The sequence below is a fragment of the Salmo salar genome, chromosome ssa01, assembly GCF_905237065.1.
Source record: "Salmo salar chromosome ssa01, Ssal_v3.1, whole genome shotgun sequence".
In the NCBI taxonomy this organism is placed as follows: domain Eukaryota; kingdom Metazoa; phylum Chordata; class Actinopteri; order Salmoniformes; family Salmonidae; genus Salmo; species Salmo salar.
The window spans coordinates 159,808,390-159,880,478 of NC_059442.1; the positions used below are offsets into that span (position 1 = coordinate 159,808,390).

The following is a 72,089-nucleotide window of genomic DNA, read 5'->3' on the forward strand; positions in this document are numbered from 1 at the left end:
AAGGGAGAGAGAGAAAGGAATAAGGATATGGATAGGCAAACAAGAAGAAGAAGAAAGAGCTAAACCTGGGAATGAAAGAGCTTAACCTGGGAACCGCCATTGGAAAACGATAAATAGAGAGATGGTTGAAGAAGAGGAGAAAATGTGAGAGATAAATAATGAAGATAGTCGATGGAAAGAGAGTACTAAGGGAGTGGTAGAGAGAGCAATGAATGAGAGAAGAGTAAAAGACAGAAAGAGAGAAAGATAGAGACAGACAGAGAGAGAGACAGAGAGAGAGAGAGAGAGAGAGAGACAGACAGACAGACAGACAGAGAGAGAGGATGGGGTGCTAGGTCTCCCAGTGCTAATGATCCCCCAGACACCTTGCCAAACCCCTCTCTCAGGGGGAAATGGTTCCGGGAGGGTCCGGGGATCTCTCTCTACCAGGGGGAGGTGGTTCAGGGAGGGTCCGGGGATCTCTCTCTACCAGGGGGAAGTGGTTCAGGGAGGGTCCGGGAATCTCTCTCTACCAGGGGGAAGTGGTTCAGAGAGGGTCCGGGGATCTCTCTCTACCAGGGGGAGGTGGTTCAGGTAGGTTCCGGGGATCTCTCTCTACCAGGGGGAAGTGGTTCAGGGAGGGTCCGGGAATCTCTCTCTACTGGGGGGAAGTGGTTCAGAGAGGGTCCGGGGATCTCTCTCTACCAGGGGGAAGTGGTTCAGGGAGGGTCCGGGGATCTCTCTCTACCAAGGGGAAGTGGTTCAGAGAGGGTCCGGGGATCTCTCTCTACTGGGGGGAAATGGTTCTGGGGTGTCCGGGATCTCTGCATGTAAAATTGATATTTTACAGCATGTCCAGTCTGTGTGCTGCAGAGAAAGAAAGAGAAGTACAGTCGTGGCCAAAAGTTTTGAGAATGACACAAATATTAATTTCCACAAAGTTTGCTGCTTCAGTGTCTTTAGATATTTTTGTCAGATGTTACTATGGAATACTGAAGTATAATTACAAGCATTTCATAAGTGTCAAAGGCTTTTATTGACAATTACATGAAGTTGATGTTGAAGAGTCAATATTTGCAGTGTTGACCCTTCTTTTTCAAGACCTCTGCAATCCGCCCTGGCATTCTGTCAATTGACTTCTGGGCCACATCTTGACTGATGGCAGCCCATTCTTGCATAATCAATGCTTGGTTTGTAGGAATTTGTGGGTTTTTGTTTGTCCACCTGCCTCTTGAGGATTGACCACAAGTTCTTAATGGGATTAAGGTCTGGGGAGTTTCCTGGCCATGGACCCAAAATATCGATGTTTTGTTCCCCGAGCCACTTAGTTATCACTTTTGCCTTATGGCAAGGTGCTCCATCATGCTGGAAAAGGCATTGTTCGTCACCAAACTGTTCCTGGATGGTTGGGAGAAGTTGCTCTCGGAGGATATGTTGGTGCCATTCTTTATTCATGGCTGTGTTCTTAGGCAAAAATGTGAGTGAACCCACTCCCTTGGCTGAGAAGCAACCCCACACATGAATGGTCTCAGGATGTTTTACTGTTGGCATGACACAGGACTGACGGTAGCGCTCACCCTGTCTTCTCCAGACAAATTTTTTTCCGGATGCTCCAAACAATCGGAAAGGGGATTCATCAGAGAAAAGGACTTTACCCCAGTCCTCAGCAGTCCAATTCCTGTACCTTTTGCAGAATATCAGTCTGTCCCTGATGTTTTTCCTGGAGAGAAGTGGCTTCTTTGCTGCCCTTCTTGACACTAGGTGTAACGACCGTCGAAGGGAGTAGACCAAGGTGCAGAGTGTTGAGTGCTCATTATATAATTTTAATAGAATACTTTAAACAAAACAAGAAAACGAACGACAGCCAAACAGTTCTGTCAGGAACATCAACTAAACAGAAAGTAACCACCCACAAAACCCAAAGGAAGACAGGCTGCCTAAGTATAGCTCCCAATCAGAGACAACGATATACAGCTGTCCCTGATTGAGAACCATACCCAAAACAAAGAAATACAAAACATAGAAAAAAGGACATAGAATGCCACACCCTGGCCTAACCAAAATAGAGAACAAAAACCTCTCTATGGCCAGGGCGTGACAGTACCCCCCCAAAGGTGCGGATTCCGGCCGCAAAACCTGACTCTAAAGGGGAGGGTCCGGGTGGGCCTTCCTTACGGCGGCACTCTGGTGTGGGACGTGGACCCCGCTCCACCTTCGGCTTGGCCCACTTAGGTGACGCCTCTGGAGTGGGGACCCTCGCCGCCGACCCCGGACTGGGGACCCTCGCAGCGGGCCCCGGACAGGCGGGCGAATCTGGCAGCTCCGGACTGGAGGGCGACTCTGGCAGCTCCTGACTGGAGGGCGACTCAGGCGGCTCCTGACTGGAGGGCGACTCTGGCAGCTCCTGACTGGAGGGCGACAGTGGCAGCTCCTGACTGGAGGGCGACAGTGGCAGCTCCTGACTGGAGGGCGACTCGGGCAGCTCCTGACTGGAGGGCGACTCTGGCAGCTCCTGACTGGAGGGCGACTCTGGCAGCTCCTGACTGGAGGGCGACTCTGGCGGCTCCTGACTGGAGGGCGACTCAGGCGGCTCCGGACTGGAGGGCGACTCCGGCTGCTCCGGAATGGCGGGTGACTCCGGCAGCTCCGGAATGGCGGGTGACTCCGGTAGCTCCGGACTGGCGGGTGACTCCGGTGGCTCCGGACTGGCGGGCGACTCCGGCGGCTCCGGACTGGCGAGAACCATACCCGGCCAAAACAAAGAAATATAAAACATCGAAAAAAGGACATAGAATACCCAGCCTAGTCACACCCTTGCCTAACCAAAATAGAGAACGAAAACCTCTCTATGGCCAGGGCGTGACACTAGGCCATCCTCCAAAAGTTTTCACCCCACTGTGCGTGCAGATGCACTCACACCTGCCTGCTGCCATTCCTGAGCAAGCTCTGTACTGGTGGTGCCCCGATCCCGCAGCTGAATCAACTTTAGGAGACAGTCCTGGCGCTTGCTGGACTTTCTTGGGCGCCCTGAAGCCTTCTTCACAACAATTGAACCACTCTCCTTGAATTTCTTGATGATCCGATAAATGGTTGATTTAGGTGCAATCATACTGGCAGCAATATCCTTGCCTGTGAAGCCCTTTTTGTGCAAAGCAATGATGACGGTACGTGTTTCCTTGCAGGTAACCATGATTGACAGAGGAAGAGCAATGATTCCAAGCACCATCCTTCTTTTGAAGCTTCCAGTCTGTTATTCAAGCTCAATCAGCAGAGTGATCTCCAGCCTTGTCCTCGTCAACACACACCTGTGTTAACGAGAGAATCACTGACATGATGTCAGCTGGTCCTTTTGTGGTAGGGCTGAAATGCAGTGGAAATGTTTTTGGGGGATTCAGTTCATTTGCATGGCAAAGAGGGACTTTGCAATTAATTGCAATTCATCTGATCACTCTTCATAACATTCTGGAGTATATGCAAATTGCCATCATACAAACTGAGGCAGCAGACTTTGTGAAAATGTATATTTGTGTCATTCTCAAAACCTTTGGCCACGACTGTAGAGAGACACACAGAAAGAGAAAGTCAGAGTAATGGCCTTGGTGCAGAGAGAGAGAGGGTAAAATAAAGAGAGGGAGTAAAAGAGAGAGTAAAGGAAAGAATAAGCGAGACATTTACATTTGAGTCATTTAGCAGATGCTCTTATCCAAGGTAGAGTGTAAAGGAATAGAGCGAGAGAGAGTAAACAGAAGAATAAGGGAAAGAGAGAAAATGAAAGAATAAGCGAGAAAGAGAGAGAGAGAGAGAGAGAGAGAGAGTGAGAGAGAGAAGGCTGGGGCTCCAGTGGTGGCTGGTGCATTGTTAAAAATGCATGGCCCATTTTCTCATTAATATTGCAGAGGCAAACTCCCTCTTAGCAGCCCCCACGCTAGAATCTGTACTGTAGGACTGCAGGCAAAGAGAAAGCTAGTCAATGGGCCGTACCGCAACTCTAGAGGTGGAAAAAACCTTTGCTTAAAGAAAAACAGAAGGAAAAAGGAGAATACCTTATTTTTATACAATAGCCCTCTTTCCTCTCTGTTAGGGTTAGGGTTAGCCCTCTTTCCTCTCTGGTTAGGATTAGGGTTAGCCCTCTTTCCTCTCTGGTTAGGATTAGGGTTAGCCCTCTTTCCTCTCTGGTTAGGGTTAGGGTTAGCCCTCTTTCCTCTCTGGTTAGGATTAGGGTTAGCCCTCTTTCCTCTCTGGTTAGGATTAGGGTTAGCCCTCTTTCCTCTCTGGTTAGGATTAGGGTTAGCCCTCTTTCCTCTCTGTTAGGGTTAGGGTTAGCCCTCTTTCCTCTCTGGTTAGGATTAGGGTTAGCCCTCTTTCCTCTCTGTTAGGGTTAGGGTTAGCCCTCTTTCCTCTCTGGTTAGGGTTAGCCCTCTTTCCTCTCTGGTTAGGGTTAGGGTTAGCCCTCTTTCCTCTCTGGTTAGGATTAGGGTTAGCCCTCTTTCCTCTCTGGTTAGGGTTAGGGTTAGCCCTCTTTCCTCTCTGGTTAGGGTTAGGGTTAGCCCTCTTTCCTCTCTGGTTAGGGTTAGGGTTAGCCCTCTTTCCTCTCTGTTAGGATTAGGGTTAGCCCTCTTTCCTCTCTGGTTAGGGTTAGGGTTAGCCCTCTTTCCTCTCTGGTTAGGGTTAGGGTTAGCCCTCTTTCCTCTCTGGTTAGGATTAGGGTTAGCCCTCTTTCCTCTCTGGTTAGGATTAGGGTTAGCCCTCTTTCCTCTCTGGTTAGGGTTAGATTAGCCCTCTTTCCTCTCTGGTTAGGATTAGGGTTAGCCCTCTTTCCTCTCTGGTTAGGATTAGGGTTAGCCCTCTTTCCTCTCTGGTTAGGGTTAGCCCTCTTTCCTCTCTGGTTAGGATTAGGGTTAGCCCTCTTTCCTCTCTGGTTAGGATTAGGGTTGCCCTCTTTCCTCTCTGGTTAAGATTAGCCCTCTTTCCTCTCTGGTTAGGATTAGGGTTAGCCCTCTTTCCTCTCTGTTAGGATTAGGGTTAGCCCTCTTTCCTCTCTGGTTAGGGTTAGGGTTAGCCCTCTTTCCTCTCTGGTTAGGATTAGGGTTAGCCCTCTTTCCTCTCTGTTAGGATTAGGGTTAGCCCTCTTTCCTCTCTGGTTAGGATTAGGGTTAGCCCTCTTTCCTCTCTGGTTAGGATTAGGGTTAGCCCTCTTTCCTCTCTGGTTAGGGTTAGATTAGCCCTCTTTCCTCTCTGGTTAGGATTAGGGTTAGCCCTCTTTCCTCTCTGTTAGGATTAGGGTTAGCCCTCTTTCCTCTCTGGTTAGGGTTAGGGTTAGCCCTCTTTCCTCTCTGTTAGGATTAGGGTTAGCCCTCTTTCCTCTCTGGTTAGGATTAGGGTTAGCCCTCTTTCCTCTCTGGTTAGGATTAGGGTTAGCCCTCTTTCCTCTCTGTTAGGGTTAGGGTTAGCCCTCTTTCCTCTCTGGTTAGGATTAGGGTTAGCCCTCTTTCCTCTCTGGTTAGGATTAGCCCTCTTTCCTCTCTGGCTAGTTCTGGGATTAGGGTTAGAGTTAGGGTCAGGTTTAGCCCTCTTTGCTTTCTGGCTAGGTTACCCAGTTCTGGGATGAGGGTTAGGGTTAGAGTTAGGGTTAGGTTTATCCCTCTTTGCTTTCTGGCTAGGTTACCCAGTTCTGGGATGAGGGTTAGGGTTAGAGTTAGGGTTAGGTTTAGCCCTCTTTGCTTTCTGGCTAGGTTACCCAGTTCTGGGATGAGGGTTAGGGTTAGAGTTAGGGTTAGGGTTAGGGTTAGCCCTCTTTCCTCTCTGGCTAGGTTACCCAGTTCTGGGATGATTGAGGAAGAGCAGCTGTTGTCTGACTGTCTCACATGCTACTCAGGCTATCCTCTTATCTGCCCTGTCATCTGTCTCTCTGTGGCGTGAGCACAACATTAGCCCAACGTTAGCCCAACTCTCTGAGAAGGGCCCATTTCAATTCCTTGCAAGTCATGATTGTAATTTCTCTTCAGAAACCCGATGGATGGTTTGTGCCCGTGACCTGTTTCACAGCATGATATCCTGCAGAAGCAAATGGCTGTAATTGATGAGCAATGAGCATCCTCCATCCGCCTCTCTCTCTTTCTCCACAGGACCATTTTGTTGTTTGTTGTGGTAAATACAGAGAGCATGGTGGGCGAGCGCCAGCCTGGTACCAGACTAGACAAGGAGCCCCAAGGTTTTCTGGCATCGGCTGTTTCTGTCTGCACCCCTGCTCCCACTCCCCCCAACTGGCCTCCTCCCATTATTTTTTCTGGTGAGCCATGCAGCTAGAGATGTTACCAAGCCTACGCTCCGGACCGCTAGCACTGGGGATGGAGCCCTGTGTTTGCTGTGTGTATCAGCCCCTACTGGTTGACTGGTGGATGCAGTTAGCAGCCTCCAAAGAGAATCCACTCTCAATCAATTCCTGAGGGACCTGCAGTGGGTGAACATTCCTGTTCTAACCCATCACTAACACATTGCAGCTACTGTACCATTGAAAACTATACAACCGAAAAGGTATCCACAGAAATATACCACTTTATCTTAAAATGATGCCCTACGTAGTTAAACTAACCTGACCATTGTTTCAAAGCCAACTCCCTGAATGCCAGTTATAGCTAATGGTAGTTTCCACATCAGATTTTTGACGCCTCAAAAGTTGTTATCCTTTTGATACAACCACCCATCTCAAAGAGGACCATTGATGATACAACGTGTCGCAACATGTCTCAACATGTCTCAACATACACCACAAGCAAGTATTTGGGAGGCTCTAGGCAGTGGTTGAGTGGTGCAGTGGTCTAAGACACTGCATCTCAGTGCAAGAGGCGTCACTACAGTCTCTGGTTTGAATCCAGGCTGAATCACATCTGGCCGTGACTGGTCCCATAGGGCAGCACACAATTGGCCCAGTGTTGTCCGGGTTTGGCCAGTTTAGGCAGTCATTGTAAATAGGAATTTGTTCTTAACTTACTTGCCTAGTTAAATAAAGGTTAAATAAAAATGACTGTGTGTATGGAGGGTGTTCATGTTGGCAACTTGCCAGAGGACAAACAACCTTGTCAGGTCTCTTGAGCCTTGTGGTCCCAATGCCAGCCCCCCGAGCTGGCACCCCCCTCTCTCTGTCTCTGGGTACAGAGGCTTCACAGGATGTGTGTGTGTGTGTGTCAGGGTGAGGTTGGAGGGTCTGGCACCAGGCCCTGCCCTCTTGTCTCAGGAGGTCTGTTGGTGCGACTGGCTGGCTGTCCCAGGGTGGCAGACATGTGTGTGGTAAGAGGGGGGGGACACATGTAGATGGGAGGGGTGCTTTCGAGGATGCATTGTACTAATCCCATTAATTTACAGTTAGTTCCTCTCTCTCTACACACACACGCCAATAACCACGTATTGTCGCTGTCAGATGAAAACCCAGTAACTCCATTTTTGCCCAATTCTTTTTTTTACATTTATTGAAGGCAGGAACTCACCTCAATGTACTCTGAACATTTCATGGAACAAGAAAATGTATTCAACTTAGCTTCTGAAGTTTCATAATTCTATGTTCGTTAAAGGGAAAATATGGTATTTTTCTCAATTTCTCTTTTGGAGATAAGAGGTTTTCATCAGACAGCGTGATATAATAAGTCTCTTCCATTTATGTAAAGGCTGTATGGACAGTTGTGTTACCCAACGACCGCCCACCTCTTATGAGGCAGATAGAGTAGGTGAGGCCCCTGCCTCTCATTTCAGAGCCAGGCCTGTGGATGTATCGATCCAGCCAGAGGTAGCTAGCAAGCCCTGGTCCTGGGAGACAGAAGGGAGGGAGAAAAAGAGGGAAGGAAGGAGGAAAGGAGGACTACAGCTATTCAAGCTAACTCGTTATGTCCAGGGCTTATTGGAAAACAGTCCCACTGCAGCTCAGCACCGAAATGAGTTATTGATTTCTCCCACCAGCTCAGGGACCTCCAACTCCCTTCTGCTGATTCCTACTCTTTTTCATTTGTCCCTCCCTCCCTCCTCTCTCTCTCTCTCTCTCTCTCTCTCTCTCTCTCTCTCTCTGTCTCCCCCACACCCTTTCCCTGTTCTATCCCTCCTCTCTCTCTCTATCCCTCCTCTCTCTCTCTATCCCACCTCTCTCTCTATCCCTCCTCTCTCTTTGTCTCCCCACACCCTTTCCCTGTTCTATCCCTCCCCTCTCTCTCTATCCCTCCTCTCTGTCTCTATCGCTCCTCTCTTTCTATCCCTCCTCTCTCTGTCTCCACACACCCTTTCCCTGTTCTATCCCTCCTCTCTCTAGCCCTCTATCCCTCTCTCGCTCTCATTCCACCTGTCACTCTTCCTCTTAATTCCCTTTCTCCCTTCCTGCTCCCTCTACCTATCCTTCCCTCCCCTCCTCTTCCCTCATCCCTCCTCCCTTTCCCCTCCTTTCTTTTCTCGTATTCCGCCTGTCACTCTGCCGCTCTCATCCTCTCGCTCTTTTACTTCCTCCTTTCAGCTGCATCAATTCTATAGCCACCCACAAACAGCTGCTATAACTCAAAGAGGCTGGTGGGGCTGGTGGGGCTGATGGGGCTGTGGGGCCGGTGGAGCCGATGGGGCCGGTGGGCCGGTGGGGTTGGTGGGGCAGGTGGGGCCGGTGGAGCCGATGGGGCCGGTGGGCCGGTGGGGTTGGTGGGGCTGGTGGGGCCGGTGGAGCCGATGGGGCTGTGGGGGGCCGGTGGGGTTGGTGGGGCTGGTGGGGCTGTGGGGCCGGTGGAGCCGATTGGGCCGGTGGGGTTGGTGGGGCTGGTGGGCCGGTGGAGCCGATGGGGCCGGTGGGGCTGTGGGGCCGGTGGGGCTGTGGGGCCGGTGGAGCTGGTGAAGCTGTGGGGTTGGTGGGGCCATTAGGGCCGATGGGGCCGGTGGAGCTGTGGGGCTGGTGGGGCTGTGGGGTCGGTGGGGTTGGTGGGGCTGGTGGGGTTGGTGGGGCCGTTAGGGCCGATGGGGCCGGTGGAGCTGTGGGGCCGGTGGGGCTGTGGGGCCGGTGGAGCTGGTGAAGCTGTGGGGTTGGTGGGGCCATTAGGGCTGATGGGACTGGTGGGGCTGTGGGGCCGATGGGGCCGGTGGGGCTGGTAAGGGCTGTAGGGCTTGTGGGGCTGTGGGGCTGGTAGGACTGATGGGGCCGGTGAGGCTGTGGGGCTGGTACGGCTGATGGGACCGGTATGGCTGATGGGACCGGTATGGCTGGTGGGGTTGCTGGGGCTTCTACGCAGAGGGATGAATGTGCTGGTATTTGGCACTGGAAGGGGAAAAGAAGAGCTACGTGCTACGCTAATCAGTTTATTACCAGCACAGTGAAGCGCGTATAGCATGCATAGAGCAGGTTGGTAGGCTATGTTGTGGTTGTTATAGGAAGGGATTGTGCTTTTGTTTTTATAGTGTGAAGGCTTGCCTCTAAACGACATCTCTGTCAAGGGTGCTATCACTGCTCTTTAATGACATCTGCTTGTAGATAGATATTCACACACTATCAAGCAAACCAAAATTTACCGAAGGATGTTCATGTTCAGGTCTACTGTTGTGGTGTGTATTCTAACCCTGTCCTCTGATATAACGAGCCAATCAAATTCAGGCGAATTCCCAGACCAACCAATTGCTTGTGAGATGTGGAAATGTAAGTAACTATTTAAGTTAACTTAAATAGCTAACTCGGAAATGTAACTAAAATTATTGAAATAATTTTTTCCAGAACCACATTACCTGGCCATGTAATTGCCTGTCGTTTTGTTGGGATCCACCAGGTGGCACTGTGCAACAGGTAAAAATCGCATTGACCAAGGTCTAGAGAAACTCTATGGTAAATGGCAAACTTTTCCACCCTTACTCTCCCTTTGGCCAACTCAAAATAATTTCACTTGAGTATCACTAAAAGAGAAAACCTAAATCCTAACCTTAATCATAAGGAAGATTAAAAGGGATCTGACCTAGGACCAGCGGTTAGGGTCAACTTCTTCGAACTCCAAAAGGAAATGGCATCAACAAGGTTGGTTCAGTTGACAACAATACATCTATAATATTTTCACACATATTTGGCTTGATGACACAGTTCAACAAAGAGCACTACAGCGTACAAGGATTGAGAAACATCAGCCCTGGCTCTCTTGTGGGAGCCAAGTTTTCCTTAAAGGGACAGTTCCCTTTTTTAAGTCTCAGCTAGATTCTACAAAAATGCTAGCCAGGAGATTCTGGGCATTGCTAAATGACTAGCTAAAGAATGTGAAACTGTTTAGATGAAACGACAACACCCTAGGTAAGTTGAAAATTGTTTCACTCACTTCTCTTTGATCTGCACCGTTGGAATTTAAGAGTTTCACTGAACCCTGCAATTACATCTGCGACCCTGTGCATGTGAGTAATGAACTCTGATTTTAAATAAGCTACAGTGAAACGGCAAAACAAGTGAACTCTCCCTTTAAAGTCTGATTTATTTTCAATGAAGTCCTGCATAACTACTGGATCATCCAAAGATACTGTTCCCCTAATTACCGTCTGGGCTTATGGCCTCCAACAAAATACACTATATAACCGTAGTAGAGTCATTAAGAAAATGTTCATCCTATGGTGAAGCTACAGTTCATTTTCTCTATCCCCTAGATATATACGTGTTCCACCACACAATATTAGGATCTAAAATGAGAATGACCAGAACTTAGAATATTCTGTGAGCAGACAGTACAGTGGTCATCATTGGTAGTTAGTGGCCATGATAATACATCTGTGAATGTGTGTGTGTCTCTGTCTCTCTCTCTCTCTCTCTCTCGCTCTCTCTGTGTGTGTGTGTGTGTATATGTCATCCTGGGGAGAAACTAATCTCAGCTCTTAATTGTGAGTTGCCCGTGACTCACTGGGCTGCGGCTATGGAACAGCGGCTCTCAATATCTCCCTCACTCCTCGCCTCACTCCTTGCCTCACTCGCTCCCTTTTTCTCTCTCTCTCTCTTTCTCTCTCTTTCTCTCTCTCTCTCTCGCTCTCTCTCTCACAACCCCCCCCTCACATCCTCCCTGTTTATTTCTCTGTAGATAACCAACAGAGAGCCAAAACACATACACACACATGAACACAGGCACACAATCTATTTCTCTCCCTCCTCTTTTTCCCAGTGTGTGTGTGTATGTCTGTGTGTGTCTGTGTATGTGTGTGAGTGTATAAAGCCTTCCACGGTTCTGAGGCATTCCTAACCCCAGTCGCATGAGCAACAGCACGTGGTTATGGGACCCCTTTAGAGAAGCCTCAGCCTCAACCCAGCTGGTAATCAATGTGTGAAAAGCACGTGGTTATGAGACCCCTTTAAAGAAGCCTCAGCCTCAACCCAGCTGGTAATCAATGTGTGAACAGCACGTCTGGGTGTGTACAGGCTTTTTCAATGTGTGAACAGCACGTCTGGGATCAAACCTGTGTTTACATTCATACAATCTCCCTCATATATCTCATAGGAGGGCAAGGACTCCCTTATGACTCCATTACCCAAGATCCACCAGTAATACCTTCCTCTGATTGGTGGCATAATTACTCATTGATGTACAATGGCAAATTGAATTCCAGTGCTCAAATTGTTTTTTATATTGCGGGGGGGAAATTATATTGGCATGACATATTTGGCATGACGTATTGCCAAAGAACAAACTCCCTCACCAATGACGAAACCACAGTGCTGTGCGTGGACCCAACAGTCGCCTCACATAGCCTCAACCACAGATCTAGGTTCAGATTGTCTGACCCGTAATCCAAACCTTAACCATTAAATAATATCTAACCCTTACTCAGTGGCCCTTACTAGCTTCTTCTTCTTCTTCTTCTTCTTCTTCTTCTTCTTCTTCTTCTTCTTCTTCTTCTTCTTGTAGAGGACCTGCAATAACTGAACAAAAGGCCCATTCTAGAGCTAGACAGGAAGTTGAAGCTTCAGCCCTGGGTGCTAACCCCTCCTCCCCCTACGTCTTCCCTCTCCCCTTTCTTTCTCCCTCCGCTCTCTAGCCTCCACTGCTGTGCCTGTTAGTATTTTCTTCTCATAGATTTCTTTTTTTCCCTGGGAAAGAAAGAGGGATGGAGGGGGGTGACTAGGAAAGAAAAGAGGAGGGAAAGAGGGGGAAGAGGTCGCTAGGTGGGAGGGGGATGCAAGCGGGCGAGGGGGTATTGGAAAGGGGGGGTTAAGAGAACAAAGCAGGAATTTAAATAGCAGCCAGATTCCCCCACCCCTCCCTCTAGCCCTCCAACGCCCCTTCCCCCTCATATACCCCCCAACAAGCCCCCTCTTTTTATGTGTTCGCGAGAGCAGCTTGGTGGGGAGGGGGATCCCCCCGCCACCCTGCTCCCCCTTTACAAGAACTGTCTGAGATGAGAAGGGATGCTATTCACACAGGGGTGTTGGGGGTGGGGTTTGTGTGTGTCGGGAGGTGGGGGTTGTGTTTACACTAATACAGAGGGACCCCCCCACCCAAGTCTCACCCTCGACCCCCTGGTTCAGAACAACCCTAACACAGCACCTGGACACCCACCACTGGGGAAAGACTCCCAGCGATCCCCCTGGACACAGAAAAGGCGGGAGGAAATTGAGCCTGGTAATTTCCATAGTCCTATTGGAGAAGGGGTTTGATTTGAGGGTCATATCGCTCCTAAAGGGCTGCATTGTATGCAGGTCTTTGCTTTAGCTGTGCACTAACACACCTGATTCAACTATTCAACTATGGTCTTCAAGACAACTTTAAGTTTGAGTTGTTAAAACAAAAGCCTGTGCACACTACTCCTCTCCAGGACCAGAATTTGCCCGCCTGTTCTATGCATCTGAAGGCGATTGTATTGTTTTTGTTCAGCTAGTTTTTTAGAACATAAATTACTTTAAAAAAATGAAGACAGCTATTCGTCCAAGTTGTTGACTAGTGGTATCCTGTGCAAATGAAATGGGAGGGTTCCTGGAGGTTAGTGCTTCTCTATAGGCGTGTTGACACTGTACCTTAGCTCTGGACTAAGAACCTCCTTAGCCCTGGACTAAGAACCTCCTTAGCCCTGGACTAAGTGAGATTTTAGCCCGGGGCTAAGTGAATATTCACACTTGCACATTATAAATTGGGCTAGCACCAACCTTAGCCCAGGGCTGGCAGAGCCTGCTCCGGAGCAGGGTTAGCACTGACTTTTCTGAGCTAGCCCCAGAAACAGTGCCAAAATGGCAACTGTGAAACGGGGTCAAGAACAACACCTAGAATGCTCACTGTCCAATCACAGAATCATCACGTTCACTTAATTTATATATGCTCATGATGCTCGTGAATCCTTCCATCTGAGAACAAAAACAAACATAATTTAATCCCTGCAAAAACAATGGTTGCTATGCCTATCAAAAATGGTTGCAGGCTGCCTAACTTCTTCTCACTTAGCCAACTAAATTTACAAGCTCTACAGCTGGAAGGGCAGCAAATGCTCAATTTGATATATTTTCATTCTATTGATATTTAATTGCGTATATATCCATGATAATAATATTGTTGCATGATTTTGCCTGGATCAGAAAAGTTCATGACTCGTTCGTTCACAGCATTCTCTGTACATGTGACAGATCGAATTTCAAAAGTGAAAGAATGTTTCCGACGTCGGCCAGGCAGACAGGTTTATACAAACCATCATTGTTGGAAATCAAATGCTAGGCCATAAGCAGGAGGAACTCATGTGTTAATACATGTCTTATTGCTTATAACATTGGTAGCGTGTCAGAGATAGATTGCTGTGTTTGTTTGTTAGCCCAGGGCTTTGTAATACAAGTGTGAATCCTTAGCCCAGGGTTAACAAATGCTTGTGTGAACACAGGCGAAGCTGGCTCAAAGCCAGTCTAGCCTGGGGCTAAGATAGCCCAGGCCAAAGAACAACGCCAGGGTGAAAAGGCCTTTTGATAGTGGATAGCTAACAGTATGCAGAGATGATGAAAAACGCAAGCAGTTTGCCATAACAATAGCTAGCTATCCTATTTCAAAGGTAACCTAGCTGGTTAATTGCCATTCTGCAAAGCTAACACTTATTAGCAAGTTAGCTTGACTAAAACCACCGGGTTACGTGATTCGTGCCTGCTACCATCTACTGTACTGGGGTGTTATAGACGCAAACTCAAATTGGAGTTGCATAAGTAATAAGCCAGTGTTTCCTGTGGCTCAGTTGGTAGAGTATGGTGTTTGCAACGCCAGGGTTGTGGGTTCGATTCCCACGGGGGGCCAGTATGAAAAAGGAAAAAAAATGCATGAAATGAAATGTATGCATTCACTACTGTAAGTCGCTCTGGATAAGAGCGTCTGCTAAATGACTAAAATGTGAATGTTAATAAAAATGTGAAATCTGATTACATTGACAGCGAAGATCTGAGATGAGGATCACAACCCCAGTAAGCCTGGCTGGCTGAAGGTTCAGAGTTCAGCAGAGATTAGAACCAGGGTTTGTGTGATGAATGACCAGGTTTGGTCTCCACATTGTTGCCTATTGTTTACCCATTCAAAGGCTTTTGCTGCTCCAAAGCCCCTGAACAATCTGTGAAAAGCGTGCCAAGAAAACAACCACCACCCCACCTCCTTTTGTCCTTCCTCCTCCCCTTCCTTTTCCTCTTCCTTCTCCACCTCCTCTATAATGAGTCCATCCCTTTGCTAACTCGTCTGTTTCCCACCAGTTGCTTGGCAACTGGCAGGAAGTGCATCATAACGGACGTCAAACTACAGAACGAGCTTCCAAGAAGTACAACTTCCTGGATGTGTGGTGGTGGAAGGGGTTGTGGGAGGTTGTTGGCGGTAGCTGCCCTGACCTGGAAAATGGACCAAAGACTGAAATGTCCGAAACCGACAACATTTGAGAATGTATATGGGATGGGAAATATAGAAATGCTCCAGAAAAATGTCTAAATAGCTATGAAGAGTCCTGTAATAATCCAAAAAGAATGCTACAAAGTCCCCTTATTGTAATTGTACGACATTGACGTAACAAGAATCCTCATCCTTTATTCAAATTCGGTTATTATACAGAAACCAAAAATCCACGGAGAAAAACTCCATAAAATATTTCATAAACCCTTTATATCAGACGAGGAATACATTTATGATAATAACCCACTTATAAACATGTCATAACATAGTTCCAACATATTTTCTGTGGTGGCGCTCACACCCCCATAATGTCAACACATTGCAGAGGCACCAGGGGGCACTGTAGGTAAATTGGCTTCTTCAGCTCCAGCTCCCTCATGTTAAAATCACAGTGTCCGTTAATGGGAGCTACCCTGTTTAACGTGGAGCCTGTAAAAAGAAGTTAAGGCTTAGCTCAATGACTGGAAAACCACCTTTAGGAGTGTGTGGGTGTGTGAGGTGACTCACTCTCCCATCTGCACGGTCTGTCCTCTGTACACACTCACACCAGCACGCGCGCGTGTGTGTGCGTGTGCGTAGATGTGTGATGTCCCAGGTAAAAACATAAAGACATCGCCCCCTTATGTTCAAAATCAAACCCTTTGCCTCTCAATGAGAGAGCTGGTCCAAGGTGCCCTTGACAGCTAATGTGAAGCGGTAAACAATGAAGGAGCTATCAATAGTATTTACCAGTTATTGGTGATATATAGCGATGTTCTACCACCGTAACAACACGGTCAGTAACACAGTAAGCCTCTGTGTACATGCTGGTGACGAGGAGTTGTTTGTGTTGTAGTAGTGAGTGCGTGACGTGGACAGTTGTATAATGGAGTTATTGCCTGATCTGACAAAGGACTCTGGGATATGGTTGCCACTCTAGCCAACATAGCAGCAGTAACAGGAGTGTGTGTGCTGTGTCAATGGTGGTGTGTGTGTGTGTGTGTGTGTGTGTGTCTGTGTGTGTGTGTGTCTGTGTGTGTGTGTATGTGTGTCTGTGTGTGTCTGTGTGTGTGTGTGTGTCTGTGTGTGTGAGACACAATAGGCTACAAGGAAGAAATGGTTGAAAAGGGTGTGTCCGAGACAAGAGTAGAAATACTGTTCTGTGTGTGTGTGTGTGTGTGTGTTTGTGCGCATTTGAGTGCATGCTGTGCCCGCTGCTGTAGGTGATTGTAGTGTGTTGACTGCCAGTTGCCAACGAGAACATCCACATATTAATTATATACAGTAGTTGATGTGGTTCTTTTTTGCAAGTTAAATTCTCCTCGTTCTCTTTCTCTACTCTCTTGTTTTTTTCCTTCTCTCTCTTCTTTCTCTCTTCCTGCTGGCTGCAACAATTCCTTCCCCTCCATCTCACCTCCGTTCAGTCCTCCCTCTCTCCCTCCACCCGTCCTCCCTCTCTCCCTCCACCCGTCCTCTCTCCCTCCCTCTCTCTCTCTCTCTCTCTCTCTCTCTCTCTCTCTCTCTCTCTCTCACTCTCTCTCTCTCTCTCTCTGTTTGCAGATTAAACTGGCAGCTTGCCAGTTTTTCATATTTCCTGGCAGCAAAGGGGCCAGCCAACTTCCTGGAAGGGAGGGGCCTCACGAAAGGTTACATTTGCACAATGTGCCTATGGAAAAACACAGAGCAAGGGAAGAGAGAACGAGAGAGAGAGAGAAGGAAGAGTGAGGGTTGAGAGAGAGGGGAGGGAGAGGGGGCCATTGGGAAGGAGGGGGATTGACAGGGAGAGAGAAAGAGAGAGAGAAAGAGAAAGAGCTCGGCTCAACTAAACGACTCCACCATTCTGCTGTGCTCGGGTAATGGAAAAAGCCCTCCAGGGGAATATTCAGCATGCAAGAGTATCGAGTTGCGCTCCATCATTACAATGCTGTCTAAACCCCCCTTCCCTCTCCCTCTCTCTCCCTCACTCCCTTGCAATGCCCCATCCCTTGTTTCTTTTTACCGTCTTTTCTCCCTCTCTCTCTCTCTCTCTCTCTCTCTCTCTCTCTCTCTCTCTCTCACTCTCTCTCTCTCTCTCTCTGTGTGTCTGTGTGAAATGAAAAGGTTTTGTGGGAGGCTAGCTCTGGGACAGAAAAGGTTTGTTTGAAATGCGGCGGTTTGATGTGTGTTAGGGCAATGCGCTGAGGCAGATAGAGAGAAAGGGGGCTGGTTGGAGGGTGGTGGTTTTTGGCGGGTGGAGGGGTGTGTGTGTGTGCGTGTTTGTGTGTGGAGGACGGGGGGTTCTGTTATGGTTCATATACAAACACACATCCACAGCAAAATAAATCTTTCCCTATCTAGCTATGTTGGGTTGGGTTGAGTGAATGTGGACGCAGGGAGGGAGAAAGAGGCAGAGAGAGAGGGAAGCTAGTGAAGACCAGTATAGGGAAAGAAGAGAAGGTTCAATGGTTGACCTCTGTAGCGGGCTAGATTTCCATATAACCTTCCATTCCACGCTCCCTTCATCGCTCCATCTCTCCATGGAGGGCCCTCACAACAACGTACACCAACACAGTCTTCATTGGCATTTACCTTCTTCTGTCCTCCTTGATACATTTCTACCTTTTATAGACCTTTAGACCTCCAGTATATTTTCTGTAGACCTCCATCTCCAACTGCACTCACAAATATATTTTCATGTAAGAGAGAATTGACTTAATATGTTAAATAGCGCTCACAGTCTCAGATCAGAATTAGACATTCATCCATGTTTCGCAAACTTCAAATTTCAAAGTGGTTGCAAACTTCAAATTTCCAAGTGTTAAAGGTTAAGTTTAGTCATTAACTCCAAATTGTTAAGGTTAGACTTAAGTTTAGGCGTTACCGCTGACATTTTAAGGTTAGGCATTAACTCTGAATGGTTAAGGTAAGGGTTAAGATTTGGCATAGGCTTAAAACCAAAATCTCAAAAACAACTCTCAATCGCTGGATTCAAACTTTCAACCATTGGAATCAGAGGCAGATGCTTACATCCATTCGCCATCCACCATCTCCAATGCCCTAGCAAAACCCAAACCTACTTGAAGGTAACAGCACTCACTGTTTCCACGTTATCTCCCGACGTCCTTAGACATGGATGGACGTCGAATACTGACTTGTATCACAAGTGACCTGGCTGAATATGTATAGTTGATATACTAGGGTAATTTATTCTAGAAGGGAGACAGTGTTGGTTCATCTGTAACTTGTCTACTCATCTTGGTCTTCATCTTCTCTGAAGAGAATTTCCCACGTGGATTTCTGCCACATGAATATGATCTTTGCTTCATGCAAGTATGTATTTGGTGTATTTAGCATTCATGCCAGATAGGCAAAGTGGCTACCACAAACTAACCAATTACGTTTTGAACCGGTATTTACCTAGTTAAGGATAGCTTACTGTAGGCCTGCAGCCACAAAGTGATCAGCAAAATATAAAACATGAAGTGTATGGAATTACTGTCCCACACTAAACAATTCTACACCAAAATATAAAACATGATAGTCAGGGTAAAGAATATATTGTACTCGCTTGCAAATTCTGTAGTCAAGCTAGAAAAGTAACCCCAGACTGTAGCTCTGCTGTTACTTGTTACGCTCAAGGTCATAAAAAAATGATTTCTAGAATGAAATCTATTTAACACTTTTGGTAGAAGATTACCTTCCATGTATCTTGCTTGGTCTATGTGAATTCTACCAGGCAGCCCTACGTGTCCTGCTGTTTGCAGGTCCATATAGTCCTACAACTCACTTTTTGTTTACCATCTGAGGGCCTGCAAGACAAGCGTTTCAAAGAGAGGGCAAGGTATATAGAGAGGTGGATATCCAGACAACCAGGCCAAAGGGTCGATAGGGGAGTGGTTCATCTAGCACCCGAGGCACTTTCTCAGATGATCTCTCCACAAAGATGTGACTGAATGTCCCTAGAGAGGATCCATAGCGTATACCTTTGTTGGGAACTGAATGCTACAAGGAATGAGTTCTTGGAGATGTAACTGTTAAATGGCCAAGGAATCACGGAAAATACTAAGACAGCTATAGCTATGGTAAATATGGTATGCTAATAGTTTATTTTAGTTTCTTAAAGCTGATCTAATGGGTTGGCTTCAGTTGTAAATGTAAGGCAGCAGGGTAACTTTTCAAGTTGTAGTTTTTTGCACTGTCAAATTCTGCCCTCTACAGTGAGTGAATTTGTTATTTTTATTCCTGAGGAGAGTGTTTTTTCTGGAAGGTATGTAGAGGATATCTGAAGAGAGAATAAATGCTGTACCAGAATCCCTTTCATGTCAATTTGAGTTTCCTCCACTTCAACCTCCCGCTGAGAGAAAGGCCTGAGCCATGCAGAGCATAGCATCACAGACACAGGCACAAACACACACACATAAACAGACACAGCTGCACGTGAAGGGTCATGTCTTTGCACCTGACACACACACACACACACACACACACACACACACACACACACACACACACACACACACACACACACACACACACACACACACACACACACACACACACACACACACACACACACACACATTTTGTTCTTCTATCGTTGTGGGGACCTAACGTATTTCCATTCAAAATCCTAACCCCTAACCCTTACCCTAAACCTAACCTTAACCTTAACCCTAACCCAAACCTTAAACCTAAACCTAAACCTAAATCCTAACCCTAACCCTAACTACTAACCCCTTACCCTGACCCATATTCTAAACCTAATTGTAACCCTAACCCTAAACTTAACCCCTAAGCTTAAAATAGCCTTTGTCCTCAAGGGGACATGGGAAATGTGTTAATAGTTGACAGAGGGCTGGGTTAATAGTGATGCTCTGGAAAGCATATATACTGTTAGTGAAGAAAAAGCCAAAACACAGCGGATGGTCTACAATTCGTCCAGATCAACACCCCTATACTTAACACTAGTTTTGTCCCATATGATTTTACAGGAAAACACATCTTTTCAGTTACTTATTTACTTCTTAATTGGAAGAAGTTTAGACCCCCCACTACCACTCTCTTCCCTCCTCTCTCCTCCCTCTATCTGTGTGCGTGTGTCTGTTCCTCCCCATACCAGACAGTGTCTAGACTGAGGCAATTACAGACAGCGCTTGAACGCCTGCGTCTGCCTAGACTTTGAGGGATTCACAACGGCCCCCATCAAATACAGCAGGGGAGAGAGTGAGAGGGGGAGAAGAAAAGGGGGAGGAAGAGACAGAAAGGGAGAGCTGGGGGGAATTTTGAGGTAGGGGGTTACCGAGTGGAGGTTATCAGCTGCAACATTCTTCATCTGTCCCTCTCTCTTCCTTCTCCCTCTCTCAGGAGGACCGAAGGGGAACGAGGTGTCGTTATTCTGCTCTGAGGCAAAGCTGAGATTGGCGACTGATTTAACTCCTTGACCGGAGAAAGCGTCACAGAAATCCACAGAGGGTGTTGTTGGTTGGACAAACCAAGATCTGTTACAATAACAATAGAATTTTAAAACATATATCCATTCTCTTGTGCAATTTACACATCTTACCAAACTAATGTTATTTTCTCCAAACATTCAGCTTAATGAGAAAAGGGATATGATTTTGGTCTCTGTCAATCAAATTCTGAACTTATTTTAGTAATCAAAGACAAAATGTAACCCAGCTGTTTAATCTCTAAAGTTATATTTGACATAGACATATCAACTCAATACTGTTATTATACACTGAGAGGTTGAGGACCTCAGATTCCACCCAACACTCTTAGTTTCAATTGAGGATATGGCTAACAGGATATGACCAACACAGTCTCTCACAACAGCATTTCACATTCTCCAAACTCTATAAAAACCGGTTGGAAGAATATCAACATAGACATTAATAGAACATCATGACACCAATGGGACTGATGGCAAGAAAGTATATTTTTCTCTGTGTGAAAAATGTCTCAGTCCTAACCCCTTACTCTCTCCCTTCCCTCCCTTCATAATGTGTCTATCTATGGGGCCTGCCTGGTGTCTGTCTATAGCTAGAGGATCACCGCCAGGCCACTACCCCACCCCTGACTAAATATCACACATTCCAATGCCCTCTCTCTCTTTCTCGCTCTCTCTCTCAATTCAATTTCAATTTAAGGGCTTTATTGGCATGGGAAACATATGTTAACATTGCCAAAGCAAGTGAAGTAGATAATAAACAAAAGTGAAATAAATTAACAGTAAACATTACACTCGCAGAAGTTCCAAAGGAATAAAGATATTTAAAATGTCATATTGTGTCTCTCTCTTTCTCTCTCTCTCTCTCTCTCTCTCTCTCTCTCTCTCTCTCTCTCTCTCTCTCTCTCTCCCTCTCTCTCAATTCAATTCAAGGCCTTATTGGCATGGGAAACATATGTTAACATATCTCTCTCTCTCTCTCTCTCTCTCTCTCTCTTTTAATATATATATATATATATATATATATATATATATATATATATCTTTCTCGCTTTCTTTCTCTTTCTCTCACGCTCTCTCTGTCTCTCTTTCTTTCAATTCAAAGGGGCTTCATTGGTATGGGAAACATATGTTTACATTGCCAAAGCAAGTGAAATAAGTTTAATACTATCAATAATTTTATGTGGAAATTAACAGTAAACATTACACTCAAAAAGGTTTCAGAGATATAAAGACATTTCAAGTGTTATATTATCAACTATGTACTGTACAGTGTTTTAGCAATGTGCAAATAGTTGTAGTATGAATAGTGGGGGAAGATAAATAAACAGATAAGTATTGGTGATATTTACAATGTTGTTTGTGTTCCACTGGTTGCCCTTTACTCATGGCAACGGGCCACATATCTTGCTGCTGTGATTGCACATTGTGGTATTTCGTCTAAGAGATATGGGAGTTTATCAATGTTGGATTAGTTTTCAAATTCTTTGTGGGTCTGTGTGATCTGTGGGAAATATGTTTCTCTAATGTGGTCATACATTTGGCAGGAGGTTAGGAAGTGCAGCTCAGTTTCCACCACATTTTGTGAACAGTGGGCATATATCCTGTCTTCTCTTGGGAGCCAGGTCTGTCTATGGCGACCTCTCTCAATAGCAAGGCTATGCTCACTGAGTCTGTACATAGTCAAGGATTTTTACAATTTTGGGTCAGTCACAGTGGTCAGATATTTAGCCACTGTGTACTGTTTAAGGCCGGATAGCATTCCAATTTGCTATTTTTGGTTGGTTCTTTCCAGTGTGTCAAATAGTTATCTTTTTGCTTTCTCATAATTTGGTCGGGTCTAATTGTGTTGGGCTCTGTGGGGTCTGTTTGTGTTTGTGAACAGAGCCCTAGAACCAGCTGGCTGAGAGGACTCTTATCTAGGTTCATCTCTCTGTAGGTGAGGGCTTTGTGGTGGAATGTGTAGGCATCCCTTCCTTTTAGGTGGTTGTAGAATTTAACAGCTGTTTCTGGATTTTGATAACTAATGTGTATAGACCTAATTCTGCTCTGCAAGCATTGTTTGGGGTTTTGCATTGTACGCAAAGTATATTTTTGCATGCAGTCTCAATCGGGTGTTTGTCCCATTTTGGGAATTCTTGGTTGGTAAGTGGACCCCAGACCTCACAACCATAGAGGGTAATGGGTTCTAGAACTGATTTAAGTATTCATAGCCAGATCCTAACTGGGATGTTGAGTTTTATGTTCCTTCGGATGGCATAGACGGCCCTTCTTGTCTTGTCTCTTAGATCATTCACAATCGTGTGGAAGTCACCTGTGGTGTTGATATTTAGGCTGAGGTAGGTATAATTCTTTGTGTGCTCTAGGGTAACAGTGTCTAGATAGAATTTGTATTTGTTGTCCTGGCAACTGGACCTTTTTGTAACACCATTATTTTTTGTCTTACTGAAATTCACTGTCAGGGCCCAAGTCAAATCAAACTTTATTTGTCACATTCAACAAGTCAGACCTTACTGTGAAATGCTTACTTACAAGCCCATAACCAACAGTGCAGTTCAAGAAGAGTTAAGAAAGTATTGACCAAATAAACGAAAGTAATTTTTTTATAAAAAGTAGCACAATAAAATAACAATAACGAGACTATATACAGGGGGTACCGGTACCGAGTCAGTGTGCGGGGGTACAGGTTAGTTGAGGTCATTTGTACATGTAGGTGGGGGTGAAGTGACTACGCATAGATAATAAACAGTGACTAGCAGCAGTGTACAAAACAGATGGGGGGGGTCAATGTAATACTCCAGTGGCCATTTTATTAATTGTTTAACAGTCTTATGGTTTGGAGGTAGAAGCTGTTAAGGAGCCTTTTGGTCCTAGACTTGCCGCTCCGGTACCGCTTGCCGTGCAGTAGCAGAGAAAACAGTCTATGACTTGGGTGACTGGGGTCTCTGACAATTTTTGTGGCTGTCCTCTGACACTGCCTATTATGTAGGTCCTGGATGACAGGAAGCTTGGCCCCAGCTTGGCCTTCTCTGTAGTCTGGCAAAATCTGTGCAGAAGATCTAGGTGCTGCTGTAGGCCCTCCTTGGTTTGGGACAGAAGCACCAGATCATCAGCAAACAGTAGACATTTCCGGGTCCAGTAGTGTGAGGCCGGGTGCTGCAGACTGTTCTAGTGCCCTAACCAATGAATTGATATAAATGTTGAAGAGGGTGGTGCTCAAGCTCCATCCATGTCTCACCTCATGGCCCTGACGAAATAAATATGTGTGTGTATTGACAATTTTAACTGAGCACATGTTGTATGTGTACATTGCACTGGATGAAAAGGATCAGTATCAGGGGATATCTTTATCTATATATATCTGGATATCTGACATTTGATTGGATATAAGGAGTATACATGCTCCAGATACGCTTGTCCTTCATTTCATATATGGAGCTAGGATATTCTCCATAATGGGACAGTTTCTACGTGCATCCAATCCAGACCTCAGAACTCTCCCTGCTACCGTATGATTCCAGGGAGATATCTGGGGTGAGATCCCTTCTCACTGATGTACCTGCAACTGCTTACATATTTGTAGAATATTTTAACTCCGGAAAGGGCATGTGTCAACATGCTGACATATTTAAGTCTTTATAGTTAGGCATGAACGAATCCACATACTTTTCAAAAAGGTATCATACTGTATCTGTAGTCATTACCTGATCATTTATGGATTGATATTTCTTCCTAAATGTTATGATTTCAATAGATATCTTTACATGATATGTAATATTCATCCTTATATGTCTGATTGAAAATTGACTAAATCTGACTTATGGTCAATGTTCAGCGGCCAAATTATTTTACCTGTTCATCATGCATCTTCGCATGAAGGTTACATATCTGAGCATACAGCACCATACTCAGTAGTAGGCTACAAGGAACGGAAAAGCAAACATTGTCATATTTAATCTAAAGCACATCTCTGCTATTTCTGTTTAAACAATGCAGCATAGCAAATCCAGAGCTCCAATCATCTTATATTAACCAGTAATACAAAATATGGCCAAACGTTTTAAAACGTTTGCTGTCACCTTGAGGCTTGATAGTGGATAAAACAAATCCCTGAAGGGAAGGAAATGTTATTTGTTAGTTAGCTCGGTTACCTGTTAGTTTTTACCCCCCTATCAAGCCTAGCTAACAAGCTAGCTAGCCCTACTGGCCAAATTAGCAAATGTTCTTGATTCTAGTTACCAAGATAAATAAAACATATTCAGTTAGCTACTCACTTTAGTGTTAACTTCTTTGAGGTATTTTCTGAACAGCTTCTAACTTCTTTGTTTCTCCAGTTGTCAGTTTGATCACAAACTGTTTGAAAACAAATTTGTGGCGCCCCAAATTCAAAAATGACAGTTGGAATTCCACAGCAGAAAGTATAATTATTGTTGCTAGGCTACCAGTAACAGTGCTTTTAGCTTGCATGCCTTAATGCAGATGGAATATAAAAAGTTTAGCTAGTGTCTGAAATAATTATATTGATTGAATATTTGTCAAATATTTTTCAAAACGGAAATAAGCATCAGAAATGGTCCTTATTTAGCATATCAAAAAGCACATCAAAATCCTGATATGGACCTCAGTCAAGAACATATGCATTGTATGTACTGAGAAAATATACTATGTAGGCTTACTGTCAGTATTTGTCATCATATAGAGAAAAGAAGATGTCAACATAGGCCTATCTCAAGATATCTAATGAGTCAATATCCACCCAAACAATGTATGATATCCGGAGGGAATCCCAAAATGATTTTTGTTTGAAAGAAAAATATGGATTTCATATTTGACATATTATTGAGTATGTTCTGAAAACTCAGAAATGCATCCGAAATCATCTTTATTTTCAGCATATCAAAAAGCATATCAAGATCTGGATATGGACCTCAGCCAAGAGAAGCATATCTGGAATCAATATAGCTTCATTTCTTGAATGTGTTGAGAAAACCCAGATATGCGATGTATACAGTCAGTACTCGTTAACATGAAGAGAGAACATAGGATGTCTCATATCTCAGGATATTGAATGAGTCCATATCCTCCTCCTCTCGCTCATAGGAAATGTCCATGTGTGATATTCGGAGTAATCCCAATATCATATATGTCTAAAAGACACATCTGGAGTCAGAATTTGTCAGGATATGGTGCAAATCCACAAAACTGAAAATATGCATTGGAAATGGTCTGTATTCTCTAGAATATCAAAACATGTCATGTAAAGTTATCCCTTGATATCGATCCTTTTCACCCAGTGTTGATTTTATAATGTCATATGTTTTTCCTCCAACACTGCTTTCCATCAATTTGTATAGCAGACCCTGACACCAAATTGAGTCCAAAGTTTTTTAAATCAACAAAGCATGAGAAGACTTTGCTTTTGTTTTGGTTTATTTGTTTGTCAATAAGGGTGTGCAGGGTGTATACGTGGTCTGTCCTACAGTATTTTGGTATTTTGAAGTCTGCTGTTCATGATACTGCAGAGGATTTTTCAGAGATTGCTGTTGACACAGATTCCACTGTAATTATTGGGGCCTGTCTCTCTCTCTCTCTCTCTCTCTCTCTTTCTCTGCTTGGCTCCTGCTCTCTCCTTTACTTATCTCTCCTTTGTGTCCTCTTTCTCTGTTTTTGTCTCCATGTCTCTTACTTTACATTTTGTCCGTAACTGTCCCTTCTTCCATTTCTGTCTGCATTATCTATCTTTTTCTACTACCAGTATATACATTTTTCTCTCATGAGTCCGTTCCCCCTTCTGCCACTCTCTCTTAGCACTCTGTCTATTTTCCTGTGGCTTTTATTTCCCTTCTCTCCATCTTTCACCCGTTGTCCCCCTCTCTCTCTGTCTCTCTCCATGTTTCACTCCCCCTTCTCTCTCCCACTGTCTCCATCCTCCCTCTCTCCCTTCCACTCTCTGTCTCCATCCCCTGCGGTGGTGCACTCCCTCCCACCCACTCTCTGACACTGACACACAGGGATGTCTGTGTCTGTGCAGACAGTGGCTCTCTCCCATTGCCACAGACTGGGTGACTTCACTGGGAAAAAATGTTCTCCTCTCGCTCTATCCCTTGCTCTCTCTCTCTCCCTCAGAGCCTCTGCTCTCTCCTCTTCTCTTCTCTCCACACAGTACTCACACTTCGGCAGCCTGTATGTACTAGTTTAGCTCAGAGAATCCTAGGCAATCTGTGAAATGAGTAAGGTATTGCTAGGGCTAATTTTCTAGACATTGTTGTTCTAAGATCCATATAGGCTGTACTTTACATAGAGACTATGGAAGCAGATTCATGCCCAAAAACTATATTTGTTTTGACATGAATCTGCTTCCATATAAGACTGTACTCGTCCCATTTCTATGAGCTGAGAAAGAATTCCACTCACACTCATATTTCAGATGTATCTCAGAAACGAATAACAGACAGTTCATATGTTACGAAGAAAGCAGGGCAGGTAACACTGAATAAAACATTTAAAAATGACAATATCAAAAACACTACACAAACATCACACATTACATACAGTCATTTCAATACAAAGGGCTGCTTCTCCTGTGAAATATCAGGACATCTCTCTCTCTGTTGTACAGTGACACTGTACTGTGGCGTGTGTGTGTGAATGTGTGTGTCAGGGGGTCCTCGCCCTCCCCTTGTCACAAGTGCACCTTGACCTTCCCCACTCAGCTTGTCATTACAGGCCGGTGACCGGGTCTCTCGCCCGGTGACCCGTCAGTCTCAACGGTCAAGGTAATATCCGGCGTTTTACACCCCTCGAGCCCGGCAGATTAGCCAGCGGCAGCAATTAAGGAGGCGAAGCCCGGGAACTGAGGAACCCAGACTGTAATGAGGAGATCAATGGCACATTGGTGGCAGCGGAGGGATCTCTTTAACAGTGACATAAACAGTGTTGTTTGTGTTGTTGTTGTTGTTATTCTCCTTCCTGAACGTAAACAAGCAGACACATTTGTTTGTCCTCTGTTGGATTAAAGGATTTATATGGAGAGCTAGCCAGCAGATTACTCTCCCCCCACCCACCCACCCAGAACCTATGATTGTTGCAGCCAATGGTCAATCCCAGACTGAGTCAGATCTGTGTGGCGTTCTTCTGACCTCACTGACATCAGTCTGGGCCCAGGATGAGTGCTTCCTCCCATCATCCCTGGAGGTGGATTGTGAGGTCGGGTATCCAAATGTGTCAGTAAAAACACATGATTAGCATATATTTTCTTTTCTTACACTACTTAAAAGGCTGCTTTGCAGTTCTACAGCATATAGATCCCGTTTGAGGGCCATATATGAAGTGAGCCATGGAATCCTTTTTGGTTCTATAAAGCACAATTTCTTCTAGCAGTGTACCAAGCCTATCTATTGCAGTATTTTGTTTTGCTGTTCTATTTTAGCACCCCGTCACTGTATCCAGTGAGATACATTCTTCATTGCTTTCGTCAGAGAGGGTTACAAAGCAAAATACATCTTAAACAAGAAAACTAGGCACCTATGCCAGAAAGATTTAAGCATCTGATGTTTCTATCCTAAACCCCCACAGTGGACCTTTAATAAACCCCCCCAGTAGACCGTTGATAAACCCTCACAGTGGACCTTTGATAAACCCCCCCAGTAGACCGTTGATAAACCCCCACAGTGGAACTTTAATAAACCCCCCCAGTAGACCGTTGATAAACCCTCACAGTGGACCTTTGATAAACCCCCCCAGTAGACCGTTGATAAACCCCCACAGTGGAACTTTAATAAACCCCCCCAGTAGACCGTTGATAAACCCTCACAGTGGACCTTTGATAAACCCCCACAGTGGACCGTTGATAAACCCCCACAGTGGACCTTTGATAAACCCCCACAGTGGACCTTTGATAAACCCCCACAGTGGACCTTTGATAAACCCCCACAGTGGACCTTTGATAAACCCCCACAGTGGACCGTTGATAAACCCCCACAGTGGACCTTTGATAAACCCCCACAGTGGACCTTTGATAAACCCCCACAGTGGACCGTTGATAAACCCCCACAGTGGACCGTTGATAAACCCCCACAGTGGACCGTTGATAAACCCCCACAGTGGACCGTTGATAAACCCCCAGAGTGGACCGTTGATAAACCCCCACAGTGGTAAACCCCCACAGTGGACCGTTGGTTAGACTGTAACTGTACATTATTTGTTACAACATTGCTGGAAGGCCTTTTCCTCCTGCAAGGCCTCCTTTACACAGTCTTCAATTGGAAATAAAGAGGATTGGTGATGACCAATTTGGTCTGTACTCCTTAATGTATCATGACCTGTTTGAAATCACAAGATCGACCCAATTAAGAAAAATAACAAGATACAATTGGGCCACTAAGATCTGTGGCACAAAAACATTGTCAGCATCCCAGATGGAATCCTATTCTCTATAGTGCACTATTTCCCTGGTCAAAAGTAGTGCACTATTTCCCTGGTCAAAAGTAGTGCACTATTTCCCTGGTCAAAAGTAGTGCACTCATTAGAGAGTAGGGTTCCCTTTGGACACAGCATTTGAGTCCCTGACCTCAAGTAGCGCTACAGTACAAAGGCCACAATGGTCAAGGAAGTGCAGGTGTCCTAGTCACATGTCTGTCATTTCAATAATGATTTGGTCTAGTTATTTTTAAAATGACGAGAACAGTGGGCCATTTAAGTCAATAAATACCCTTTGATTTGTCACATCACATTTGTATTGACTCATTAACCTAAAGTAAAACACTGACTTCCATGCGCACAAACATACATAGCCTTCTCCACCCAACATATTTTTCTGCATAGCATCCTATTCTCTTCCCAACAGCAGAAATATGACAAACATACACTGAGTGTACAAAACATCATACTCTTTCCATGACATAGACTGACCAGGTGAATCCAGGTGAAAGCTATGATCCCTTATTGATGCCACTTGTTAAATGCACTTCAATCAGTGTAGATGAAGAGGAGGGGACAGGTTAAAGAAGGATTTTTAAGCCTTTGGAGAATTGAGACATGGATTGTGTATGTGTAACATTCAGAGGGTGAATGGGCAAGACAAAATACTTAAGTTTCTCTGAATGGGGTATGGTAGTACGTGCCAGGCGCACCGGTTTGAGTTTGTCAAGAACTGCAACTCTGCTGGGTCTTTCACACTCCACAGTTTCCTATGTTTATCAAGAATGGTCCACCACCCAAAGGACATCCAGCCATCTTGACACAACTGTGGGAAGCAATGGAAGCTGTTCATAATGTTTTGTACACTCAGCATACATAAGAATTAGCTTGCCATGCAAATTCCTAATTTATTCAGATAGAGAGAGAGCGAGAGAGAGAGCGAGCGAGAGAGAGAGACTTAAGTTTGAGTCACTGGGCCCACATGAACTCAAAATAAAGTTATTTACCCAGTCAGATATAGGCCGTCATTGTAAATAAGAAGTTGTTCTTTACTGACTTGCCTGGTAAAATAGAGGTTAAATAAAAAATGTAATAAAAATCTATAGTGTAGTGGCAAGAGAAGTTATTTATCCAGTCAGATATAATGTAGTGACGAGGAGTTATTTACTCAGTCAGATATAGAGGAGTTATTTACCCAGTCAGATATAGTGTAGTGACAAGAGGAGATATTTACTCAGTGAAATATAGGGGAGTTACTGACCCAGTCAGATATAGTGTAGTGACAAGAGGAGTTACTTACCCAGTCAGATATAGAGGAGTTATTTATCCAGTCAGATATAGAGGAGTTATTTACCCAGTCAGATATAGAGGAGTTATTTATCCAGTCAGACGTAATGTAGTGACAAGAGGAGTTATTTACCCAGTCAGATATAGTGTAGTGACAAGAGGAGTTATTTACCCAGTCAGATATAGAGGAGTTATTTATCCAGTCAGATATAGAGGAGTTATTTACACAGTCAGATATAGAGGAGTTATTTACCCAGTCAGATATAGTGTAGTGACAAGAGGAGTTATTTACCCAGTCAGATATAGAGGAGTTATTTATCCAGTCAGATATAGAGGAGTTATTTATCCAGTCAGATATAGAGGAGTTATTTACCCAGTCAGATATAGAGGAGTTATTTACCCAGTCAGATATAGAGGAGTTATTTACCCAGTCAGATATAGAGGAGTTATTTACCCAGTCAGATATAGAGGAGTTATTTACCCAGTCAGATATAGAGGAGTTATTTATCCAGTCAGATATAGAGGAGTTATTTACCCAGTCAGAGATAGAGGAGTTATTTATCCAGTCAGATATAATGTAGTGACAAGAGGAGTTATTTACCCAGTCAGATATAGTGTAGTGGCAAGAGGAGTTATTTACCCAGTAAGATATAGAGGAGTTATTTATCCAGTCAGATATAGTGTAGTGGCAAGAGGAGTTATTTACCCAGTCAGATATAGAGGAGTTATTTATCCAGTCAGATATAGAGGAGTTATTTACCCAGTCAGATATAGAGGAATTATTTACTCAGTCAGATATAATGTAGTGACAAGAGGAGTTATTTACCCAGTCAGAGATAGAGGAGTTATTTACCCAGTCAGATATAGAGGAGTTATTTACCCAGTCAGATATAATGTAGTGACAAGAGGAGTTATTTATCCAGTCAGATATAGTGTAGTGACAAGAGGAGTTATTTACCCAGTCAGAGATAGAGGAGTTATTTATCCAGTCAGATATAGTGTAGTGACAAGAGGAGTTATTTACCCAGTCAGAGATAGAGGAGTTATTTACCCAGTCAGATATAATGTAGTGACAAGAGGAGTTATTCACCCAGTCAGATATAGTGTAGTGGCAAGAGGAGTTATTTATCCAGTCAGATATAGAGGAGTTATTTACCCAGTCAGATATAGTGTAGTGGCAAGAGGAGTTATTTATCCAGTCAGATATAGAGGAGTTATTTACCCAGTCAGATATAGTGTAGTGGCAAGAGGAGTTATTTATCCAGTCAGATATAGAGGAGTTATTTACTCAGTCAGATATAGAGGAGTTATTTACCCAGTCAGATATAGAGGAGTTATTTACCCAGTCAGATATAGAGGAGTTATTTACCCAGTCAGATATAGAGGAGTTATTTACTCAGTCAGATATAGTGTAGTGGCAAGAGGAATTATTTACCCAGTCAGATATATTGTAGTGGCAAGAGGAATTTAGTCAATAAATAGTTGGCTATCCTTTTTCCTTTCTTTCTGTGCCACAACATGTTTGCATATAGACTACTGGTAATGTTGTACCAGGGCCACGTTCAGCAGACTACTGGTAATGTTACCAGGGCCACGTTCACTGCAAAACGTTCTCGAAAACGACTCAACGTTATTCATTATTCAACACGTCAGAGAGGCATGTTTGTTCTACCTAACATATTTCTATCTGAATGTTCAAAAACGCTGCTTCCTGCTGAACGCGCCCCAGGTTGTTAGCTATAGCTAGCTAATGAGGTAACATGACTGAACAAGTTGTAGCCTAAACAAATGGTTAACGGTCCGGTCCGCAAGTAGCCTAGTTTTAGAACGGCCTGTGATATGCTTTCCGAATGTCAAATGTGGCCCGCCAATGCACAATAGAATGAAAAAATCCATACATTTGGAACGGTATACTCTTAAACCATTTTCTCTGAGAGAGACATGGCTACGTTGGCTACTGAACCTGGCTATGAAATACAGTGGAGAAAGTGGGATGGTTGAGCGAGACTACAAATTCAAAGACTTTTGTATACTTATCTAATCAAGATATATTTGTTTTTTTATTTTCCATTAATAAAGTTAAATATATAAATTTTCTTCCACTTTAACATTACACAGTATTTCGTGTAGATCGTTGACAAAAAATGACAGTTAAATACATTTCAATCCCACTTTGTAACACAATACAATTTTGAAAAAGTAAAGGGGTGTGAATATTTTTTGAAGGCAATGTAGGCTCTGTGTGCCAGGTGTGATAAGTCTTTCCCACCGCTGAACAGAACTGCGCTGCACATATGTGCTGCTAATATTATTGTGCTTATCACTAAAAAGTTCTCAATCTTTCCAAAAATTCTTGCCCAGTCCACTTAGTAGTCATATTTTAACTGAAATGAAAAATAATTTTTGTTCAGTTATAGTTTTTTTGGGGTCTGTTTAGTCAGTCTGTCTCATCAGTTGTCACTGAAAAACAGGTGTTCAGTCACTATATTTGTTGACAAAATGAACACCACTAGTTGGTAGAGCAAGACGCTTGCAACGCCAGGGTTGTGGGTTCGATTCATATGGGGGACCAGTATGAAAAAGTATGAAAATGCATGCACTCACTACTGTAAGTATCTCTGGATAAGATTGTGTGTTCAAAATGACTGAAATGTCAAATGTGTGGGTGTGTCTTCGCAAAACCACGCATCTGTCTCAGCAAATGGATGTTTTGACATAATGTCTATTATGTGTGTAGAGCACCTTCTTGACTGTTTGTACGAGTGTGTTCCTTGTCAGAGGTACACAGACTCTTTCAGGAGCTCAGAGACAAAGTGAGACAGACAGGTGTGGTGTCCTGGGATAGGGGGAGGGGTCTGAGAGATAATTAGTCTATCTATTGACCCAGACATATCGTTGCCTCAGTATCAGACTTCCTTTTCCTCATTTCACTAGCCCTATCAATAACACCAGAAGTAATACCACCACTTTGAGACTGGCGGGTCCTGACACTATCCACAGTCATGTTCTTACTAAGAAATCAATAACGTAGACATTCCTGTTGAAAAATATTAATACCCAAATTACTTTTAGTAGCCTTTACATGCACATTCTGCATATCCATTCTAGTGTCTACACTGCTACAGTGCTACATGACATAGTGCTATGTAGAACCAAAAAGGGTTCCTTATAGAACCAGGGTTCATTGGCTCCCAAAGCAACCCCAAAGCACCATTATTTTTAGCAGTGTATAGTAAAGCAATAAGGCCTGAGGGGGTTTGGTATATGGACAATATACCACGGCTAAGTACTGTTCTTACACACGACGCAATGCGGAGTGCCTGGATACAGCCCTTAACTGTGGTATATTGGCCATATTCCACAAACCCCTGAGGTGCCTTATTGCTATTATGAACTGGTTACCAACGTAATTAGAGCAGTCAAATATTTTTTGTCATACCCATGGTATATGCTCTGATATACCACGGCTGTCAGCCAATCAGCATTCAGGGCTTGAACCACCCGGTTTATAAACTGAAATCTACACTACCTAAAACAATGTCCATATATGGAGGTAATGTATAGCACTTTCCAAGGCGAAACCACATTTTCCCTCTGCATCTCCTTTTCAGTTCCTATGGTTCCTCATATATTTCATGTTTTCCATGAGACATTCACAACCCTGGTCTAACCCAGCCAAGTGTGCTAGCATTGAAGGAACATGATGCTGTGTTCCAGTGGTCCTCCAGACTACCAATACCCCATAGTGGGGTAGCTGTGTTCCAGTGGTCCTCCAGACTACCAATACCCCATAGTGGGGTAGCTGTGTTCCAGTGGTCCTCCAGACTACCAATACCCCATAGTGGGGTAGCTGTGTTCCAGTGGTCCTCCAGACTACCAATACCCCATAGTGGGGTAGCTGTGTTCCAGTGGTCCTCCAGACTACTAATACCCCATAGTGGGGTAGCTGTGTTCCAGTGGTCCTCCAGACTACCAATACCCCATAGTGGGGTAGCTGTGTTCCAGTGGTCCTCCAGACTACCAATACCCCATAGTGGGGTAGCTGTGTTCCAGTGGTCCTCCAGACTACTAATACCCCATAGTGGGGTAGCTGTGTTCCAGTGGTCCTCCAGACTACCAATACCCCATAGTGGGGTAGCTGTGTTCCAGTGGTCCTCCAGACTACCAATACCTCATAGAGGGGTTTTCTGTTCATCTCACTCTCTTCATCTTTTTCTATTTTTATTTATGTTTTATTTATTTATTTGCACCAAACAAAACAAGCGATCGACAGCAATACAGATACCGTTTTTTTTTTAAAGCGGTGTGCAGTTGTGGTTGGAAGCACAAGGGTTTATATGAAAACCGCACCACAAAAAAAAAAACATACAATACATAAGTACAAAAATAAAAAAGTTTGTTAAAACAAATAATAAAACCTACTAAATTATAAATGTATAAATGTCTCCCTTTCTCTCTATTCCTTTCACATTCTCATCTCCCTCTCCTCTCTATACCTTTTCTACTCTTTCTCTTATTCTCTACTCCTCTCTTCATTAAATCAAATCTAAAATAAATGATATTTGTCACATTCTTTATAGACAACAGGTGTAGACTAACAGTTAAATACTAAGGGTCCAGTTCCAACAATGCAGAGTTAAAGATAAGATGAAAATAGAATGTACAGTGCCTTCGGAAAGTACTCAGACCCCTTGACTTTTTCACATTTTGTTAGGTTACATCCTTATTCTAAAATGGGTTAAATTGTTTTTTTTCCCCCCTCATCAATCTACGCACAATACCCCATAATGACAAAGCAAAACAGGATTTTAGTAATGTTTGCTAATTTATATATATAAAAAAAAAATGAAATATCACTTTTAAATAAGTATTCAGACCCTTTACTCAGTACTTTGTTAAAGCACATTTGGCAGCGATTACAGCCTTGTCTTCTTGGGTATGACGCTACAAGCTTGGAACACCTGTATTTGGGGAGTTTCTCCCATTCTGCTCTGCAGATCCTCTCAAGCTCTGTCAGGTTGGATGGGGAGCGTTGCTGCACAGCTATTTTCAGGTCTCTCCAGAGATGTTCGATCAGGTTCAGGCTCTGGCTGGGCCACTCAAGGACATTCAGAGACTAGTCCTGAAGCCACTCCTGCAGTGTCTTGGTTGTGTGCTTAGGGTCGTTGTCCTGTTGGATGGTGCACCTTCGCCCCAGTCTGATGTCCTGATCGCTTTGGAACAGGTTTTCATCACAGATCTCTCTGTACTTTGCTCCGTTCATTACATTTACATTTTAGTCATTTAGCAGATGCTCTTATCCAGAGCAACTTACAAAGTGAGTGCATACATTTCATACAATTTCATGCATTATTTTAGTTTTTTTGTACTGGCCCCCCGTGGGAATTGAACCCACAACCCTGGTGTTGCACACACCATGCTGGCATTGCAAACACCATGCTCTACCAACTATGCCACAGATGCCTTTATCCTGATTAGTCTCCCAGTCTCTGCCACAGAAAAACATCTCCACAGCATGATGCTGCCACCACCATGTTTCACCGTAGGGATGGTGCCAGGTTTCCTCTAAATGTGACGTTTGGCATTCAGGCCAAAGAGTTCAATCTTGGTTTCATCAGACCAGAGAATCTTGTTTCTCATGGTCTGAGAGTCTTTAGGTGCCTTTTGGCAAACTCCAAGCGGGTTGTCATGTGCCCTTTATTGAGGAGTGGCTTCCTTCTGGCAACTCTACCATGAAGGCCTGATTGGTGGAGTGCTGCAGAGATGGTTGTCCTTCTGGAAGGTTCTTCCATCTCCACAGAGGAACTCTAGAGCTCTGTAAGAGTGACCATCGGGTTCTTGTTTACCTCCCTGACCAAGGCCCTTCTCCCCCGATTGCTCTAGGAAGAGTCTGGGTGGTTCCAAACTTTTTCCGTTTAAGAATAATGGAGGCCACTGTAATCTTGGGGATCTTCAATGCTGCAGAATTTTGTTGGTACACTTCCCCAGATCTGTGCCTCGACACAATCCTGTCTCAGAGCTCTACGGACAATTCCTTCGACCTCAGGGTTTGGTTTTTGCTCTGACATGCACTGTCAACTGTGGGACCTTATATAGACAGATGTGTGCCTTTACAAATCATGTCTAATCAATTGAATTTACCACAGGTGGACTCCAATCAAGTTATAGAATCATCTCAAGGATGATCAATGGAAGCAGGATGCACCTGAGCTCAATTTCAAGTCTCTTAGCAATTTTATTTTATTTTTTATTTAACCTTTATTTAACTAGGCAAGTCTGTTAAGAACTAATTCTGATTTACAATGGTGACCTAGGAACATTGGAATAACTGCCTTGTTCAGGGGCAGAATGACAGATTTTTACCTTGTCAGCTCGGGGATTTGATCTAGCAACCTTATAGTACCTGGCTCAACGCTCTAACCACTAGGCTACCTGCCGGAGAGGGTCTGAATGCTTCTGTAAATAAGGTATTTCTGTTTTTTATTTTTAATACATTTGCTAAAATATCTAAAAACTGTTTTCGCTTTGTCATTATGAGGTATTGTGTGTAGATTACTGATGATTCTTATTTTATTTAATCAATTTTAGAATAAGGCTGTAAAGTAACAAAATGTGGAAAAAGTCAAGGGGTCTGAATACTTTTCCAAAGGCACTGTATGTGTGTGTTGGTGTGCCAGTGTAAGTATGTGTGAGTGTGTGGGTAGAGCGTTGCCAACTGTTGGACCTTATATAGACAGGTGTGTGCCTTTCCAAATCATGTCTAATCAATTGAATTTACCACAGGTGGACTCCAATCAAGTTGTGCAAAACAGATCAAGGATGATCAATGGAAACAGGATGCACCTGAGCTCAATTTCGAGTCTCAAAGCAAAGAGTCTGAATACTTATGTAAATAAGGTATTTTTATTTAATATTTGTTATAATTTTGCAAAAACGTCTAAAAACCTGTTTTCGCTTTGTCATTATGGGCTATTGTGTGTAGATTGATGAGGGAAAAAATGTATTTAATCCATTTTAGAATAAGGCTGTAACGTAATTTTTTTGGGAAAAAGTCAAGGGGTCTGAATACTTCCGAAGGCACTGTATATCCTACCTTTTCAGTCTCCATAAAGGTGTGTATTAATGAAGTGATGTGAATTCAAAATAAAGCTAACCTTTGTGGCCCCTCAAATACTCCTCTAATTCCACCCGAGTCACTCTGCCTCATCATGGCTCCTCACCCTTATCACTTGACGAGGGTCTCAGTTGACCGCTTCCTCTTGTCAGGGTCTCATTAGACATGCGCGGCTGTAGGGAAGGCCAAGGGTTATATCATGGACCAGGTCCCTACAACCCCCTTTATCCTGACTCCACAACCTAAACTGCTCATGCCCATCATCATTTTTTTGTTCCTCTTTCTGTTTCTCTCGCTCATTCTCCCATTTGCTCTGATGGTTTTCTTCTCTTTATCTCACACATTCTCTATTTCTATTCTCTCTATGCCTGTTCTTTCTCTTTCTCTTTCCCCTGCTATTTTTCTCTGGCTCCTTGTCTGCTCTGTGTGGGGAGTTCAGTCAGAATTCAGCATTTGGAATCCCTTCTGGTTCAGGGCGTCTCTCTCTCTCTCTCTCTCTCTCTCTCTCTCTCTCTCTCTCTCTCTCTCTCTCTCTCTCTCACACACACACACACACACACACACACACACACACACACACACACACACACACACACACACACACACACACACACACATACATGCATACAGTACACACACACACAACACACACACACACACACACATCCTCTTGCTCTCTCTCTCACTCTCACACACAGACACACAGAAACACTGCTTTTTTTCCGCTAGCACGGACTGTTCTCTTCCACTCCCTTTCTCTGTCTCTCTCTGTCTCTTTCACTCTCTCTCCCTTCACTACCAGCACCACACAGTTCTGTTTGTGAGCCACAGAGTCCCTGACAACCAGATCATGTAGCTAGGCTACGAGTTGCTCCATTCCAAAGTCTAATCTGGGGACATTGCTCTGGCAGGCATCTGCTCGTAGCCTAGTTCGGGTAGATATAGAATGACTAGATAAAGAAAAATAGATCCATACTAGATCCTAAATATCTATGTGGAAATAAAATGTCAATGTAAGTATTAGTTATGAATGCACTGATATAATTTTCACGAACACACTTGTAGGACACACGTAGTGTATAGTTTTGTATATTTTGTTATGGTAAAAGTTTTAGATTTTATTTCAAAGTCTGCATATCAACCACCCGTGATACAAGTGAGTATTCAATGTCCATCCATGCCTTCAAGTAGGCTTTTGTTTTGCTGGAGTGTTGTTGCTAGTGTGTTGTTGCTAGGGTGTTGTGGATGGGGATGGCGGATGGGCATAAGCATCTGTCTCTGGTTCCAAAGGTTGCATTTTTCGAATCCTGCGATAGAAAGTTGTTTTTTAATCTTTTGTTTTAAGCCTATACCAAACCTTAAGAATTCAGAGTTAATGCTTAACCTTAACATTGGAATGATACAGAGCACTTCAAAATTTTACATTTGGAACAACTTTGAGATGTTACGTTTGAGAAACATGGATGAATGTCTAATTTTGACATGAGACTGTGAGAGCTTGTTGCATAAACTGCCTAAATCATTATGAAATAGTTGTTGACCATTAGTAAACTCTATATAAATTATATACCACCACCATATATCACATTATGCTTCACCCCTGCATAATATGCATTTATTACCAAGCCTAAATAAATCATGAACTACTGGCTTTATACATTTATTTACTTCATAAGCAGTCGATAAGCATATCTTTTATAGCAGCAGTTGACATAAGTGCACATGTCATGACAACAGACATGCCATTCATCTTATAGTTAAGCAATAAGGCCCGAGGGGGTGTGGTATATGACCAACATACCACGGATAAGGGCTGTTCTTAAGCACGACACAATGCGGAGTGCCTGGACACAGCCCTTAGCTGTGGTATGTTTTCCATATATCACAAACCCGAGGTGCCTTATTGCTTTTATAAATTGGTTGCCAACGTAATTAGTGCAATAAAAATAAAAGTTTTGTCATACCCGTGGTATGAGGTCTGATATACCACAGGCTGTCAACCAATCAGCATTCAGGGCTCGAAACATCCAGTTTATAATGTTCATTATAATATGGTTCACAACACGGTATGCTGTTCTTCATAGACTCTATGTCATGTTCAGGCTATTTTATGGCGGATGTTATAACATTGTATATAGCTGTTATAAGGCTTCATGAATGCATACATTAGGGTAAATAAAGTGTAAAAGAGGAAGTCCACTTTAGAACATCATGCAATACCAAGAGCAACTATTGAACAACTAGGAGTAAGAGAAGTCTCACTGGAATGCTTTCCACATGCTGAAGCAATTCCAATATGAGGTGTGTTGGTAAGAGGGAGGAGTGAGTGGGATGAGTGGGGTGCACTATAGGGCAGGGGTACTCAAATCCAAGCCGCGGGTTTCAAAATGTTTCAGTTTTTTTTCTTCTTCCTGGTAGTTAATGGATTAATGAATGTCACTGATTGGCCAGAGATGCTACTCACCTGCTGTCTCAGGTCCTTGATTGGAGGGGAAGAATACAAAAACAGTAGTGCCGTGGACACTGAAGAGATTTAAGAAGGGGGGGATATAGGGTATTATAAACTGGGTGGTTTGAGCCCTGAATGCTGATTGGCTGACAGCCATGATATATCAGACCGTATACCACGGGTATGACAAAACATTTATGTGTACTGCTCTAATTACGTTGGTAACCAGTTTATAATAGCAATAAGGCACCTCAGAGGTTTGTGGTATACAGTATGTCTAATATACCACGGCTAAGGGCGATATCCAGGCACTCCACGTTGCGTCGTGCTTAAGAACAGGCCTTAGCCGTGGTATATTGACCATATACCACACCCCCTCGTACCTTATTTCTTAAATACATCCTTCAGTGAGTTTCTTACCCATTCAAGAACATGTTTATAACGTAGGTCCTATTTTCGTTACACCTATGAGAGTAATGGTCCAATTTTAGCACAGTGGAAAGGGGAAGGGGGATACCTAGTCAGTTGTAAGGTAGCTGAACTTTTAGTAGCAAGTAACTGCTAATGTAGTATATGAACCAACATTATTCAACTACGCTCGAATGAGTCCGGTTACTTGAAGCTGGCTTTGCTGTACCTTGTTCGTACAACTATTAGCTCCATAAGGTTTGAAGTTATTGCAGTTTATTGAGTAAAGACAGAAAAAAATGTTGTAATTTGTAAGATATTCTAGCTACTTCAGATTGAGTGGGGTTTCTTTCTTCGTAAAGTCCTTGTATGACACATTCTTTGAACTTTACGTAGAACTTTAGTCTAATTTTACTGGTGGGCACTATTGAAATCCCATGCAGCATTCTGTGTATAGTAATAACACACTTATTACACCAGAGTCTCATTAGAGTCATCCAGAATGGGTCCAATGGCCAGAGACCAGCCTACACCCATGTGCTATAACTTAGTAGACAACATGGAGGTTGGGATTTCAGATTGGGGACCCAAATGTAGCCAAAGTACAGAATACAGCCACTTGGAGTTCAACAGTATCTCAGTGAGACAAAAACCACAACAAACAAAGGTATCCGTGGGTAAAATAATACTTTTGGACTATGATACTCACTGGATTCAACTTTCTAGAGCATGGACTAAAAACAAACACTTAAGTGTCTCTCTTTTACGCTCTATTATCAGATAGTGGTCTGAATACCTAATTTATTTAGAGAAATTTGAAAAATAGCAATAAAACGGCATTCCTTCTCCCTAGTTTTTGGCACTGGCTGCCTTTCAAATAACAACCCCTTCTCTGCTATACTCAATCACACACAGGCGCACACACAACTTACACACACAACTGCATCTCTCTCTTTCTCCCTCTCCCTCCTACCCTCCCTCCCTCTCCCTCTCTTCACCTCCTCCTCACGCTCTGCTTCTATAATTCAAATCCTGTCAGCCCTGTTCCAGACTGCTGGCGCCAGCCTCTCTCTCCAGGAAAAAAAGAGAAGATAGAGAGAGAGGGAGGGAGAGAGGGGGGAAAAGCAGAAGGAAAAAAAGCTCTTTGAGGGACAAAGCCGCTGGAGCCACACACACAGTAAGCCAGGCCGAGCAAGAAGTAGACGGGTAGTTTTGAAAAAGCCAGCTGCATGTTTGGATTTTTCAGGGCCCAATATTTTTATGTGTTCCGCCTCCCATTTCTCTTTTTTTCATTTATTTTCTTTTACTCGTTGTTTCTCCCTTTGATCTGCCTCCGCTGCCTTCACTGGTAAAAAGCAATAAAATATTCTCCCCCTCTCTATATTTTTCTCGACCACTTTTATTAACCCTTTAAAAAGAGTTATAACTCGGGGGAACTTGTGTAAGATTCAACGCTTGGATGAAAAATAATGGAGGCCCTCGTTGTCAGACCAGGTCTGGTAGAGCCGAGTAGAGGACAGGGGTGGCGAGATTTTTTGAAAGAAAGGAGAAATGAGGGGATGGAGAGAAAAGAGGCAAGGTTGAAAAGTCAGATGAAAAAGGAACCAGAGATCAGCCATCCACGTTTCACTCAGGACTATAAATAGCTGCACACACAAATCCATCTATTTTGGGCTAATGAGAGAGCCAGTCATGTGACGCAAACACAGAGAAATGAAAGCCGGCATCCAAGAGCCCTCGAATGCGTCAAGGTCCCACATATCCCCCCAATCCATCCCCTCCTCTCTTTGCCGGAGCTGCACCTAGCTGGCATCACAAGATAGACACATTTGGTTTGTGTCCTTGGGACAAAGATGGCCGCCTCTCCTCTCTGGAGGAGGATGAAGTGTCCTCTAAGCCGGTGGTTCCCAAACTGTGGGTCATGTTTTTATTTTATTTACATTTTTATACATTTTCGGGATAGAAAAATGCTTTCACAGTAAACTTAAATGACTAAAACCAAATAGAAAGTATGTAGAAAAGATAATGGACCTATATATTTTTCAATAATAGCCTATAGTCTTTGAGAATATACAATTAACAAAATAAAAACTAGACAATCAGGCCCCCATTGATTTTGTTATAATGTTTGAGCAAAATAACACATCATTAGCCATGTCAAAATGCATTTTCTCTCAAGCTCGATGGAAAAATGTATAGAATTGCAGGAAATTTGCTTTAAAACTGCAAAATTGTCTTTCAGGTCCATGGTAGGATGCGTGGAATTTCAGGAGATTAGCTTTGAAACTGCACATTTTCCCTTATTCTTTGGTCTGTGTGTGTTTTTTTCACCACTCAAATCTTATGGTGGGTCACAAAGCAAAACACTTCTTAACTGACTTGCCTAGTTAAATAAAGCTAAAAAAATTAAAATAAAATAATAAAACCTGCCTAAGCGCTGATCTAAAGTCAGTTGTCTCTAACTCTCTATAATGGTTTAACCGATAATGGCTGCCTAGACCACACATGTGCAACTTTTGGGGAAGATTAGTGTAGCATATACAGTGCATTCGGAAAGTATTCAGACCCCTTGACTTTTTCCACATTTTGTTACGTTACAGCCTTACTCTAAAATTGATGAAATTGTTTTTTTCCCTTATCAATCAACACAGAATACCCCATAATGACAAAGCAAAAGCACGTTTTTGTAAATAAAAAGTATTCAGAACCTTTACTCAGTACTTTGTTGAAGCTTGGCACACCTGTATTTGGGGAGTTTCTCCCATTTTTCGCTGCATATCCTCTCAATCTCTGTAAGGTTGGATGGGGAGTGTCGCTGCACAGCTATTTTCAGGAAGAGTCTTGGTGTTTCCAAACTTCTTCCATTTAACAATAATGGAGGCCACTGTAATCTTGGGGACCTTCAATGCTGCAGAATTTTGTTGGTACTCTTCCCCAGATCTGTACCTCGACACAATCCTGTCTCAGAGCTCTACGGACAATTCCTTCGACCTCATGGTTTGGTTTTTGCTCTGACATGCACTGTCAACTGTGGGACCTTATATAGGCAGTTGTGTGCCTTTACAAATCATGTCCAATCAATTGAATTTACCACAGGTGGACTCCAATCAAGTTATAGAAACATCTCAAGGATGATCAATGGAAACAGGATGCACCTGAACTCAATTTCGAGTCTCATAGCAAAGGGTCTGAATACTTATGTTAGTAAAGTATTTCCTTTGCAAACATTTCTAAAAACCTATTTTTGCTTTGTCATTATGGAGTATTGTGTGTAGATTGCTGAGGAAAAAAATGCATTTAATACATTTTAGAATAAGGCTGTAATGTAACAAAATGTGGAAAATGTCAAGGGGTCTGCATATTTTACGAAGGCACTGTATGTTTTACAGCCAGTAGATAAAAAGCTAATATTATAAAGTGACCACTGAATACTGTCTGCATAAACCCCCCACCATTGGTTTTACATTTCAAAATATAGACATTACAGTGTAAAAACTGACCCATCATGGTGACCCTTCTTCTGCAAAGAGAATGTCAATGTCCTCTTAGTAAACTCCCACCTTCAGCTTCTGGAGGGGGGATTGTGGACATATTGGAAAGTGAACAGATTGAATAAACACCATCAGCAGGGGTCAATTATTTTGCCTATACAGTGACTATATTGGTCACTTCACTCTTGTTGGGGATGAAGTGACCCCCCTTTTCTCATGTTGATTCTGCAAAGCTAAGCGAAACTCCCCGGAGATAGAGGGTTGACGGACAGTCGGACACTAGCCTCTCCTCTTCCTCCTCCTCCTCCCTCTCCTCCTCCTCCTCCTTTTCCATCTCCCTTCGTCGTTCCACAGACCTGATCGGCAGGGCTGGCTCTGATGGTGTGGCCGGTGCGCTGGCTTCAGGGGTAATTGGAACATAATGGAACATTTTCGGTGGCAAAGCCAGCCCCATTGCCCTCGTCACCTTGTGAACCTCTCAAAAAAGATCCTTCGTCATCTGAAATGCCACATATTTTGGGCCAGCTTTCGCCTGAATCGACGCGCTTCACTAATCATCCCTCCCTCCACCCTCCTCCCTCTCTCTTCCACCTCCATCTTGGATTTTTTTCTCATCTCCACCAGCTGATTGATTGCTCTGACGGTCCCTTGTTCAAATGCATCGCAGGTAACCGCCCCCGTCCTTAATCTAAAAGGAGTTGAGCTTTGATATTTGTCTTTTCACGAGCAGCTCTGGAGAAAATATATCTCTATTTCAGCAAAGTGGGACAGGAAGGCCAGCCAGGAGCTATTTACCAGCCAGGAGTATGCAGGCTTCAGTATTCAGGAAGCAAATGACATTTCACACCTGAACCACTCAGTGTAACCACTCCACTCTATGTAACCACTCCACTCTATGTAACTACTGCACTCAATGTAACCACTCCACTCTATGTAACCACTCCACTCAGTGTAACCACTCCACTCTATGTAATCACTGCACTCAATGTAACCACTGAACTCAGTGTAACCATTCCACTCAACATAACCACTCCACACAATGTAACCACTCCACTCAATGTAATCACTCCACTCAATGTAATCACTCCACTCAATGTAATCACTCCACTCAATGTAATCACTCCACTCAATGTAATCACTCCACTCAATGTAATCACTCCACTCAATGTAACCACTCCACTCTATGAAACCACTCCACTCTATGAAACCACTCCACTCTATGAAACCACTCCACTCTATGGAACCACTCCACTCTATGGAACCACTCCACTCTATGGAACCACTCCACTCTATGTAACCACTCCACTCAATGTAACCACTCCACTCTATGAAACCACTCCACTCTATGAAACCACTCCACTCTATGAAACCACTCCACTCTATGGAACCACTCCACTCTATGGAACCACTCTAGCAACGCAATAAGATCTCCTGTGTTTACAGAACTCTTATCTCGTGAGGACCCCTGTTGTTACCTATGATCTGGTTCCAAATCTTTCCCTGTTTTGTATAATCTTAAAGCGATACTGCAAGATTCTGGCAATTAAGATGTCTATCTACTCACCCTGAGTCAGATGAAGATAGCATATGCTAGTGTACCTGGAGACTTCGTCATTGCGCTAATGCTAGTTTGCATTGGCTCACGAAAATACCTCTAACTTCATACTGCACACAGAGACATAAAATGGTATCTACGAGTTCATCTGAAGTAGAGAATTGCCAGAATCTCGCAGTATCAATGTAGGGTCTACATTGAGACTACCTAACACACTCAAAGGCAATGCATGATATAATGTTCGTCAACCTGCGGTTTATGAATGTTTGTATGGCACCATTAAAGGTAGTATGCATGGCTATAATTAAGTATCCCCAGATTGGGGGTCTCCAAATGCTTTGGTCTTTCCAAGTCTGTATGTTGTGAACCATAGTGGCCATGGACAAAGGAACTCATCAAGGCCAACAACCCTGTCACCTCTCATCCACTAGCCCATTTATACGGAAATAGCTAATGACTAGGGGTGTGGTTTTCACCATCCACCACTATCTGGCAACCCAAACCAAATCTGGCAACAGAAATGTAATCTAGCCATGTCTGGTTGTGTTAGTTTGTGTGTCTGTGTGTGTGTCCTTATCTCTTTGCCTGGCCACTTTAAATTGCCTTTTACATGCAAGGTGCAGCTGAGCCCTCCCTCCCCAAAGGACTCCATTTCAGACTGGTCACTCAAGCCCTCAGTCAATCAGCCAAGCCACTAGGGACCTTCCCCCTTTTTCCTCTTCCACAGCGCCATGCAAGTCAAAGGCACAGACAGGGGGACACAGACAGGCCCAGACACACCAAGGGTCACAGAGACAGACAGAAGAGAGAGATGGAAAGAAAGAGAAATAGAGAGAGAGGGGAGACCACCAGCTATGGAGAGGGAGGTAGAGAGAGAGGGAAAGAGGGGAAGATAAGAGAGACGGGACCACCAGCTGAGCGCGATACTACTCCCCATGTCTGTCCCCTTGAATTATTGAACTCATATGCTTTGGCCCCAGTATTCTTAAACTATTTTTCTGTCCTTGCGTATTTCCCAAAAAGCATATAGATTTACGGTATGCTACTTTCATCCAGGAAGCTAGATTTACACTATGCTACTTTCATCTAGGAAGCTATAGATTTACGCTATGCCACTTTCATCTAGTAAGTTATAGATTTACGCTGTGCTACTTTCATCTAGGAAGCTATAGATTTACGTTATACTACTTTCATCCAGGAAGCTAGATTTACACTATGCTACTTTCATCTAGGAAGCTATAGATTTCCGCTATGCCACTTTCATCTAGTAAGCTATAGATTTACGCTATGCTACTTTCATCTAGGAAGCTATAGATTTACGTTATACTACTTTCATCTAGGAAGCTATAGATTTACGTTATGCTACCTTCATCCAGGAAGCTGCTTTTAAATCAGTTGTCATGCTATCATATACAATATAAGACCAGGAAAGTTGGAAGCTGCTTTTACACTACAAAATGTTTGTCATGAATTTCATCTTTGTACAATGCCCTGATAATCGTAGGAAGTTTTGGACATTTTAGGAATACCTGGGACACAACAAGTGAAGAGACAAACATTTGAGAGATCTCATAAGATAATCGCTGTGAAAACAATTCTGAAAGTGCAGAAATGACACCCTACTCCCTATGGCTCAGGCCAAGTAATGCACTATACTGTAGGGAATGGGTTGTCATTTAACACCTTTCTCAGATATATCTACATGTCCTTTATTTTATTCTTCCTAATCCCTTTACCCCATCACTTTTTTGGGGGTCGGATGTATTGCAGTCATATTCACAGCCAACACCCTTTCTCTCACCGTCGCCTCCCACTTGAAATAACTTGCAGGCCCATGTCTGGATTTGAAAGAACCAACCAGCTGCACAGACATAACAGTGAGTGCCCAGACTGGATGCCTGAATGTTTCCTGCCTTTTGTGGCTTCAAAGGCAATCTGATACACCCATAGATTCTCTCTCTATGTGTGCGCACACACACACATACTCTCGCACATACTCACGCACACACACACACACACACACACACACTTACACACCTACTGTGGGATCGAAAGTGTAGGTAAATATATCAGACTGTGACATTCAAGAGTACTTATTCCACTTTTGTGGTTCTCGTTCTCAATGAATCCTGCAGTGCTTTCCACAAAAATAACATAGTCCATGAGTGTTGCAGTAACTGAGATAGAAGATAGAAACAGACTCAAACTTGACCCAAAAGTGTATGATACAATTATGTAGGCCTTAGGCAGGCCTTCATATAACAGCTTTATGAGTAGCCTGTGGAACTGGTCAGTAGGAACCAATTAAAATAAGGTCTTTGTTTTGTCATATACTGTATGTAGACTGAAATGGGCACATGGTAGGACAACTATTGTAGAATCCTTGCCGTTATCCTCCATGTCATATGTTTGTGTTTTTTCTTTAAAGGCCCAGTACTATCAAAAATGTGAATATTCTGTGTTTTATATATACTGTATTTCCACACTATAAGATTGGAATAATATTGTGAAATTGTGAAAATGAGGATAATGCCCTTTTAGTGTAAGAGCTGTTTGAAAAGACCACCTGAAATTTCTGCCTGTTTTGTAAGAGGGACTTTTGGCCTTCCATAGTGACATCACCATGCGGTAAATTAGTTAATAGACCAATAAGAAATAGAGTTCCAAACCTCTCTGCCAATAACAGATAATTTTCTGTTTTCCCCTCCCCAATCAAACCACTCCCAGACAGTTCTAGCCAGGTAGGGTATACACCGCATACCCACTTATTTTTCAGTGGTCATTGCGTTTACTCACTTCTTAATCCCCACGATGTGTATCAAAGTAGTGCAGTGGAGGTATACGCTTTATCAATTAATACGGCTGATGGAACAGATCAGAATGTTTAGTTTGTTGATAAACTACATATTATTTCTTCCCATTTTAGGTGCATCAGTGTACACACGGCAGTAGGCCTAAGTGTGAATGTTTCAAAATGCAATTTGCAGGAAAACACAGTTCTAAAACACGCACTGCACATGCAAGCAGTTTCATGGACACAGATGGAAATGTCAATTAGAAAGAGGGGGAGGATTTAAAGATGCAACAACTATTATCGGTTGCTAATATGACTAGGATGCTTTTGGCTGATAGACAATGAAAGAAAGTTGAAAGAAAACCAATAGAACAGGAGAACGCATACGAGAAGACTTTATAAAAATAATTGCCTCCACGTTTCTATGGAGGGATTTTGGCTATAGGCTACTTTGAAGCAAGGTAAAGACATGCCTCATAATATGAAGTAAAACGTCAGTTTCAAACAATTAAGGAACAGGAAACATATAGAGATGGTATGATAGGTCTAACTGTCTTCTGGTAGATGGAAAGGCTTTCCAAAAAACCTTCTCTATTAAATGTTAACTAGCTACATAGTAGCCCATGCCTACCTGTCAGAATGATATCATGATGATTATTTGCATCAATTCAGTGGCCATTTATTTTGAAAACTCCATCTCAGGTGCTACAGAAACATCACTAATCAAACAACAGTGCTAGGTGCCTGCACACTTGAATTAAAGGGTAACTACTCTCAAAAATATACATTTCTTAGGGATAGGGGGATACCTAGTCAGTTGTACAACTGCCTCCAGTATTTATGCTGCAGTAGTTTATGTGTCGGGGGGCTAGGGTCAGTCTGTTACATCTGGAGTATTTCTCTTGTCTTATCCGGTGTCCTGTGTGAATTTAAATATGCTCTCTCTAATTCTCTCTTTCTCTCTTTCTGTCTTTCTCTCGGAGGACCTGAGCCCTAGGACCATGCCTCAGGACTACCTGGCATGATGACTCCTTGCTGTCCCCAGTCCACCTGGCCATGCTGCTGCTCCAGTTTCAACTGTTCTGCCTGCGGCTATGGAACCCTGACCTGTTCACCGGACGTGCTTGTTGCACCCTCGACAACTACTATGATTATTATTATTTGACCATGCTGGTCATTTATGAACATTTTCACATCTTGACCATGTTCTGTTATAATATCCACCCTGCACAGCCAGAAGAGGACTGGCCACCCCTCATAGCCTGGTTCCTCTCTAGGTTTCTTCCTAGGTTTTTGGCCTTTCTAGGGAGTTTTTCCTAGGGAGTTTTTCCTAGCCACCGTGCTTCTTTCACATGCAGTGCTTGCTGTTTGGGGTTTTAGGCTGGGTTTCTGTACAGCACTTTGAGATATCAGCTGATGTACGAAGGGCTATATAAATAAATTTGATTTGATTTGAATGCATTCAGCTGAAATGTTTCTTCCATATTTAACCCAACCCCTTTGAATCAGAGAGATGCGGGGGGCTCCATAATTGACATCCATGTCTTCACCACCCAGGGAACAGTGGGTTAACTGCCTTGCTCAGGGGCAGAATTACATATTTTCACCTTGTCAGCTCGGTGATTCGATCCAGCAACCTTTTGGCTCGATTACTGGCCCAACACTAGGCTACCTGCTGGTATAGGTTTGAGGATGGGCTTAAACCGCGCGCTACGGATCCAAGGAATGCAGGTTCAATCCCAGTATAAGAACTTGTTTAGTAATTTTTGTTTTTCTGTTTAAACCCTTTCCCAAACCTTAACCCTTTTTGTTTTTTATTTAACTCGGCAAGTCAGTTAAGAACAAATTGTTATTTTCAATGACTGCCTACACCAGCCAAACCCAGATGACGCTGGGCCAATTGTGCGCCGCCCTATGGGACTCCCAATCACGGCCAGTTGTGATACAGCCCTTAAGGCGTCAGCATGCTTCAGATCGACTGGTGCCTAGCCAAACTTGGCTAGGCACCGAACAAGTGTGCTCACATACTCCCTTAAAAGACCACTTGAAAAATTAGAAAAAAGTGGCAATAGTACTGATTGTCCAGTATACACTTCCTCAAAATAGTCAGAATTAATTGAATTTACAAAATCTGTCATTAATTTAGATTTTCTTTTGCGGAGGACATCTTAGTCGCACAATTTTAAATCCAACTAAGATGTTTGGTGCAGTATTTCTTAATGAACAAATGTGCATGAACACGAGTTGTCTCGTTGAATGACAACAAAGACTTTATTCAAGAATCCCTACTGTTGCTCAATCACCTACTATGGGGCGTAGACTTCGGCTACCGACTCCGACTTCGGCTACCGACTTCGGCTACCGACTCCGACTTTGGCTACCGACTCCGACTACCGACTTCGGCTACCGACTCCGACTTCGGCTACCGACTCCGACTTCGGCTACCGACTCCGACTTTGGCTACCGACTCCGACTTCGGCTACCGACTTTGGCTTGCCTCGAGAAAAAATGTTGTGTGCCCAAACAGCCCCAAAAAAACTTACCAAAGTCCAAAACGAACAATAACTTCACAAAATGTCATCATAATTATGCACAAACTCTTCCGGGCTGGGAAGCCTTTACCTTAGCCACTCGGAATGAATACCTAAATTTAAACGTTGAGGTTAACCCTATCACAAACCTTAACCACTCTGAATAAATTGTTATTTTTATTTAACTAGGTAAGTCAGTTAAGAACAAATTCTTATTTACAAAGACGGCCTACCCCTACCCTAACTCAGGTTACACTGGGCCAATTGTGCACTGCCCTATGGGACTCCCAATCACAGCCAGTTGTGATACAGCCCAGGATCAAACCAGGGTCTGTAGTGACGCCTCTAGCACTGAGATGCAGTGCCTTAGACCGCTGCGCCACTAGGGCACCCAAATACCTAGACTTAGACTGACAGCTAACATATGTCAAAATATACTGTCATTACAATGGCAACATACTCCATAATATGCAGACAGCACCACAGATGGCCCAACCATAATTAAAAGGGCCAGCCATGCCATATCTCTGTTGCCGTCATTATGGCCAGGTATGGTGTTTTCTTTGGAGAAGGTGAAGGTTCAAATGTACTTTAACCTTTTAAATTTCAGACAACCTCTGTTGTCTCTGGTGTCCTTCGTTGCAGCCTCTCCCCACAAAACATCAGGACAGAACTGCAGGCCAGGGAACGCTGTAACCCTGTGTTCATTTCATCCAAGTTACAATTGAAGGACTTCCGAGGACCATGCAGGGACTAGAACACACGTTATTAGAAGAGAACTTGCTACAAGACACTTTTTTTTATTAGAATCCCTTTTGAGATTTACCATCTTTACTGAATAGGCTGCTATTCGTTTGAAGGTGAGATGTCCTCATAACCAAATAAAATACTATTTGACAATACTCATATTCATCTCAATGTTTCAGAGTAACTAAAAGAAAATGTCTTGCTATACATCTCTAATTTCTTTCATTTGCTGCTTGTTTGATATTACAATTATCTTGGAGTAATTTTAGATTTCTTTGGAATCACAAGCATTGGTGGATGAGGCTTGGATCACCTAACTTAAAAGCAGCTTGTGTGGAAATGTTTTTCCCACATTCAAGATAGCAGGGTTATGAATTATTTATCTTATTGTTCTCTGCTGTAACGAAGACAGGGACAAAACAAGGGACGTTTGTGACCTGAGAATAAACTGTTTAAATTCGCATTCTTCCTTTATTTCCGCCTTTCCCTCAAATCAAAAACACCCGCCGTGTCGCCTCGGAGAGCAGATCTGAAACTCATAACTGTTTTTAAAAGGCCGCGCAAATTAACTGAAAAGTCTGGTTTCATTCAAATGGTGAAGCGCAGACAGACAAAGCAGGAACGTTGGGAGCCAGGCTGTTTGCTAGGCTCTCTTTTTCTTTCCAGGCTCACTCTGCCTCTCCCTCCCTCCCCCAGTTAACTGGAGAGGCAGGGAGAGAGAGAAAGAGAGAGAGGAGGGGGGATACAAAAAACGCAGCTACACAAAGGCAGCGCTAGCTCTCCATCGTTGGCTTACTAATCGGCCTCTTTGTTGTGCTCGATGCATGCCTGTCGCTGTCACATGACCGCGTTTCCATGGCGACCGAGGTCCGAGTAATCATTTGCGCAATGACCTTTATTCCCTTGAGGGAAGGGGAGGGGGAGGTTAGAATGAAAGCGGAGCCAGCAAAAGCAGAGGGAGAAGCAGGGGAGGGAAGAGGGAGCGGGAAGGAGGAGGGGTGAGCAGCAGAGTGAGGCAGTGGGGACTCAGACGGAAAAAAGAAGGGAGAAAAAAATAACAGATTTTTCTCTCTCTGCAGCACTGAGAAGAATCTGTTGGGTTTGGTTAGATAACGAACATAGCTTGCTCCAGAAAAAAAAGGAGAGAGCAAGGGGAAGAAAGAGGGGATGGAGTGAAAGATAGGAAGAAAGAGGGGATGGAGTGAAAGATAGCGAGATAGAGAGAGGCCAACCGTGGGATGTGGAGAGGGGTGCCAAAAAAGGGGGTTTGTTTGCACCCTCTGTCCAACAGAGGATGAGATAGAAGGAGAGAGCGAAATCAACACAGGAAGCCATAGTCACAGACACATGGCTTGCACTACACCAGCACGCAGTCCATCCACCACACAGACATGTCAGTTCTGACAGTAGCCCCAAATAACAGTGTTAAGAACAATCAACTAACAGAAATTATGCTTTTAGAAGAGACACTGTGTTGAGCTCGAGCCACGGAAACTGCACCATTGTCTAACATTCAAAAGAGAAACTGATCCTATGTGGAAACCAGCTCTGGATCCAATTAACCATTAGCCCCACCATCCACAGCCAACATTCACACCAGACCTCAAACCTATACCTTACCCCAAACCGTGGTCATGGGCTGTTACAACCTTATCTAGGCATGAATGAATATTCAAATAAAGTGCTACCAAACATTATTAAACTAGGTTAGCTGAAACATGATAGAGTAGAGTGAGTAGAGTCATTTAGTAGTTTTGAACCATCCCTTATGGGAAACCATGCAAACAAAATCTCCAGAAGAATTACCCCACTGGAAGGTCATCTTTGAGTTGTTGAACCTCACTTTAATTTATTTGTATTTTTTATTTAACCTTTATTTAGGAACAAATTCTTCTTTACAATGACGGCCTACACCGACCAAACCCAAGTGGGGCTCCCATGTGGCACAGCAGTCTAAGGCACTGTATCTCAGTGCAAGAGGTGTCACTATAGCCCCTAGTTCAATTATTATTTTTTTTTCACCTTTATTTAACCAGGTAGGCTAGTTGAGAACAAGTTCTCATTTACAACTGCGACCTGGCCAAGATAAAGCAAAGCAGTGCGACACAAACAACAACACAGAGTTACACATGGAATAGCAAACATACAGTCAATAATACAATAGAAAAAGTCTATATACAGTGTGTGCAAATGAGGTAGGCTAAGGGAGGTAAGGCAATATATAGGCTATAGTGGCTAAATAATTACAATATAGCAATTAAACACTGGAGTGATAAATGTGCAGAAGATGAGTGTGCAAGTAGAGATACTGGGATGCAAAGGAGCAAAATAAATACAATAAATAACAGTATGGGGATGAGGTAGTTGGATGGGCTATTTACAGATGGGCTATGTACAGGTGCAGTGATCTGTGAGCTGCTCTGACAGCTGGTGCTTAAAGCTAGTGAGGGAGATATGAGTCTCCAGTTTCAGTGATTTTTGCAGTTTGTTCCAGTCATTGGCAGCAGAGAACTGGAAGGAAAGGAGGCCAAAGGAGGAATTGGCTTTGGGGGTGACCAGTGAAATATACCTGCTGAAGCGCGTGCTACGGGTGGGTGCTGCTATGGTGACCAGTGAGCTGACATAAGGCGGGGCTTTACCTAGCAAAGACTTATAGATGACCTGGAGCCAGTGGGTTTGTCAACGAATATGAAGCGAGGGCCAGCCAACGAGAGCATACAGGTCGCAGTGGTGGGTAGTATATAGGGCTTTGGTGAGAAAACGGATGGTACTGTGATAGATTGCATCCAATTTGCTGAGTAGAGTGTTGGAGGCTATTTTGTAAATGACATCGCCGAAGTCAAGGATCGGTACGATAGTCAGTTTTACGAGGGTATGTTTGGCAGCATGAGTGAAGGATGCTTTGTTGCGAAATAGGAAGCCAATTCTAGATTTAACTTTGGATTGGAGATGCTGTAACGTTCGTCGTATTGATGGGACCAAAATGCAGCGGGAATGTGTATACTCATCTTTTTTTATTTAGAAGGAAAACGTGAACACTTAACAAAATGACAAACAATTGACGAAGACGGTCCTGTAAGGCAACACGCTATACACGGAACAACTACCCACAACCACAGTGACAAAAACCCATTACGTAAAAATGGCCTCCAATTAAAAGCAACGAAGAACAGCTGCTTCTAATTGAAGGCCAAACCAAAAACCCTGAACATAGAAATAGACTAAATAGACACAGACATAGAAATATACTAACAAGGAACATTGCCCAAAAACCCCCGAAACACACTTTACAAACACCCCCTGCCACGCCCTGACCAAACTACAATAACAAACAACCCCTTTTTCTGGTCAGGACATGACAGTACCCCCCCTCAAAACCAAAAACACAAAAATAAACCCCAAAACAAAAATAATCCCAAACTAAAGGGAGGGAAGGGAGGGTGGCCACCGTCACCAATGGTTCTTGTGCTACACCCCCCCTCCCCAAGGTGGCTCAGGCTCTGGCTTAGGTCCATAAACTAGCCTGCCCACCCCCCTTGAAAGCTCATGCCTGTATACCCCTACAGAAGTCTCTGGGCTAAGGCACGTCGCTGGAGACCTCGGGCTGAGGCGCGTCGCTGGAGACCTCGGGCTGGAAGGCGACTATGGGAGCTCCAGACTGGAGGGCGACTCTGGCTGCACCGGTTCCAGACTGGAGGGCGACTCTGGCTGCGCCGGTTCCAGACTGGAGGGCGACTCTGGCTGCGCCGGTTCCGGACTGGAGGGCGACTCTGGCTGCGCCGGTTCCGGACTGGAGGGCGACTCTGGCTGCGCCGGTTCCGGACTGGAGGGCGACTCTGGCTGCGCCGGTTCCGGACTGGAGGGCGACTCTGGCTGCGCCGGTTCCGGACTGGAGGGCGACTCTGGCTGCGCCGGTTCCGGACTGGAGGGCGACTCTGGCTGCGCCGGTTCCGGACTGGAGGGCGACTGGACTGGAGGGTGACGGAGTGCTGGCACAGGGCGAACTGGGCTGTGCAGAGTACTGATGGCTGCCGTGCGTAGAGCAGGCGCAGGGTAGCCTGGATCCAGGAGACGCACTGGTGGCCAGATGTATTGTGCCGGCGCACTTCTCCCAGGCTGGATGCCCACTCTAGCACGGCACTTACGGGGGGCTGGTATCGCTCGCACTGGACTGTGCGTGCGCATGGGCGAGATCGTGCGCACTTCCGCATGGACCGGCGCTCTCACTGCCAAACGCTCCCCATAATAAGCACGGGGAGTTGGCTCAGGTCTATTGCCTGACCTAGCCACACTTCCCGTGTGCCCCCCCCCCAAAAAACATTTTTTGGGGCTGCCTCTCGCACTTGCCAATCAGCGCGTATAAAGCCCTGCCACGCCCTGACCAAACTACAATAACAAACAACCCCTTTTTCTGGTCAGGACGTGACAGATGCTTAATGTGAGTCTGGAAGGAGAGTTTACAGTCTAACCAGACACCTAGGTATTTGTAGTTGTCCACATATTCTAAGTCAGAACCGCCCAGAGTAATGATGCTGGACGGGCGGGCAGGTGTGGGCAGCGATCGGTTGAAGAGCATGCATTTAGTTTTACTTGCATTTAAGAGCAGTTGGAGGCCACGGAAGGGGAGATGTATGGCAAAGAAGCTCGTCTGGAGGTTAATTAACACAGTGTCCAAAGAAGGCCCAGAAGTATACAGAATGGTGTCATCTGCGTAGAGGTGGATCAGAGAATCACCAGCAGCAAGAGCGACATCATTGATGTTTACAGAGAAGAGAGTCGGCCCGAGGATTGAACCCTGTGGCACCCCCATAGAGACTGCCAGAGGTCCGGACAACAGGACTCTCTGAACTCTGTCTGAGAAGTAGTTGGTGAACCAGGCGAGGCAGTCATTTGAGAAACCAAGGCTGTTGAGTCTACCGATAAGAATGTGGTGATTGACAGAGTTGAAAGCCTTGGCCAGGTTGATGAATACAGCTGCACAGTATTGTCTCTTATCGTTGGTGGTTATGATATCATTTAGGACCTTGAGCATAGCTGAGGTGCACCCATGACCAGCTCTGAAACCAGATTGCATAGTGGAGAAGGTACGGTGGGATTCGAAATGGTCGTTGATCTGTTTGTTAACTTGGCTTTCAAAGACCTTAGAAAGGCAGGGTAGGATAGATATAGGTCTGTAGCAGTTTGGGTCTAGAGTGTCTCCCCCTTTGAAGAGGGGGATGACCGCAGCAGCTTTCCAATCTTTGGGGATCTCAGACGATACGAAAGAGGTTGAACAGGCTAGTAATAGGGGTTGCAACAATTTTAGAAAGAGATGGTCCAGATTGCCTAGCCCGGCTGATTTGTAGGGGTCCAGATTTTGCAGCTCTTTCAGAACATCAGCTATCTGGATTTGGGTGAAGGAGAAATGGGGAGGCTTGGGCAAGTTGCTGTGGGGGGCGCAGGGCTGTTGACCGGGGTAGGGGTAGCCAGGTGGAAAGCATGGCCAGCCGTAGAAAAATGCTTATTGAAATTCTCTATTATCGCAGATTTATCGGTGGTGACAGTGTTTCCTAGCCTCAGTGCAGTGGGCAGCTGGGAGGAGGTGCTCTTATTCTCCATGGACTTTACAGTGTCCCAGAACTTTTTGGAGTTTGTGCTACAGGATTCAAATTTCTGTTTGAAAAAGCAAGCCTTAGCTTTCCTAACTGCCTGTGTATATTGGTTCCTAACTTCCCTGAAAAGTTGCATATCACAGGGGCTATTCGATGCTAGTGCAGTACGCCACAGGATGTTTTTGTGCTGGTTAAGGGCAGTCAGGTCTGGAGTGAACCAAGGGCTATGTCTGTTCCTGGTTCTACATTTTTTGAATGGGGCATGCTTATTTAAGAATAACCAGGCATCCTCTACTGACGAAATGAGGTCAATATCCTTCCAGGATACCCGGGCCACGTCGATTAGAAATGTCTGCTCGCTGAAGTGTTTTAGGGAGCGTTTGACAGTGATGAGGGGTGGTCATTTGACCGCAGACCCATTACAGACGCAGGCAATGAGGCAGTGATCGCTGAGATCCTGGTTGAAGACAGCAGAGGTGTATTTGGAGGGCAGGTTTGTTCGGATGATATCTATGAGGGTGCCCGTATTTATGGATTTGGGGTTGTACCTGATGGGTTCATTGATAATTTGTGTGAGATTGAGGGCATCAAGCTTAGATTGTAGGATGGCCGGGGTGTTAAGCATGTCCCAGTTTAGGTTACCTAACAGCACGAGCTCTGAAGATAGATGGGGGGCAATCAATTCACATATGGTGTCCAGGGCACAGCTGGGGGCAGAAGGTGGTCTATAGTAAGCGGCAACGGTGAGAGACTTGTTTCTGGAAAGGTGGATTTTTAAAAGTAGAAGCTCAAATTGTTTGGGCACGGACCTGGATAGTAAGACAGAACTCTGCAGGCTCTCTCTGCAGTAGATTGCAACTCCGCCCCCTTTGGCAGTTCTATCTTGTCGGAAAATGCTATAGTTCGGGATGGAAATTACAGGGTTTTTGGTGGTCTTCCTAAGCCAGGATTCAGACACGGCTAGGACGTACGGGTTGGCAGAGTGTGCTAAAGCAGTGAATAAAACAAACTTAGGGAGGAGGCTTCTAATGTTAACATGCAAGAAACAAAGGCTTTTATGGCTACAGAAGTCAACAAATGAGAGCGCCTGGGGAATGGGAGTGGAGCTAGGCACTGCAGGGCCTGGATTAACCTCTACATCACCAGAGGAACAGAGGAGGAGTAGGATAAGGGTACGGCTAAAGGCTATAAGAACTGTCTAGTACGTTCGGAACAGAGAGTAAAAGGAGCAGGTTTCTGGGCACGGTAGAATAGATTCAAGGCATAATGTACAGGCAAAGGTATGGTAGGATGTGAATACAGTTGAGGTAAACCTATGCACTGAGTGATGATGAGATAGATATTGTCTCTAGAAACATCATTTAAACCAGGTGAAGTCACCGCATGTATGGGAGCTGGAACTAAAGGGTTAACTAAGGCTTATTGAGCTGTGCTAGAGGCTCTACAGTGAAATAAGGCAATCATAGGCGTCCAGTGAGTGGCTTGGCGGGCCGGAGACACGGGGTTTCAGGCAGCTAGCGGGCTAGCAAGCTAACAGAAAGGCCTTTGAGGGACATTGCGACGGAAGAAGTCAGTTGTAGCCCCCTCGTGCTGTTACGTCGGCAGACCAGTCGTCGTGGATCAGCAGGGCTCTGTGTGGTAAAAGGGTCCAGGCCAATTGGCAAAATAGGTATAGTGGCCAAAGAAATTGTCCGATGGGTCTCTTAAGCTAACAGTCCGATATGCTCTAGACAGCTAGCGGGCCGCGGCTAGCAGGCTAGCAGATGGGCATTCAGGGGACGTCGCGACGGAGGAGCCAGTTGAAAAAAACCCCTCGGGCGAATAACGTCGGTAGTTCAGTCGTGATGGGTCGGCGGGTGTCCAGGCCAACTGGCAAAATAGGCTTTGTAGTCCAAGGAGTGGGTGATGGACCTCTTCAGCTAGCCGGGAGATGGGCCTAGCAAAGGCTAGCTCCAGGCTAATAGGTTCTTGCTTCGGGACAGAGACGTTAGCCAGGAGTGACCACTCGGATAGCAGCTAGCTAGCTGTGATGATCCAGGTGAAAAGGTTCAGAGCTTGTGGTAGGAATCCGGAGATATGGCAAAAATAAGTCCGATTTGCTCTGGTTTGAGTCACGCTGTGCAGACTGGCGCGAGTTGTCTGGGCTAAAGGTAGCTGATGACCGCTAGCAGTGGCTAGCTGACTACCAGCTAGTAGCTAGTTAGCTGGCTAGCTTCTGTTGGGGGTGCTGGTTCTGAAGTAAAGAAAATAGCAGATGTTGAGGTTAAGAAAAATATAAAAAAATATGTGAAGAAAAAATATATAAAAATCTATATACACGATATAAACACGGGACAAGACGAGGACAAAAGACATCTGACTGCTATGCCATCTTGGATCAGTCGTAGATTCAGGCTGTATCACATCTGGCTGTGATTGGGAGTCCCATAGGCCGGTGCACAATTGGCCCAGCGTTGTCTTGGGAAGGCTGTCATTGTAAATAAGAATTTGTTCTTAACTGACTTGCCTAGTTCAATTTAAAAACCCAGACAACGCTGGGCCAATTGCACACTACCCTATGGGACTTCCAATCACAGCCAGTTGCGATACAGCCTGGATTTGAACCAGAGTGTTTGCTGTGATGCCTCTAGCACTGAGATGCAGTGCCTTAGAACGCTGTGCCACTTTGATAGCAAGACTTGTGTTCAATGAGTCAGACACAGTTATAAAGAAGCCCTTTAAATCAATCAAACCAATTATATTTTCTGGTGGGAGACAATATGAGTTTCTATGGGTTTCGCTGGGTTTCTCTTTTCACTTTTAAAGGGAGTTTGTTTTAGTATCAACATTGGAAAAACGAGTCATTGATAGAATATAGCAGCAGTGCTTCTGATGCATTCAAGTAGTTAGTCCTGCTATATTAAGGTCTAGTAGTTAGTCCTGCAACAGCTATATCATTGTGTAGTAGTTAGTCCTGCTATGTCATGGTGTTATAGTTAGTCCTGCTATATCATGGTGTAGGAGTTAGTCCTGCTACAGCTGAATCGTGGTGTAGTAGTTAGTCCTGCTATATTATGGTGTAGTAGTTAGGTCTTCTGTATAATGGTGTAGTAGATAGTCCTTCTACAGCTTTTCATAGGGTAGTAGTTAGTACAGCTATATCATGGTGTGGTAGTTAGTCCTGCTTCAACAATATCATGGTATAGAAGTTAGTTCTGCAACAGCTATATCATGGTGTAGTAGTTAGTCCAGCTATATCATGGTGTAGTAGTTAGTCCTGCTACAGCTATATCATGGTGTAGTAGTTAGTCCTGCTATATAATGGTGTAGTAGTTAGTCCTGCTGCAACTATATCATGATGTAGTAGTTAGCCATGCCGCAGCTATATCATAGTGTTGTAGTTAGTCCTGCTACAGCTATATCATGGTGTAGTAGTTAGTCCTGCTACAGCTATATCATGGTGTAGTAGTTAGTCCTGCTATATCATGGTGTAGTAGTTAGTCCTGCTGCAACTATATCATGATGTAGTAGTTAGCCATGCCGCAGCTATATCATAGTGTTGTAGTTAGTCCTGCTACAGCTATATCATGGTGTGGTAGTTAGTCCTGCTTCAACTATATCATGGTATAGAAGTTAGTCCTGCTACAGCTATATCATGGCTTAGTAGTTAGTCCAGCTATATCATGGTGTAGAAGTTAGTCCTGCTACAGCTATATCATAGTGTTGTAGTTAGTCATGCTACAGCTATATCATGGTGTAGTAATTAGTCCAGCTAAAGCTATATCATGGTGCAGTAGTTAGTCCTGCTACAGCTATTTCATCATGTAGTTGTTGATCCTGCAATATCATGGTGTAGTAGTGAATCCTGCTATATATTTGTGTCATCATTAGTCCTGCTACATCTTGATCATGGTGTGGTAGTTAGTCCTGCTTCAGCTATTTCATAGAGTCATAGTTAGTCCTTTTCAACTATATCATGGTGTAGAAGTTAGTTCTGCCACAGCTAAATCATTGTGAAGTAGTTTGTCCTACTACATCATGGTGTAGTAGTTAGCCCTGCTTCAGCTATATCTTGGTGTTGTATTTAGTCATTCTACATCATGGTGTTGTAGTTAGTCCTGCTACAGCTGTTTCATGGTGTAGTAGTTAGTCCTGCTACAGCTGTATCAAGGTGTTGAATTTAGTCCTTTTTAAACTGTACCGTGGTGAAGAAGTTAGTCCTGCTACAGCTTTAGCATTGTGTAGTAGTTAGTCCTGCTACAGCTATATCATGGTGTAGCAGTTGGTCTTGCCGCATCTATATCATGGTGTGGTAGTTAGTCCTGCTACAGCTATAACATGGTGTGGTAGTTTGTACTGCTTCAACGATATCATGGTGTGGTAGTGAGTCCTGCCGCAGCTATATCATAGTGTTGTAGTTAGTCCTACTACAGCTATATAATGGTGTGGTAGTTAGTCCTGCAACAGCTATATCATGGTGTAGTAGTTAGTCCTGCTACGTCATGGTGTTATGGTTAGTCCTGCTATATCATGGTGTAGTAGTTAGTTCTGCTACAGCTGTATCATGGTGTAGTAGTTAGTCCTGCTATATCATGTTGTAGTAGTTAGATCTGCTGTATAATGGTGAAGTCGATCATCTTGTCAAAGCAATATCATGGTGTAGTAGTTTGTCCTGCTGCAGCTATATCATGATGTAGTAGTTAGTCCTGCTACAGCTATATCATTGTGTAGTAGTTAGTCCTGCTATAGCTATATCATGGTATTGTAGTTAGTCCTGCTACAGCTATATCATGGTGTAGTAGTTAATCCTGCTATATTATGGTGTAGTTGTTAGTTCAGCTATATCATGGTGAAGTAGTTAGTCCTGCTACGACTACAACATGGTATGGTAGTTAGTCCTGCTACAGCTATATCATGGTGTGGTAGTTAGTCCTGCTTCAACTATATCATGGTGTAGAAGTTAGTCCAGCTACAGCAATATCATGGTGTAGAGGTTAGTCCTGCTACAGCTATATCAAGGTGTAGTAGTTAGTCCTGCTACAGCTATATCATAATGAAGTAGTTAGTCCTACAACAGATATATCATGGAGTAGTAGTTAGTCTTGCCATAGCTATTTCATAGTGTAGTAGTTAGTCCTGCTCCAGCAATGACATGCTGTGGTAGTTAGTCCTGCTACATGCATATCAAGGTGTCGCATTTAGTCCTTTTTGAACTGTACCATGGTGTAGAAGTTAGTACTGCTACAGCTATAGCATGGTGTAGTAGTTAGTCCTTCTACAGCTTTTTCATGGCATAGTCGTTAGTCCAGCCATATCTTGGTGTAGTAGTTAGTCCTGCTACAGCTATATCATGGTGTAGTAGTTAGTCCTGCTACAGCTATATCATGGTGTAGTAGTTAGTCATTCTACAGCGATATTCATGGTGTAGTAGTTAAGTCCAGCTATATAATGGTGTAGTAGTTAGTCCTGCTAAAGCTATATCATGGTGTCAGTAGTTAGTCCTGCCACAGCTTTATCATGTGTGTAGTAGTTAGTCCTGCTACAGATATGTCTTGGTGTGGTAGTTAGTCCTGCTACAGCTATATCATGTTGTAGTAGTTGGTCCTGCTACAGCTATATCATTGTGTAGAAGTATAGTCCAGCTACAGCTTCATCATGTTGTAGTAGTTAGTCCTGCTACAACTATATCATAGTGTAGTCGTTAATGTAGCTATATCATGGTGTAGCTGTTAGTCCATCTTCAGCTATATCAAGGTATATAGTTAGTGTTGCCGTAGCTATTTGATAGTGTAGTGGCTAGTCCTGCTCCAGCAATAACATGGTGTGGTAGTTAGTCCTGCTACAGCCATATCAAGATGTCGTATTTAGTCCTTTTTCAACTGTACCATGCTGTAGAAGTTTTCATGGCGTAGTCATTAGTCCAGCCATATCTTGGTGTAGTAGTTAGTCCTGCTACAGCAATATCATGGTGTAGTCGGTAGTCCTGCTACAGCTATATCAGAGTGTAGTAGTTAGTCTAGCTATATCATGGTGTAAGTGTTCGTCCTGCTACAGCTATATCATGGTGTAGATGTTAGTCCCGCTACAGCTATATTGTGGTGTACTAATTAGTCCTGCTACAGCTATGTCATGGTGTAGAAGTTAGTCCTGCTACAGTTATATCATGTTGTAATAGTTAGTCATGCTACAGCTATATCACAGTGTAGTAGTTAGTCTAGCTATATCATGGTATAGTTAGTCCTGCTACAGCTATATCATGGTGTAGTAGTTAGTCTAGCAATATCATGATGTAGCAGTTAGTCATGCTTCAGCTATATCAAGGTATAGTAGTTTGTCTTGCCTTAGCATTTTCATAGTGTAGTAGTTAGTCCTGCTCCAGCTATATCGTGGTGTGGTAGTTAGTCCAGCTACAGCTATAGCATGGTGTTGAATTTAGTCCTTTTTCAACTGTACCATGGTGCATGAAGTTAGTCCTGCTACAGCCATAGCATGGTGTGGAATTTAGTCCTGCTATATTATGGTGTAGTAGTTAGGCCTTCTATATAATGGGGCAGTAGTTAGTCTTTCTACAGCTTATTCATGGCGTAGTAGTTAGTTCAGCTATATCATGGTGTAGTAGTTAGTCCTGCTAAAGCCATATCATTTTATTTTTATTTTATTTCATAGTGTGGTAGTGAGTCCTGCGACAGCTATATCATGGAGTCTCAGTTAGTCCTGCTTCAACTATATCATGGTGTAGAAATTAGTCCGGCTACAGCTGTGTCATGGTGTAGTAGTAAGTCCTGCTACAGCTATATAATATTGTAAAAGTTAGTCCTGCTTCAGCTATATATGACTGAAGTAGTTAGTCTAGCTATATCATAGTGTAGTTGTTAGTCCTGCTTCAACTACATCAAGGTGTAGTAGTTAGTCCTGCTACAGCAATATGATGATGTATTAGTTAGTCCTGCTGCAGCTATATCATGGTGTAGTAGTTAGTCCTGATACAGCTATATCATGGTGTGGCAGTTAGTCCTGCCAAAGCTTTATTATAGTGTTGTAGTTAGTCCTTCTATAGCTATATCATAGAATCATAGTTAGTCCTGTTTCAAATATATCATGGAGTAGAAGTTAGTCCTGCAACAGCTATATCATGGTGTTGTAGTTAGTCCTGCTTTATCATGGTGTAGTAGTTAGTCCAGCTATATCATGGAGTAGTAGTTAGTCCTGCAGCAGCTGTATAATGGTGTAGTAGTTAATCCTGCTACATGTATATCATTGAGTAGTTGTTAGTCCTGCTATATCATGGAGTGGTAGTGAATCCTGCTATATAATGGTGTAGTAGTTAGTCCTGCTACAGCTATATCATGGTGTAGTAGATAGTCCTGCTACAGCTACATCATAGTGCAGTAGCTAGTCCTGCTACCGATATATCATGGTGTAGTAGTTAGTCCTGCTGTATTATGATGTAGTAGTTAGTTAGTTAATCTATATCATGGTGTAGTAGTTAGTCCTGCTACAGCTATATCATAGTGTAGTTGTTAGTGTATCTATATCATGGTGTAGTAGTTAGTCTTGCCGCAGCTATTTCATGGTGTAGTAGTTAGTCCTGCTCCCTCTATATCATGGTGTAGTAGTTAGTCCTGCTCCCGCTATATCATGGTGTAGAAGTTAGTCCTGCTACAGCTATAGCATGGTGTAGTTGGTAGTCCTTCTACAGCTTTTTCATTGCGTAGTCGTTAGTCCAGCTATATCTTGGTGTCGTAGTTAGTCCTGCTACATCCATAGCATGGTGTAGTAGTTAGGCCTTCAATGTAATGGTGTAGTAGTTAGTCTTTCTACAGCTTATTCATGGCATAGTTTGTCCAGCTATATTGTGGTGTAAGAGTTAGTCCTGCCACAGCTATATCATGGTGTAGAAGTTAGTCCTGCTACAGCTATATCATGGTGTAGTAATTAGTCCTGCTACAGCTATATCATTGTGTAGCAGTTGGTGTTGCCGCGTCTATATCATGGTGTGGTAGTTAGTCCTGCTACAGCTATATCGTGTTGTGGTAATTAGTCCTGCTACAGCTGTATCATGGAGTCTCAGTTAGTCCTGCTTGAACTATATAATGGTGCAGAAGTTAATTCTGCTACAGCTACAGATATAGTCTATCTATATCATGGTGAAGGAGTTGGTCCTGCTTCAGCTATATCAAGGCATAGTAGTTAGTCTTGCATTAGCTATTTCATAGTGCAGTAGTTAGTCCTGATCCAGCTATATCATGGTGTGGTAGTTAGTCCTGCTTCAACTGTACCATGGTGTAGAAGTTAGTCCTGCTACAGCTATAGCACGGTGTAGTTGGTAGTCCTTCTACAGCTTTTTCATTGCGTGAGTCGTTAGTCCAGCTATATCTTGGTGTCGTAGTTAGTCCTGCTACATCCATAGCATGGTGTAGAATTTAGTCCTGCTATATTATGGTGTAGTAGTTAGGCCTTCTATATAATGGTGTAGTAGTTTGTCCTTCTACAGCTTATTCATGGTGGAGTAGTTAGTCCTGCTATATTGTGGTGTAAGAGTTAGTCCTGCTACAGCTATATCATGTTGTAGTAGATAGTCCTGCTACAGCTATATCATTGTGTAGTAGTTAGCCCTGCTACAGCTTTATCATAGTGTAGTCATTAGTCTAGCTATATCATGTTGTAGCAGTTAGTCCTGCTCCAGCTATAACATGGTGTGGTAGTTAGTCCTGCGACAGCTTTTTCATGGTGTAGTCATTAGTCCAATCATATCATGGTGTAGTAATTAGTCGTGCTACAGCTGTATCATGGAGTCTCAGTTAGTCCTGCTTGAACTATATAATGGTGCAGAAGTTAATTCTGCTACAGCTACAGATATAGTCTATCTATATCATGGTGAAGGAGTTGGTCCTGCTTCAGCTATATCAAGGCATAGTAGTTAGTCTTGCATTAGCTATTTCATAGTGCAGTAGTTAGTCCTGATCCAGCTATATCATGGTGTGGTAGTTAGTCCTGCTTCAACTGTACCATGGTGTAGAAGTTAGTCCTGCTACAGCTATAGCACGGTGTAGTTGGTAGTCCTTCTACAGCTTTTTCATTGCGTAGTCGTTAGTCCAGCTATATCTTGGTGTCGTAGTTAGTCCTGCTACATCCATAGCATGGTGTAGAATTTAGTCCTGCTATATTATGGTGTAGTAGTTAGGCCTTCTATATAATGGTGTAGTAGTTTGTCCTTCTACAGCTTATTCATGGTGGAGTAGTTAGTCCTGCTATATTGTGGTGTAAGAGTTAGTCCTGCTACAGCTATATCATGTTGTAGTAGATAGTCCTGCTACAGCTATATCATTGTGTAGTAGTTAGCCCTGCTACAGCTTTATCATAGTGTAGTCATTAGTCTAGCTATATCATGTTGTAGCAGTTAGTCCTGCTCCAGCTATAACATGGTGTGGTAGTTAGTCCTGCGACAGCTTTTTCATGGTGTAGTCATTAGTCCAATCATATCATGGTGTAGTAATTAGTCGTGCTATATTATGGTGTAATAGTGAATCCTGCAATAAAATGGTGTAGTCGTTAGTCCTGCTACAGCTATATCAGAGTGTAGTAGTCAGTCTAGCTATATCATGGTGTGGTAGTTACTCCTGCTTGAACTTTATCATGATGTAGAAGATAGTCCTGCAACAGCTATATCATGGTGTAGTAGTTAGTCCTACTACGTCATGGTGTTATAGTTAGTCCTGCTATATCATGGTGTAGGAGTTAGTCGTGCTACAGCTGTATCATGGTGTATTAGTTAGTCCTGCCATATTATGGTGTAGTAGTTAGGTCTGCTGTATAATGGTGAAGTATATCGTCCTGCAAAAGCAATATCATGGTGTAGTAGTTTGTCCTGCTGCAGCTATATCATGATGTAGTAGTTAGTCCTGCTACAGCTATATCATTAAGTCTCAGTTAGTCCTGCTTCAACTATATCATGGTGTAGAAGTTAGTCTTGCTACAGCTATATCATGTTGTAGTAGTTAGTCCTGCTACAGCTATATCATTGTGTAGAAGTATAGTCCTGCTACAGCTTGATCATGGTGTAGCAGTTAGTCCTGCTACAGCTGTATCATAGTGTAGTCATTAATCTAGCTATATCATGGTGTAGCAGTTAGTCCTGCTTCAGCTTTGTCAAGGTATAGTAGTTAGTCTTGCCATAGCTATTTCATAGTGTAGTAGTTTGTCCTGCTCCAGCAATAACATGCTGTGGTAGTTAGTCCTGCTACATGCATATCAAGGTGTCGTATTTAGTCCTTTTTGAACTGTACCATGGTGTAGAAGTTAGTCCTGCTGCAGCTATAGCATGGTGTAGTCATTGGTCCTGCTACAGCTATATAAGAGTGTAGAAGTTAGTCCTGCTACAGTTATATCATGTAGTAGTAGTTAGTCCTGCTACAGCTATTTCACAGTGTAGTTGTTAGTCTAGCTATATCATAGTCTAGCAGTTAGTCCTGCTACAGCCATATCATTTTATTTTTATTTTATTTCATAGTGTGGTAGTGAGTCCTGCGACAGCTATATCATGGAGTCTCAGTTAGTCCTGCTTCAACTATATCATGGTGTAGAAATTAGTCCGGCTACAGCTGTGTCATGGTGTAGTAGTAAGTCCTGCTACAGCTATATAATATTGTAAAAGTTAGTCCTGCTTCAGCTATATATGACTGAAGTAGTTAGTCTAGCTATATCATAGTGTAGTTGTTAGTCCTGCTTCAACTACATCAAGGTGTAGTAGTTAGTCCTGCTACAGCAATATGATGATGTATTAGTTAGTCCTGCTGCAGCTATATCATGGTGTAGTAGTTAGTCCTGATACAGCTATATCATGGTGTGGCAGTTAGTCCTGCCAAAGCTTTATTATAGTGTTGTAGTTAGTCCTTCTATAGCTATATCATAGAATCATAGTTAGTCCTGTTTCAAATATATCATGGAGTAGAAGTTAGTCCTGCAACAGCTATATCATGGTGTTGTAGTTAGTCCTGCTTTATCATGGTGTAGTAGTTAGTCCAGCTATATCATGGAGTAGTAGTTAGTCCTGCAGCAGCTGTATAATGGTGTAGTAGTTAATCCTGCTACATGTATATCATTGAGTAGTTGTTAGTCCTGCTATATCATGGAGTGGTAGTGAATCCTGCTATATAATGGTGTAGTAGTTAGTCCTGCTACAGCTATATCATGGTGTAGTAGATAGTCCTGCTACAGCTATATCATAGTGCAGTAGCTAGTCCTGCTACCGATATATCATGGTGTAGTAGTTAGTCCTGCTGTATTATGATGTAGTAGTTAGTTAGTTAATCTATATCATGGTGTAGTAGTTAGTCCTGCTACAGCTATATCATAGTGTAGTTGTTAGTGTATCTATATCATGGTGTAGTAGTTAGTCTTGCCGCAGCTATTTCATGGTGTAGTAGTTAGTCCTGCTCCCTCTATATCATGGTGTAGTAGTTAGTCCTGCTCCCGCTATATCATGGTGTAGAAGTTAGTCCTGCTACAGCTATAGCATGGTGTAGTTGGTAGTCCTTCTACAGCTTTTTCATTGCGTAGTCGTTAGTCCAGCTATATCTTGGTGTCGTAATTAGTCCTGCTACATCCATAGCATGGTGTAGTAGTTAGGCCTTCAATGTAATGGTGTAGTAGTTAGTCTTTCTACAGCTTATTCATGGCATAGTTTGTCCAGCTATATTGTGGTGTAAGAGTTAGTCCTGCCACAGCTATATCATGGTGTAGAAGTTAGTCCTGCTACAGCTATATCATGGTGTAGTAATTAGTCCTGCTACAGCTATATCATTGTGTAGCAGTTGGTGTTGCCGCGTCTATATCATGGTGTGGTAGTTAGTCCTGCTACAGCTATATTGTGTTGTGGTAATTAGTCCTGCTACAGCTGTATCATGGAGTCTCAGTTAGTCCTGCTTGAACTATATAATGGTGCAGAAGTTAATTCTGCTACAGCTACAGATATAGTCTATCTATATCATGGTGAAGGAGTTGGTCCTGCTTCAGCTATATCAAGGCATAGTAGTTAGTCTTGCATTAGCTATTTCATAGTGCAGTAGTTAGTCCTGATCCAGCTATATCATGGTGTGGTAGTTAGTCCTGCTTCAACTGTACCATGGTGTAGAAGTTAGTCCTGCTACAGCTATAGCACGGTGTAGTTGGTAGTCCTTCTACAGCTTTTTCATTGCGTAGTCGTTAGTCCAGCTATATCTTGGTGTCGTAGTTAGTCCTGCTACATCCATAGCATGGTGTAGAATTTAGTCCTGCTATATTATGGTGTAGTAGTTAGGCCTTCTATATAATGGTGTAGTAGTTTGTCCTTCTACAGCTTATTCATGGTGGAGTAGTTAGTCCTGCTATATTGTGGTGTAAGAGTTAGTCCTGCTACAGCTATATCATGTTGTAGTAGATAGTCCTGCTACAGCTATATCATTGTGTAGTAGTTAGCCCTGCTACAGCTTTATCATAGTGTAGTCATTAGTCTAGCTATATCATGTTGTAGCAGTTAGTCCTGCTCCAGCTATAACATGGTGTGGTAGTTAGTCCTGCGACAGCTTTTTCATGGTGTAGTCATTAGTCCAATCATATCATGGTGTAGTAATTAGTCGTGCTACAGCTGTATCATGGAGTCTCAGTTAGTCCTGCTTGAACTATATAATGGTGCAGAAGTTAATTCTGCTACAGCTACAGATATAGTCTATCTATATCATGGTGAAGGAGTTGGTCCTGCTTCAGCTATATCAAGGCATAGTAGTTAGTCTTGCATTAGCTATTTCATAGTGCAGTAGTTAGTCCTGATCCAGCTATATCATGGTGTGGTAGTTAGTCCTGCTTCAACTGTACCATGGTGTAGAAGTTAGTCCTGCTACAGCTATAGCACGGTGTAGTTGGTAGTCCTTCTACAGCTTTTTCATTGCGTAGTCGTTAGTCCAGCTATATCTTGGTGTAGTAGTTAGTCCTGCTACATCCATAGCATGGTGTAGAATTTAGTCCTGCTATATTATGGTGTAGTAGTTAGGCCTTCTATATAATGGTGTAGTAGTTTGTCCTTCTACAGCTTATTCATGGTGTAGTAGTTAGTCCTGCTATATCGTGGTGTAAGAGTTAGTCCTGCTACAGCTATATCATGTTGTAGTAGATAGTCCTGCTACAGCTATATCATTGTGTAGTAGTTAGCCCTGCTACAGCTTTATCATGGTGTAGTCGTTAGTCTCTAGCTATATCATGTTGTAGCAGTTAGTCCTGCTCCAGCTATAACATGGTGTGGTAGTTAGTCCTGCGACAGCTATTTCATGGTGTAGTCGTTAGTCCAATCATATCATGGTGTAGTAATTAGTCGTGCTATATTATGGTGTAATAGTGAATCCTGCTATAAAATGGTGTAGTCGTTAGTCCTGCTACAGCTATATCAGAGTGTAGTAGTCAGTCTAGCTATATCATGGTGTGGTAGTTACTCCTGCTTGAACTTTATCATGATGTAGAAGATAGTCCTGCAACAGCTATATCATGGTGTAGTAGTTAGTCCTACTACGTCATGGTGTTGTAGTTAGTCCTGCTATATCATGGTGTAGGAGTTAGTCGTGCTACAGCTGTATCATGGTGTATTAGTTAGTCCTGCCATATTATGGTGTAGTAGTTAGGTCTGCTGTATAATGGTGAAGTATATCGTCCTGCAAAAGCAATATCATGGTGTAGTAGTTTGTCCTGCTGCAGCTATATCATGGTGTAGTAGTTAGTCCTGCTACAGCTATATCATTAAGTCTCAGTTAGTCCTGCTTCAACTATATCATGGTGTAGAAGTTAGTCTTGCTACAGCTATATCATGTTGTAGTAGTTAGTCCTGCTACAGCTATATCATTGTGTAGTAGTATAGTCCTGCTACAGCTTGATCATGGTGTAGCAGTTAGTCCTGCTACAGCTGTATCATAGTGTAGTCGTTAATCTAGCTATATCATGGTGTAGCAGTTAGTCCTGCTTCAGCTTTGTCAAGGTATAGTAGTTTGTCTTGCCATAGCTATTTCATAGTGTAGTAGTTTGTCCTGCTCCAGCAATAACATGCTGTGGTAGTTAGTCCTGCTACATGCATATCAAGGTGTCGTATTTAGTCCTTTTTGAACTGTACCATGGTGTAGAAGTTAGTCCTGCTGCAGCTATAGCATGGTGTAGTCATTGGTCCTGCTACAGCTATATAAGAGTGTAGAAGTTAGGCCTGCTACAGTTATACATGTAGTAGTAGTTAGTCCTGCTACAGCTATTTCACAGTGTAGTAGTTAGTCTAGCTATATCATAGTCTAGCAGTTAGTCCTGCTAAAGCCATATCATTTTATTTTTATTTTATTTCATAGTGTGGTAGTGAGTCCTGCGACAGCTATATCATGGAGTCTCAGTTAGTCCTGCTTCAACTATATCATGGTGTAGAAGTTAGTCCGGCTACAGCTGTGTCATGGTGTAGTAGTAAGTCCTGCTACAGCTATATAATATTGTAAAAGTTAGTCCTGCTTCAGCTATATATGACTGTAGTAGTTAGTCTAGCTATATCATAGTGTAGTTGTTAGTCCTGCTTCAACTACATCAAGGTGTAGTAGTTAGTCCTGCTACAGCAATATGATGATGTATTAGTTAGTCCTGCTGCAGCTATATCATGGTGTAGTAGTTAGTCCTGATACAGCTATATCATGGTGTGGCAGTTAGTCCTGCCAAAGCTTTATTATAGTGTTGTAGTTAGTCCTTCTATAGCTATATCATAGAATCGTAGTTAGTCCTGTTTCAAATATATCATGGAGTAGAAGTTAGTCCTGCAACAGCTATATCATGGTGTTGTAGTTAGTCCTGCTTTATCATGGTGTAGTAGTTAGTCCAGCTATATCATGGAGTAGTAGTTAGTCCTGCAGCAGCTGTATAATGGTGTAGTAGTTAATCCTGCTACATGTATATCATTGAGTAGTTGTTAGTCCTGCTATATCATGGAGTGGTAGTGAATCCTGCTATATAATGGTGTAGTAGTTAGTCCTGCTACAGCTATATCATGGTGTAGTAGATAGTCCTGCTACAGCTATATCATAGTGCAGTAGCTAGTCCTGCTACCGATATATCATGGTGTAGTAGTTAGTCCTGCTGTATTATGATGTAGTAGTTAGTTAGTTAATCTATATCATGGTGTAGTAGTTAGTCCTGCTACAGCTATATCATAGTGTAGTTGTTAGTGTATCTATATCATGGTGTAGTAGTTAGTCTTGCCGCAGCTATTTCATGGTGTAGTAGTTAGTCCTGCTCCCTCTATATCATGGTGTAGTAGTTAGTCCTGCTCCCGCTATATCATGGTGTAGAAGTTAGTCCTGCTACAGCTATAGCATGGTGTAGTTGGTAGTCCTTCTACAGCTTTTTCATTGCGTAGTCGTTAGTCCAGCTATATCTTGGTGTCGTAGTTAGTCCTGCTACATCCATAGCATGGTGTAGTAGTTAGGCC

General features: G+C 43.5%; 1 long non-coding RNA gene across 1 annotated transcript; it reads right to left on the reverse strand.

Moving 5' to 3' along the window:
• Window positions 1–23,192: 23,192 nt before the first annotated feature.
• Window positions 23,193–24,629, reverse strand: LOC106570661 (uncharacterized). Its single transcript, XR_001320726.2, has 3 exons — window positions 24,525–24,629; window positions 24,103–24,169; window positions 23,193–23,331 (listed from the first exon to the last, which is right to left on the reverse strand). It is a non-coding gene; the product is annotated as an uncharacterized lncRNA (long non-coding RNA).
• Between the last annotated feature and the right edge of the window lie 47,460 nt (window positions 24,630–72,089).